Here is a 72,089-nt window from a genome sequence, read left to right as displayed (position 1 = left end):
AATAATTTTTCTATGTGAGACATTTTTCTGGGGAACTCACTAAGAGTGTCTAAGTCTGCTATGCTGACTGAAATGTGAGATCTTCTCAGACAATTTAAGCGATAAGCACATTGCTTAGATGTGGGGCAGAAACAGGTCAAGAATTCTCATTTTATTCACTGAAATTCAAGATGAACAAAAGTTAAGAGAAATAAGGAGTTAAGACAATCAGATTAGCATAGCATATACAGAATGGTCCCTTAAAAATAATGTAACAACCCTCAAGATATGACTTCTGATGTATAGCTAGTCAATAATCTAGTTACCTTCTATGTAAGAGAAAATAAATTGTAAAATGCATATTAATAACTAAATCATCATTTTCACTAACAACTTTAATCAAAATTTTTTACTTGAAAAATCTAGTAAGATTACCTGATAAATAGCATACATGTTGAAATATACCAAAATATTACAATAAATATAAACATAAGATGTACATTTGACTAGTATTGAAACCTCATGTCACTTCTGATGCTGTATAAAAATATTTTTATTTAATTAATAAATTAATTTTATGTTTTATATATTTAATTATAATTATTATATATAACAGAAAGTCACAGTAAAAATTTAATCTATATATTTTAACGGAGAATGAACAAAAGAAACATAGCAATACAAAATAGATGCTTCTTTTAAGAAATTGTTTTTCATAATTTTTGCAACAAAGTTTGAATCTGGAGGTTGAATTGTTTGACCAGTAATCTCCATTACTTAATAATTTTAGAAGAATAATAAAATACCAAGAAGCCTATAATCCCTTAAATAATTTACTGAAACTTAGATAAAAGTTACTTCTAGCAAAGCTATATAAATCAAAGGTCTTCCGAAGAAAAGGTTTTACAAAAAATTATTCTATTGAGATAACATAACTGGTAATTGCATTTTCATACATAAAAACAGGTTCTTAGGTTGTTTTTTATTCGTTAATGTTCTACGACCTGTCCCTAGGTCCTAGATCCATCCAATAAGCTTATTACTGGACTTGTGCTATATAGAGCTCATCTTTGATCAGTCAAAAGGAACAAAGCATGTATCACAACCTGAAAGCAGCTTACAATCTCGGGAATAGAAGTGAATAAACAATCAAAATACAGGAGAAGACAAAGGAGATTTAAACATATGAAACAATGTGTCCAATGACACCCAGGAAATGGGGGAAGTTCTAGATTTTCAACACACAACTATCAGACGCCAAGACCCTTCCCATCACGGTTGAGTGTCATAATGAAGATATAAAATTAAAACATGGAAATATAAACAACAACAATCGATAAAACATTTAAGGCAACAAACACATGATTGCTTTGATAAAAGGTCTAATTGTGTTGAACAAATATTTGTTTCGCATTTTCTTAGAATATTCTTGTTTATTGTCTAACACAAATATGGCCTGCCTGTCTTTTCCTAAAATTAATATTTAAAAATTTCAAAACCTACTATTATATCATAGGTTGGAATAAATCTACTTGATACCTCTTAATATTCTATATGTGTACAGTCAACACTAATCTAATTAGGAGTAATATACTCTTTTACTTGTTCACATTTACTTCTGAGCAAATAGTCTGACCTGTGTGCTAACAAATATTACCATAAATGCATGTTCTGATGAAATAAAAAAATGAAACGTTTTAAGCTGCATAAACTAATGGCACACCAATTGCAAATACATTTTGAAAAATTAAGGAATTCAAAAACATAGTCAGCTTTAATGGCACAAAAAATACTAATAAATGATACTACCAATATACCTCAGAAATATCAAAAATATCTGGGGGGCAAGAGGAGACTGAGAGAATAAAAGTACTTGGTAACAGACTTTAAGGTGGATTTTCACAAACCATTTGGACAGAGTTAAAGCAAATAATTGCTTTGACACATAAAATTAGGGTGAAACAAAAACTCACATATGTTCATTTAAGGTACCAAAGTTTATTTGACTGTTGAGATTATTGGTACGTAAATGAATTTAGTGGAATAGGTTAAGTATTGGATTTATACCAAATATAATAGAAGACAAATGATAAAATTCTCAGTTGATATTACTTTTTGTACTGACATTATATACTATAATCATCTTTTTCCATGTATAAATTATTTAAAAATGTGTCCACATGGCTTGCTCAAATTTTATCATTCTAAATTCCTAGGAGTTATAGATTGGTACCTGGTACTTGCAAAAAAATTAGTAAATATCAGCTCTAAGGTGATATTCCATTTATTTTGAAGATTCAAACTCTTTATCTATCTTATTTCTCTATCTCTCTCTCTTTATACACAGATGTTTCATGATACTAATATATTATAGTGACATTTATAATCAATGTGAATCAAATATATTCACTAGTTGTTAAATTTCTCCTTGAAAAAATATTTGTTCCAGCGGACACGGCCCTAGGTGCGAACAAACCCAGGTACCCGCGTTGCAGGCTGAGGCTGCTACGATCCCGTGCTCTGCCACACCTCAGGCCTCGTGGGCATGGCGGTCGGCTTTCATTTCTGGCTGCTGCTTCAGCCCAACAGGGAGGTCTGTCAGGAGTTAAAGATAGTAAAGCAATAACCGAAGACATAAATTGCTGAAGTGGCACCCATCCAGACCTCCGTAAGAGCTGCGCCCAGACCTGCGACCTGTACCTGCCCGGACTTCCGTACAAGTGGCGCTGTGACCCACGACCCGCACCCGCTGGGCCGCATGCCCTGACCAGGAACACTAGGAGCTGTGCAACCTGCATCCTCCCTCCTGTACCCTCCCTGCCTCCACACCGGCCCATCTGGCCAGGGACTCTGGTAGCCGTGTGTCCTCCAGAGTCCTCCCTGCCTCTACATGAAGCTCTTCTCCTGGCCAGAGAAAGCTGGAGCCTTGGGCCCTCTGTGCCAAAGTCACTGGGTGCCAGGCACCCCCAGAACCGTGTGCACCACCCCCTGCTCTGTTGCTGGATCTGGCGTGTGTCACACTCCGGAGCTGCTCCCACAACCAGAACTCCCTGGCAGGGGCAGCCCCAAAGGAGCTACACAGGGTCACCCCCTACAAAGATCCAGCAACAATAGAGTGATCCCACTGGGGTCTAATCTTGGAGAGGCATCTCCCCAACTCTGAGGACGGCCAGAGGCAATGGTGAAAAACAATCATGAGGCAAAATCAATGGAAAAACTCTGGCAATTTGAATAATCAGAGTAGTTCAACACCCCCAAGGAACAATGGGGCAGACACAGCACAAGATCCCATGCACAAACAAAAAGTTGAGATGTCAGAAATCGAATTCAGAATCTGGATAGCAAATAAGATCGAATTAGAATTCCAAACAGTAACCCAAAAGATGTCTCAAGAATTCAACGAATTCAAAGACCAAATGACCAAAGATTTTGACACATTGAGACAAGAAGTTGCAGCCCTCAAAGATCTGAGAAACACAGTAGAATCCCCCAGTAACAGAATGATGCAAGCAGAAGAAAAGATTTCTGACATCGAAGACAAAGCTTTCGAATGCTCCCAAACTCTCAAAGAGGAAGAGAAAAGGAGGGCAAAAACAGATGACTCTCTCAGAGAACTCTGAGATAACTAGAAGAAAACTAATATTCATCTTACAGGAATCACCAAAAGTGATGAAGTGGCTTCACAAGGCACAGAGTCTCTTCTCCATGAGAATATGAAAGAGAACATTCCAGGCATGCCAAGAGATTCTGAAATTCAGATAGCAGACAGTTTTAGAACTCCAGCACAACTCAACCTGAATAAGACACCCCCCAGACACATCATAATCAATTTCACTAAAGTTAATATGAAGGAGAAAATTCTGAAAGCAGCCAGCTGGAAGAAAACCATTACCTACAAGGGGAAGAATATTAGAATAACTGCAGATCTCTCTGTTGAAAACTTTCAAGCTAGAAAAGGATGGTCATCAACTTTTAATCTCCTAAAACAAAATAACTTTCAACCCAGGATCCTGTACCCAGCTAAACTGAGTTTCATTTATGATGGAGAAATTAAATACTTTAATGACATTCACATGTTGAAGAAATTTGCCATAACTAAACCAGCTCTCCAGGATGTTCTCAGACCTATCCTACATAATGACCAGAATAATCCTCCACCACAAAAAAAAAAAAAAAACCACTCAGAAAATTTTGATCAAATTCCAACTTCCACGGTTGCAAAAGGATTAAAAATGTCCACCGGACCTTCGAAAGGCTTATCAATATTCTAAATTAATGCGAATGGTTTAAATAGTCCTCTAAAGAGGCACAGGTTGGCTGACTGGATACAAAAACTCAAGCCAAATATCTGCTGCATACAAGAATCTCATCTTACATTAAAAGACTAATATAGTCTCAAGGTGAAGGATGGTCATCTATACACCAGGCAAATGGAAAGCAGAAAAAAGCAGGTGTGGCAATCCCATTCGCAGATGTAATAGGCTTTAAATCAACCGAAATAAGGAAGGATAAGGATGGACACTTCATATTTGTTAAAGGTAATACTCAATATGATGAGATTTCAATTATTAATATTTATGCACCCAACCAGAACGCACCTCAATTTATAAGAGAAACTCTAACAGACATGAGCAACTTGATTTCCTCCAGTTCCATAGTAGTTGGAGAATTTAACAGCCCTTTAGCAGTCCTGGATAGATCCTCCAAAAAGAAGCTAAGCAAAGAAATTTTAGATTTAAACTTAACCATTCAACATCTGGACATAACAGACATATGCAGAACATTTCATCCCAACAAAACTGAATACACATTCTTCTCATCAGCCCACGGAACATACTCCAAAAATCTACTGTCCTAGGCCACAAAGATAAGCTCCACAAATTTTAAAAAATAGAAAGTATTCCTTACATCTTCTCGGACCATCATGGAATAAAAGTTGAACTCAATAACAATAGGAATCCGCATACCCATAAAAAATATGGAAGCTAAATAACCTTATGCTAAAGGATAGATGAGTTATAAAAGAGATTAAGAAGGAAATTACCAAATTTTTGGAAAAAAACAACAATGAAGACACAAATTATCAGAACCTCTGGGATACTACAAAGGTAGTTAAAGAGGGAAATTTATAGCACTGCAAGCCTTCCTCAAGAAAATGGAAAGAGAGGAAGTTAATAACTTAATGGGACATCTCAAGCAACTGCAGAAGGAAGAACATTCCAACCTCAAACCCAGCAGAAAAAAAGAAATAACCAAAATCAGAGCAGAGTTAAATGAAATTGAAAACAAAAGAATTATACAACAGATTAATAAATCCCAAAGTTGTTTTTTTGAAAAGATCAATAAAACAGATAAACCTTTGCCCAACCTAACCAAGAAAAAAAGGGTAAAATCTCTAATTTCATCAATCAGAAATGGTAAAGATGAAATAACAACAGACCCCTCAGAAATTCAAAAAATCCTTAACGAATATTACAAGAAACTTTACTCTCAGAAATATGAAAATTTGAAGGAAATTAACCAATACTTAGAAGTATGCCACCTACCAAGACTTAGCCAGAATGAAGTGGAAATGTTGAACAGGCCTATATCAAGTTCTGAAATAACATCAACTATACAAAATCTCCCTAAAAAGAAAAGCCCAGGACCAGATGACTTTACATCAGAATCTACCAAACCTTTAAAGAAGAACTAGTACCTATATTAATAAACCTCTTCCAAAATATAGAAAAGGAAGGAATACTACCCAACACATTCTATGAAGCAAACATCACCTTGATCTCTAAACAAGGGAAAGACCCAACAAGGAAGGAAAATTATAGACCAATATCACTAATGAATATTGATGCAAAAATACTCAATAAGATCCTAACAAACAGAATCCAACAGCACATCAAAAAAATTATACACCATGACCAAGTGGGATTTATCCCAGGGTCTCAAGGCTGGTTCAATATATGTAAATCTATAAATGTAATTCAGCACATAAACAAACTAAAAAATAAAGACCATATGATTCTCTCAATTGATGCAGAAAAAGCTTTTGATAATATCCAGCATCCCTTCATGATCAGAACACTTAAGATAATTGGTATAGAAGGGACATTTCTTAAAGTAATAGAGGCCATCTATAGCAAACCCACAGCCAATATCATATTGAATTGAGTTAAATTGAAATGATTTTCACTTAGATCAGGAACCAGGCAAGGTTGCCCATTGTCTCTACTGCTCTTTAACATTGTAATGGAAGTTTTAGCCATTGCAATTAGGGAAGAAAAGGCAAACAAGGATATCCACATAGGGTCAGAAGAGATCAAACTTTCACTCTTTGCAGATGATATGAACGTATATCTGGAAAACACTAGGGATTCTACTACAAAACTTTTAGAAGTGATCAAGGAATATAGCAATGTCTCAGCCTACAAAATCAACACCCAGAAATCTGTAGCCTTTATATATACCAACAATAACCAAGCCAAAAAAAACAGTCAAGGACCCTATTCCTTTCACAGTAGTGCCAAAGAAGATAAAATATTTGGGAGTATACCTAACAAAGGATGTGAAAGATCTCTACAAGAGAACTATGAAACTGTAAGAAAAGAAATAGCCGAAGATGTTAACAAATAGAAAAACATACCATGCTCGTGGCTGGGAAGAATTGACATTGTTAAAATGTCTATACTACCCAAAGCAATATATAATTTTAATGCAATATATAATTTTAATGAAATTCCTATTAAAGCTCCATTGTCATATTTTAAAGATCTTGAAAAAAATAATACTTCATTTTATATGGAATCAGAAAAACCTTGAATAACCAAAACATTACTCAGCAATAAAAACAAAGCAGGAGGAATCACACTACCAGACCTGAGCCTGTATTATAAATCGATAGTGATCAAAACAGCATGGTAGTGGCACAAAAACAGAGAAGTAGATGTCTGGAACAGAATAGAGAACCAAGAGATGAATCCAGCTACTTCCCGTTATTTCATCTTTGACAAGCCAATTTAAAAAAGTCAGTGGGGAAAAGATTCCCTACTTAACAAATGGTGCTGGGTGAACTGGCTGGCCATCTGTAAAAGACTGAAACTGGACACACACCTTTCACCATTAACTAAGATAGACTCTCACTGGATAAAAGATTTAAACTTAAGACATGAAACTATAAAAATACTAGAAGAAAGTGCAGGGAAAACTCTTGAAGGAATCGGCCTGGGTGAATATTTTATGAGGAGGAATCCCCAGGCAATTGAAGCAGTATCAAAAATACGTTACTGAGACCTGATCAAACTAAAAAGCTTCTGCACAGCCAAGAACATAGTAAGTAAAGCAAGCAAACAGCCCTCAGAATGGGAGAAAATATTTGCAGGTTATACCTCCGATAAAGGTTTAATAACCAGAATCCACAGAGACCTCAAACATATTGGCAAGAAAAGAAGAAGTGATCCCATCTCAGGGTGGGCAAAGGACTTGAAGAGAAACTTCTCTAAAGAAGACAGATGCACGATCTACAAACACATGAAAAAAGAAAAAAAACTCATCATCCTTAACCATCAGAGAAATGCAAATCAAAACTACTTTGAGATATCACCTAACCCCAGTAAGAGTAGCCCACATAACAAAATCCCCAAACTAGAGATGTTGGCGTGGATGTGGAGAAAAGGGAACACTTCTACACTGCTGGTAGGAATGCACACTAATACGTTCCTTTTGGAAGGATGTTTGGAGAATACTTAGAGATCTAAATGTAGACCTGCCATTCGATCCTGTAATTCCTTTACTAGGTATATACCCAGAAGACCCCAAATCACAATATAAGAAAGACATCTGTACCAGAATGTTTATTGCAGCCCAATTCATAATTGCTAAGTCATGGAAGAAGCGCAAGTGCCCATGGACCCACGAATGGACTAGCAAATTGTGGTACATGTATACCATGGAATACTATGCAGCCTTAAAGAAAGATGGAGACTTTACCTCTTTCATGTTTACATGGATGGAGCTGGAACATATTCTTCTTCACAAAGTATCTCAAGAATGGAAGAAAAAATATCCAATGTACTCAGCCCTACTATGAAGCTAATTTATAGCTTTCATATGCAGGATATTACCCAGCTATAGCACAAGAATATGGGGAAAGGGCCAAAGGAGAGGGTGGTCAGAGTGGAGGTAGGGTAATGGGTGAGGCCACACCTACATTGCATCTTAGAATGGGTACAGGCGAAACCTACTAAATGCAGAACACAAATGTCTACATATAATAACTTAGAAAATGCCATGAAGGCTATGTTGAACAGTTTGATGAGAATATTTCAGATTGTATATGAAACCAGCACATTGTACCTCTTTTTTTTTTTTTTTTTTTGTAGAGACAGAGTCTCACTGTACCACCCTCAGGTAGAGTGCAGTGGCGTCACACGGCTCACAGCAACCTCCAACTCTTGGGCTTACGCGATTCTCTTGCCTCAGCCTCCCGAGTAGCTGGGACTACAGGCGCCCGCCACAATGCCCGGCTATTTTTTTTGTTGTTGCAGTTTGGCCAGGGCTGGGTTTGAACCCGCCACCCTCGGCATATGTGGCTGGCGCCCTACTCACTGAGCCACAGGTGCCGCCCCATTGTACCTCTTGATTGCAGTAATGTACACAGCTATGATTTAACAATAAAAAATATATTATATATATATTTGTTTAATTTTGTTAATGAGAATTATAACACTTTTGTTTCACTTTTTTTTCAAATATCATATATTTATAAGTAAAGTTATCATGAACATTGTATTAGCAAATACTGAATTATCACTCCGAGGAGAAATACAGAATTAAGCTCCCGTGAGCTCTGGTCACAGCACTATCATCAACCAACCAACATATAACATGCCTTTTTTGTGTTTTTTTCTTAAAGACACCTTGTTAGTATATACCAGCAATTCATTAACATTGATCTCAAGATCAATTGCAGTGTAACTTAGGCCTGAACGCAGTATAATTAGCACATGCATTTTCTTCCGAACACACATTGTAGCCATCATGCCTTTAGTGATATGAACATTTCAGGTTGGGGGCCATGTTAAATAGCAAAATAACCAAAAACAGCACAGAAATGCAAAAATTGCACCATAAATAGACCAAGCAAAGAAGGCTGGTTTACAATAGGAGAGCAGGTGAAGCAGGGGAAGCATTGCTTTATTCCAGCTCTGCTGGGAAGGTGCCTGTCAGGCAACACAAGGTTCTCTCTGCTCTTCCTATGTTCATGACTATGATGATTATAAAAGTATCCACAAGTATTGATTCAGGGTTACCAATACATTTTAGTATGTAGGAAAATTTGCAAATGTGTAATCCACAAATGAAGTGCATACAGGGAACTGAGGAGTTGCCGTCATATGACTTCTCCTCCTTCCGTTTATAGAGCTTCTTCTGACTGAGATGAGGGACACCACACTGATTACAATATTTACCTCAAACCTGCTTTATAGACAAATATGAAGCAAGTATCTGTAGACATTGCTAATGATAGTTCTTGATTTTATTCAGATTTTTCCCTATTTTGATAACAAAGATATTGGCATTAAATAGTTGTGTTAGAAGAAGATAAGACATGAGTGTGTACATATGTGCATAAGCAGAACTAGTAAACACCTCATCTGCCACTAGCAAGGAGTTTCGCCTAATCTCGATCCCTTTTGTCAAGCCAATTTCGAGTGATCAGATAATATACCTTTCACTTGGTCGGTCCCATAGCATATGATTAAAAATTTTGTGTATCGGGCGGCGCCTGTGGCTCAAGGAGTAGGGCTCTGGTCCCATATGCCGGAGGTGGCAGGTTCAAACCCAGCCCCGGCCAAAAACCACAAAAAAAAAAAAAAATTTTGTATATCACTCCAGTAGACAAGTACACCCATCTTATCCCCTGAGAATGCATACCTTCATTATATATGATGTTTCATAAATGCATAGTGTATCAATAAAAATATACAGACATGCATTTAAATTAAAAATCAGTGTTTTCTATTAGAACAAAGAAAATTAGAAGAAAATGAAGAGTTTAGTGAATTTTAAATTTGCATAAGGAAAGAGTAGGGAAAGGGAAGCCAGCAAGTGAAGACCCAGAGGCTTACAGAGTGCATGATCCTCTTATAAGACATTCTTGAAGGGAAAACCCTGGTGACAGAAATCATACCAGTGAGTGCCAGAGCAAGTGGGGGGGTGAGGAGAGGAGGTGGTTTGCTACAAGGGGGCCCAAAGGAACTTTGTGGGGTGATGTTAATACATGTAAATGAAAAAAATGATGTCATGAACAGTATTGTACAGTATTAAGATTAAGGACTTCTATTCATCAAATGGCATAATTAAGAGAGCAATGTGGTCCACAGAGTGGGAAAAGGCCCTACAATGCTTCCATCCTACAAAGAATTTGTATTCTGGACACCAGAAGAGTTTTGTTCAATAGTGAAAATGGTAAGACTTGAACAGTTATTTTAAAGTAAAGGGTTTCCAAATGCCCAATAAGCATATGAAAATGTCCAAAATTGTATGTCATCAAGAAAATACAAGTCAAATCACATGAAATAAGGCACTAAATTAGATAAAATTTTGATAATTATGGATAATACCAAATGTTTGTAAGGATGAAACTCTCCTACAGTATTTCATGGAAAATAAATTGGTTCCAACACTTTGTAAAACTATCTAGTGTTATCCACTGATGTTGAATATATGAACTACATATATGTATTTTACTCTTAGGTATAAATATCCAGAATATATTCAATGTATATATTTACAATGTGCACACAAATGTTCACGGACAGATATTAGAATGCTCATGATAACACCATGATTAATACTCTAAAACTGGGAAATCTTAAAATGACTATTAATAGTTATTTGGATAAATATATTATGGGGTTTATTTGGTGATGGAATTCTATGCATCGATGAAAATGAATTAACTACAACAATATGCAAAAACAATTTGAATTTAATAAATGTATTATTTATATATAACCAGAACCCAAAGAGTACCTCCTACAGGATTCCAAATGCATTTTTGTTTCCAGGTGTAAGAGGGAAAATGTTACCTTTGTTGGAAGGATATTTGAAAGGAACTCAAGGAGTAATTCTGGAATTCTGGTAGCATTATATGTCCTCATTGGTTTTGTTTGCCTAGACTGTTTTTCATTTTTTGTGAAAATTTATCAAGTTGGCCAAATGAATCGGACATATTTCTGAGTAAATGTATTTCAATAAAAATTTAAGAAAATATATCTATACACAAATAGATGTCTTTTTGCAATTTAAAATTATTCTAGTCCTTAATATGTTTGCTTTTTGTTATTATCGTTTCCCTAAGGTTAATAGTTTAATTTAGACTCACCACAATCTTTCCATCTGTTGAAAAGCTCTTGTGTTTATTTTGTATACTGCATGGCAAGGTTTGACTGCTCTGATATTGGAATATCCCTGGCTGTTTCAGCTTTGAGAGGGTCCTTTATTTTGGGTTTGCTGTTTTAAATGTTCCTGTTCTTCTGGGTATCCTTGTAATAAAGTACAATGAAAAGTCAGTGAGTATCTTCCCTAGTCTTTGAGACCTTAATTATCAAGTTTACTATGACTTAAAACTGTCTTTAGCTTTAATATTTTATGTGTAATTAAAGCAAACAATTTTATTAACAACTATGTTCTACAATTTTCTAGGAAGGAAAAAAATGATTGCCAACTCATAGGCACACATTTTCTAGAAATTATATGTTTCATACAGCTAAATCTCATGTTGGTTTCCAGCTGGTTATGACCTTCCTATGATGGAATGGCTCTGACACTAACCCTGTTCTCAATGTCATCAGGAGGACTCCTAGTACTTGTGGAAACTTCCCTTCCTCATCTCAACTTTATCTTACTAATTTTTCAAACTCAGAGAAATTACTCATAATCTCATAATCTATGTACTCACCTTGGATTTCATAGTCTTATGGTGTTTTAGCTATCATTTCTTCAATACATCAGCCCATTTTTAAAAATCATATTGTAAATGAACAAATAAAAAACAAACTCTAAGATATTTAAAACTAGTAATATTACCTGATCCATCTTTAAGGAAAGGAATTTTGCAAAAAAAAAAAAAAAAAACCATAAATAATACAGGTGGAGATGTGCTTTTCAAGGTGATCTGTTATTTCCCACGTAAATACCCACACTTGAACAGCTCTCTAGCTTTTTTATTTTATCTCCTGTTAACTTTTGAAACTTTATTTCAGTAAACTTTCTTCCAAGGAGATTCACACCAAGGTATAAGTAACCAATAATAACTTCCCAATGCTTCTGTGCTCATAGTTTCCAAATGTTAGCTGCAAACAATTTATTAGGTACAGTGGATTGTCTGAAAGTGGCGCTCCCTATACCTCAGTCCTTAAGCTGCCTCGCCAGATGGAAGAGCAGCGTCACCCCTCTGCAGGTTTACCTTTCTCCTACATCCAGTGCAAACTTTAGGACACTTCCGACTGGTGCTTATGCTGAAATTTGTACTAACTCTACTGTAGACCTTTATTTTTGTGTGTAACCATTTGTCAACACGAGCCATATTTTTAATGCATAAGTCTAAAACTCTGAGGGTATGAAATGACCCCGAGGATGTCACCCAAAGTGAGTTTTAAGTTTAATCATGCATTTATTTACTAGTTCCTGTAACTTGTTTTAAGTTATCTGTGTTGCAAGAATTGGATTAGGTGCTCAATTATGAAAACTGACCAGGGTCACCAAGCTGCTACTGTGTCGTGTGACTCCTCCTATACATGACTACCAGCAATAACCAAAAACAAAAGCCATAACAGCAACAGCCAACAACCTGTATGGAGTCTGTATTGCATGATCATTACTGTGAGCATTTTGATAAGCACAGTCACTTGTGAAGAGTTACTAACCTTAATTTTCTCTGTAATAGAAAAGGAAATTCAAACCCAGGGATCTTAATTAACCTTCCCAGGTTACTTAGTTAATAATGTGTCATGGCACAATATATACAGTAAGATTCCATGTGGTTAGTCAGCTAGCTAATGGGCATAACTAATGCACAGAAATAGTACACATTAGTTATGAGACTGATGGCCAGGAAACTATCCATATTGCCTGATGCTCAGGGGGTGGGGAGTGGATCAAGAAAAACTTCACAAAGGAAGAAAAATGAGTTATTTTCTAGATGGACAAGGGTGTGTGATGGGGAGGAGGGAAGATATGGTAGAAACTTCACATAGATTGTGATAGTTTCTATCACAAGGAACTGTGATAGAAACTTTCTCACGTGAATGTTGAGGAAGATGAGAATGAGGCTCAAAGTTAATCTTGAAGGGTGTTTTCAATAAAGTGGTGGTGCAGGTGGGAGCTACACTGATGTCGTTCCTGAAAACGATATCTTCTGGTTCAGCATTGCAGTTTATACACTGCTTCATACGACAGTATCTATAAATTAATGGACACTTAAAATAAATATTTCTCACACATTTAAGACTTTGGTGGCACAAAGTGCCTCGTATTTAATAAAAAGTAAAACTTTAAAACTTTCATTAGAAATCTGATGCAAATTTTGTGTCTTTATCAGTCTTGAGCACAGTAACTTCAGTATCTAGAACATGTGTTAAATAAATAATTGAATGAAAGATGTTAATTAATCCCATAAAAGGACTGTGGCTTTGTCTGGATAATATTATAGGCCTAATAACAAGGAGTATGAGGACAAAAAACAAAAAAAGGAAAATTTCTTGACTTTTATTATTACCATATTTAAGAAAAAAGAAAAAAGAAAACTGATATTTAATTCAGAAATAATAACTATAAGAAATGCCTTATCCTTATTCATAAAAATTATCTTATTTAGTTGTTAAATATCTTTAAAATGTATCTGCAAAAATGTACTAATGTCTGTAATCTATTCCACAGTTGTCTTCTGCCCATTGAAGGTCTATGAATATAACAGTTCAGATTAAAATAGCTAATTCTATCCATAATTGCTAAGTCATGGAAAAAGCCCAAGTGCCCATTGATCCACGAATGGATTAATAAATTGTGGTATATGTACACCATGGAATATTATGCAGCCTTAAAGTAAGATGGAGACTTTACCTCTTTCATGTTTATATGGATGGAGTTGGAACATATTCTTCTTAGTAAAGTATCTCAAGAATGGAAGAAAAAGTATCCAATGTATTCAGCCCTACTATGAACCTAATTTATGGCTTTCACATGAAAGCTATTACCCAGTTATAATCTAAGAATATGGGGAATAGGGAGAGAGAGGGGAAGGAGGGGGGAGAATGGGCAGAGGGAAGGTGATAGGTGGGATTACACCTGCGGTGCATTTTACAAGGGTATACGAGAAACTTAGTAAATGTGGAATGTAAATGTCTTAGCACAATTACTAAGAAAATGCCAGGAAGGCTATATTAACCAGTGTGATGAAAATGTGTCAAACGGTCTATGAAACCAGGGTATGCTGCCCCATGATCATGTACACAGCTATGATTTAATAAAAATAAATAAATTAATTAATTAAATTAAATAGCTAATTCTATTTTTTTTAAAAGACACTAGGAAAAACTGAATTCACCTTTTAACTGGCATAAAAGACTAAGAACAACTGATTCTGTCAAGTAACAAAGCATGAGTCTGTTTTCTCCTGTGGGTGAATGAAAATGTTCGAAAGAATGTTTAAAATCTTCTCATATCCAACTAAAGGAAATGGTAGACTTTAAAGAGAAAGAACATCAAACACAAACATGATTGAATCAGAATGTGCGAATATTCATTTTAGTTAAAAGTTAGACACTTAAATATACAGAAAGTTAAAAAAAATCTAATAGGTAAATAATCTGCCCATATGGACATGATGTAAGGATTAAATTCAGTGTACTTTATAAGAAACACCACTTTATAACACTTTGGCAATTATTACCAATTATATTCCACTAAAATTGAAGTCTACTTATTCAAAAAATATCTTTTTAATGCTGTGCAAATGGGGTTGGCCATAGATATTTCCCAGATTCACTGAATGCCTTTTTCTAAATGAATTCTCCTTGTGTCCACATTGTCTTTGTTATACCCTTCTATATTTTACAGGATGACATCCTACTTAGATGAATTCAATTAATATATTCATTAAATAATTAATAATAAATCATATAATTAGTTTAATATTAAATTAATGCAACCCCCATACTCTCCATGGACTCTTTATGAATGACTGTGGGGTTTTTTATAACCATATAATTTCCCCCTTTATTTCCCTAGAGTTCTTTGCAAAGACCTTTGTTACAGAATTTAGACGGACTTGGCACTTCCTACGTATCTCTGGTTGGTAAAACCCACAGCAGAGTGTATTTCTTTAACTTTTAAAGTTTGCTTGGAACCTGGTGGAGAGGAAGTGATAAATGACAATTTCTTAGTGACTGAATGGAAATGAAGGCATGAAAAAACTTGATGAAAGGTTGAATGAGATGGCTCAGGTGGGCAGTGGCAGAGGTGGCATCACAGCCGCTGCTGCTTCCATCCCAGGCCTTCTAGGGTCTCTGCACCACCTGCGTTCCCATCATCACCTTTTGCCATTCTCCATCTTTCTTGTTGCTTATATGTATTGTTCCCTGAGTCTTGTTCCCTGGTTTCTTTTAATCTTTCTTTTTCTCAACCCCTAATCTCACCATCCCTGGGTGTCTTCGCTATCCATTCAACTTCTTGGTTCTCCAATGGCTTGTCCTCTTCATCTTCAGAGACTTTCGTCTTTGTAAATGAATCAACTTCCTGCCTCTTGGCATTATCTAAAATGTTGTTTTCTTTTCCTTTGACATAACAACATGAAAACCCTACTTTTGCTTTCAGCTTGATCGTCACTGATGTATAGCCTAGATCATCCGGGGATTTCCAGGCCCTGCTCTCTCTGGTTCCTGACTTCTTTCCACTCACTTTAACTCTGCTCAGTTTCTAGCTCATTGTGCATTATAGGCCACACTCCATCAAACTCATACTCAGGACTCGTCATAACTCTGTGCGTGCTCAGTTACACTGACAAAAATCTCAGAATTTCCTGGACTTACACAACTGCAAAGTAATGATTTCCATCTCAAGCCTCCCAGTCACTGTGGCCTCCCATGCTATTCAGGAGTTGTATTTAACTCTTATAAAGGTAATTTTGATCTCCGTCTGCCTCAGTCCTCTGTTTTAAATATTTATTGCTATTTTAGTTCAGTAGAAAAGAAGCGTTAATTATTCTCCTGAAGTTCATAGCATAACTCCATTCACTTCTTGGTTTGTTTATTCATTTATTTCAATCTCATGTTCTTATCCTAACCTCATTCTCATTCCCTCCATAAACGATTCTACTAGGTCCCATGCATTTATTTATATTTAAATATTTTAGCAAAAATTGATGACAATACTTTGTAACTATGTGTATTCACTTTCCATAAACATCATGTTTTACATTGTTTACCATTTTAGTCCTTGATAATAGTGGAAATCCTTTCATTTTCTTTTTATTAGCCTAGACTTTAATAAGCTATTTGGTCTCTCTCACTCTCTGACCTCTTACAGCATGTTCTGGATTTATTTCTCTCATTATCTCGGTTCTTCTCCCAAAGCATTTTTTATTGTGGGGATTTATATTAAATCTTCAGAGATTGTCATTTCTGACAATATTATATTATAATATTGCATGAATATGAACAATTCTGTATATAAATAAGTCCAACATTATTTTAATGAAAACATTAAAAATATTATTCAATTGTCTTCCTGCTCCAGTGTTCTGTTGAGAAGCCACTGTCAAAATATTGACTAAAACTTTGAATTTTATTGTGTTTAATAATCTTTAATTTCAGGCTCAGCATCTGTAGCTAAGTGGTTAGGGAGCCGGCCACATACACCGAAACTGGTGGGTTCAAGCCTGGGCCAGGCCTGCTAAACAACAATGACAGCTGTCACAAATAAAATAGCCAGGCATTGTGGTGGGTGCCTGTAGTCCCAGCTACTTGGGAGACTAAAGCAAGAGAATCGCTTAAGCCCAAGAGTTTGAGGTAGCTGTGATGTTACAGCACTCTATTGAGGGTGACATACTTAGACTCTGTCTCAAAAATAATAATAATAATCTTTAATTTCATTATGTGTTTAGATGTTATAATTTTCTACCTTTGTCACTCTGTAAATGTTTTTAATAAGAGATATGTGTTCTAGAGTATCTCTTGAAAATTATTATCGGCATTTTTCCAAATATTTCTCTAATTTCTCTCCTGAAACTATCATTTTCCAGATTTTTAAATTTTGAATTTTATTTTATTTAACATAGACGAGGTCTGACAATGAAGTTCACTAATTTGCCACTGTGCACTTACATAGGCAGCGCCGTACCCACAGTTCAGTATCTCATAGCTGCGTTCACATCAACGTGTGGTGGTGTCTTGTTACGTGGTATTCATTAACGTTCTTGAATTTTTTTGTAGATGTGCTGTCTCAAGAATCAGAGCAATGAACAAACGTTAAGTTTCTTGTTAAACGTGGCAAGAGTGGAAATAAAATCAAAAACATGTTAGTCCAAGTATATGGGGCTAACACCATGAAGAAAATGGCAGTGTACAAATGGATTCAACATTTTTACAAGGCAGAGAAAGTGTCGTTGATGCAGAGAGGTCAGGGCAGCCAGTAACAAGCAGAACTGATGAAACAATTGCAAAAATCCATCAAATTGTTTATTTAAATCACTGGCTGACTGTGAGAAGTGTGGTAGACCGAGTAATCATGGACAGAGAAACACTTAGGAAAATCGTAACTGAAAATGTTGGCATGTGAAAGATGTGTGCAACAAATGGTCCTCAAGGGGCTCACGGATGAAGAAAAGCAAAAGAGAGGCGAAGTTTGCCATGACCTTTTGGAGAGGAAGATAATGTTTTGGGCCCTGTTATCACTGGTGCTGATACATGGCTGACCGATATTTGTACCAATATTGATCCGAAACAAAGTGTCAAAGTACACAGTGGAAGGCAGCCAACTACCCACCAGGAAAAATTTTCTCAGTCCAGATCAAGAGTCATAAATAATATTGCTAACTTTTATTGAAATCAGATAGATTGTTCATTATGAATTTGTACTAACTAGACAAACCATTAACCAAGTTTACTTACCTGAAAGTGCTAAAGTCTGTGTGGAAAAGTAAGGCAAAAACGTGAGGCAAAAACACCAACAACTCATGATTCTTGCACCACCTGACACAGAGCTGCCTATGAGGGAGCTTTTAGCCAGTGAACAAGTAACTATATTGGAGCACTCTCCCTCCTCACTTGATCTGCTCCCAGTGACGTTTTTCTTTTCCTAAAGCTAAAGGAAATATTGAAAGGAAGATATTTTGATGAAATTCAGGACATGAAGTATAGTACACAACAGCTTTGTTGGTCATTCCCGAAAAAGAGTACTAAAACTTCTTGAAGGATGGACTAGGCGCTGGTGTCAGACAGCTTCCCCTGGGAGGACATGGACCATAGTGATAGTCAGCAGTGACATGTGCAGCACTTTTTCTAAGATGAGTCCGCAACCTTAATTGTCAGACAGACCTCGTATATAATTTTAAAGGTTTTTATTTTTTTCCTGTCTCACTTAATTTCTGTTACCTCTTGCAGAAGACCCTCACTCTGATCTTCCTACTCTTATTATATTATTTGGTTTTATCTATTCTACTCTTTGTCTCTTAGTTCTTTTTCTTTCATTTCCCTATATGTTTATATTTAACCAAACACATTTGACCAGGATAGTCTTTTTCTCATCATGACAACCAATGCAAAACTATATCTGATATGATTCTAGGCAAGAATGGAGGCTTTCTGGGAAAATAACTTAGTTTACAAGCAGATTAAATCATTGAGACTGTTTAGGGATTTCCCTAATCTGGTCAAATTCCACGTTTACATGAGAAGCATAATTCTCTGCCTAATAGAATTTGATACTAATATACAATTCAATCATTAGAACACTTTTGCTTCTATTTAATGAGACGAATTTCCAGCGACAATAAGTGAACTATTAAGTATTGTATATTTTTACATTTTCTTTAAGTATTAAAATGAAATATCAAGAAGTCACATTATTCCTACTAGTTTGTCTGGATAAATTTGATAGCTAATTTTATTTCTAAAAGTGTTTTTAAAAACTGTTTTTAAATTGACCTTTTAGTAATTGGTGGGACCACACCTACGGTGCATCTTACAAGTGTACATGTGAAATTTACTAAATGCAGAATATAAATGTCTTAATACAATAACTAAGAAAATGCTAGGAAGGCTATGTTAACCAGTGTGATGAAAATGTGTCAAATGGTCTATAAAACCAGTGTATGGTGCCCCATGATTGCATTAATGTACACAGCTATGATTTAATTTAAAAAAAATGCATTCAAAGGAAGGATGTTGCTGTGAAATACTTTCAAAGGCCCAACCTCTATTTATTATAATTCAATGTTGAATTTGTAAAAATCTCTCTCCAATCACAAAATAAGACTCTTTTCCTCACATCCGTGTGATCGTTATTCCTTTCCCGCTCACTGTGGAGACAAGAAAAACCTGAACTTCATGGTGAGGAGAGAAATATCTCTCAGGCCCCTGCCACTTTTCATGCACTAAGGACAGAAACAAATGTTTTTCTCCATAAATCTCCTTTTTCTTACAAAAGTGAATTATTGTTTCCTAACAGTGCACAGATTTTTGTTCAGGTTTTGTGTTGTGTGGAATTTAATGAGAACAGCTATAGTAAATATGAAGAACTGAGTATGTGTTGGAGAGAAACCCTCAAGTTCGTTCAGAAACTCTTATATAATTACCTGTGCTTGCTTTAAGCTATTGGCTTTTTTTTTAAGATGGGAAAAATAGTCCTTCTTGTGAAGATTCAGCATTTTGTGTGTAGGCATGTGTGTGTACATATTATCTAAATACTTTATGTATACAATTACAGACACAGTGTAATACCATCATAAGACTTAGATTTCAACTCTAGTTTAAAAGTCCTGACGGTAGAATATACTTCCTTCCTAACCCCATATATGAGAATCTCGTGTATTTCCTTTATTTCCTCAGCAATGGCCATCTTTTGTTTTACCGCTCCTGTGGTCTGTTGCTAGGGTCAAGTACAAGGAGCAGGCAGAGGGCCCCTTCATGGCAGAGTCCCACCTCTGCCATTCCCCTGGACCCCTCTAATCCACTCCCAGCCGTCATCTGCCAGAGGTGCAGCTTTACGATTGTTCAACCATATCATGCTTTGCCCTTTGGGTACACTAATCTTATTTTCTGGGACTTTGTGCTTATTGGAGGAGAGGTTATTGTTTCTAGTCAGGGGGTGTGAAAAGGTAAGGAGAATGTCCTTAATTTATGGTTTCATTGTTTCCAGTTGGCTCATCTGTGTTTATGTGTACTTTCCAGATATTTCACAAAGGAGCAGCACTTAATTCATCCAAAATATTTCACATATAAATCTGCACTGATGCGGTAACTTCACTGACTCACAGTATAAACTCATTTCTTTCTTTCTATTTGCCAGTTTGGCTCACTATGCTGTGGAATGGAAAGTTTCCCTGATCAAATGGAAGGAACAAGGGATTCTAATAGTAGCAATACAGGTCCCTTTCCTACGACCACTGGCACGTTCTCTCTAAATGAAACCCATAGAACACTTGTAGCTTTATTTCTGCAGGATAATAGAGGGGAAGCTGTTAGACAGAAGAAGGAACTAGTTTAAAAGCTTGCTGATGGTGGAGATTTGGAGCTCTTTATTCTCAGAGTTAAAAGCTTTCGGAAGAGCAAAAGATTATATCTGTGTCGACATTTTACTATGGTGGAGATCAAATGCCACTGATTCATGCTCATTAGGGCTGCTTCCCCCTCACCTGGGTGGCTTAAAGACGTCTGTAGGAGAGCTCAGTAAGGATTAACTTTATATGCAAGCATATTAAGAGAAAATCTGTGTGGTTAGTCTTAATTTGTATGAAAATAAGATCATTTAGTTATTATGCCCTGGGGACCTTTAAAAAATTTAAATGCATTATAGTGAGAAACTTAAGTATTAAGTCCTTTAAAATATAAAAAAGACAGGGCCGTTACAATGATACTTTCTTTTTATATCCAGTAAGAGAAACGGTGGTGTTCATTTTCTTATGAGTAAAAAGAAAAAGAAAAAAAGCTAACTACCAATGGTTAGTTGAACTTGGTAAATCAAACCGACAAAGTGGCTGCCTCAGATTTTTGGTGTCATGTGTGTTTGTGTGAGTGTGACAACCATGATTTTAATTCGGAAGATAGTGAAGAGTCTATTTCATATTTAGCATCAATATATTACTCACTATAAATACACACAGAAACATTTTCTGATAATGATTTTTATAGATCTGATTGCCACTTGCCTTCAAAATTATTTTGAAAAGCCTTTAAAGCAAGTGGTTTCACTATATAATTGGAGGTTTGGGGGTTCAAATCCCATGTACAGTGTCAGTTAGTGTAGTTTGTCCCCAAACTCACACTCTCTAGGAAATCCTATAGCCATTCTGAAAGCTAGTCACTGTTACAAAGAGTTAATGTGACCAAATGTGTTTGCTAAGCATGTCATTATACCATGCCAATATTTGATATCAAATCCCTAATTACAGATGAGGAATTTGTAGCACGAAAGAAAAACCAAACACATTTTCTCTGCACTTTGTGGTTACTCACTGTGTTGTTTTCATGACCTTTCCTGGCTCAATGAATTAAAAGTTTTTTTGGATGTACTGTATACAAGAAAACCTGCAAATCTGGAGAAAGACTAAAAATAGGACACAGAGACTGTAACAAAAGAAATTATATTTCTATGATTTGATTTCTTATACTGGGTAATGTCTGTGTATCTGTCTGCTCTGCTGTCTTCCCACAACATTCTCATGTTAAACAATAAAGCTAATCTTGAAATGTAGCTTAGTGAAAAACAAACTATTCAAATAATAACATAGCCTAACTATAATATCCTACATTTAAATATTTATAACTGTTTCAATTCACTATCAGAGTTTCACTTTGTTGCTCTCGGTAGAGTGCCCTAGCGTCACACCTCACAGCAGCCTCCAACTCTTGGGCTTCATTCAGCAATTCTCTTGCCTCAGCCTCCCAAGTAACTGGGACTACAGGTGCCCACCAAAACACCCAGCTATTTTTGTTGTTGTTGTTGCAGTTGTCATTGTTGCTTTAGTTGGCCAGGGCCAGGTTCAAACCCACCAGCCTTGGAGTATGTGGTAACCAGACATTATGATGGCAAATTTAAATTTTATTTTCTTAATTAATATATAAAAATATCCTTTCTCTGCCCTAACATGATGTAAGCACCAAAATATCTCTGATGTTCAACCTCAAGAGTAATTCATTTGAGCAAATTAAAAAAAAACAAAAAGCCTCAGTCAGAATTCCTTATCTGTGAAAACCTCACCAAACTAAACTCAGGATCCCACAAGCCAAATTCAGAATAGAAACATGAAGGAGATGCGATACAACCCAGTAGAAATTGGGACACATTAAGGTCTGCCCCATTTACTTCACTGTTGTCAACTATTAAACTTACTTTCTTTTGTACTTTTCCAGAATCAAGTGACCACATTCCAGTGGGATAGTCTAGAAAGGGTATTTCAACCATTTTCACCTTGTAGAGGTGTATATAACCCATCTTTTATACCAAAAGCTATGATTGTAGCAGCAGAAGATGTAGTCCTTATAGATTTGCTCGTAGGTACTTTTGACAATGATTAGAGTTTGTGTAAGGTGCTACTCCATTTGTGAGCAAAATTAGGCTTTCTAGATGGACCAGCAGATGACCAGTTTCTTTTCCTTTATTTATTTTTATTTTTATTTTTTTTTAGAAAGTAGTCTCACTATGTGGCCCTGGGTGGCTTTGAACTCCTGGGCTGAAAAGATCCTCCCACTTAGCCACCCAAGTAACTGGGAGTGCCGATGCCAGCCCCCAGCCCCCAGCCCCAACCAGCGATGATCAGCTTCTGTGCTTCACAAAGTCTGTTAGGTCAATTTTATTATTCTTTTTGCTCAGGTCTTCCATAGACCTAATTTAATTGCTTTTTCTACCAGTTATTGAGAGAGATGTGTTAAAGTTCCCTTTATTTTTTTTTCAGTACTTGCTTTCCATGTTCTGAAGATGTGGTATTACATGTGGACAGATTTCTCATTGTTAGACATTCCTCTTTTGTTGTTGTTTTTGCATAAAGTTGCTTCCATTTATATTGTAATGGAAGTTCCTCTATTTCTTTCAAACCATTTCTTCACTAAAGACTGTTTTGTCTGATATTCTTACAGAATTACCAAACTTTGTGTGCTTGCATGAGGAGGAAGAGGAGAAATAGGTTTCCTGTTTGCAGAGTGTATATCTTCCAAAACTTTAATGGAGATTTTTTTTTTGAGACAGGATTTCACTTTGTTTTGGAGGCTAGAGTGCAGTGGAATCAACATAGTTCACGGCAACTTCAAACTCCTGGGCTCAAGCTACCCAATCCTCCTGCCTCCGCATCCTGAGAAGCTGGGACTATGGGCACCAGCCATCATGACCTAAGCGGCGGGTCGTTTGTTTGTTTGTTTTTGTAGACATGGGGCCTATGACCCACGCTGGTCTTGAACTTCTGAGCTCAAGCAATCCTCCTGCCTCAGTCTCCCAAAGTGCTAGGACTATGGGGGCGAGCCATGTGCCTAACTTCTAGGTACTCTTCAATGGACTTACTTGTAAGATTTTTTAAATGTACTTTATTTGTAAGTTTTCTATGTACTTTTGTCTTACATGTTTCTTATAAGATATTGTTTTATCTAGCCTTTATGATAACCCTTCTTTTAGATTCAGAATTCAAATGCATTTCATATAAATACTAACATAGTTTCCTTTCTATCTAACAGAGATCTATTTTATTTCTGTGTACTGCATCTGCTGTGGGTACGTTTTCTTCCCTTCACTTACACTACTCAGATATACATATTAGTCCATATTCTTCTTTATTGCCCTAAAATTATACATGTTTAAAGATAATTTTAGTGATTATTTTAGATGTGAAAACATGCCCTCACACTTTGTATACCCTCACACAAATTATACTTTTACCATGTCTCAGGCAATACTAGAATTCTTTAACTAGTTCACTCCTTTCAAACTATACCAACTATTGTGTTATGAGCATGTATTTCTTTTTCTTTTCTTTTCTTTTTTCTTTTTCTTTTCTTTCTTTCTTTTTTTTTTTTTTTTTTTTGACAGGGTCTTGTTCTGTTTTCAACCCAGCTCACAGCAGCCTCAGACTCCTGGGATCAAGTGACCCTCCTGCCTCTGCCACTACTGGTGCCGGCCATAATGCCTGGCGAATCTTTCTATTTTTAGGCGAGAAGGGGTCTCTCTATTGTTCAGGCTGGTCTTGAGCTCCTGCTTTCAAGCAATCCTTGTGCCTTGGCCTCCCAGATTAGGATTACAGGCACGAGGTACCTTGCCCAGCCATTAGCATGCTTACATTTTAATTTTGGACGTATTTTAAGTCCCACATAGAATAATCATGTAAAGTTTTCTGACCATTTCTGTTTTTTTTTGTTTTGTTTTATTTTGTTCAGTGTTGCTTTTCTTCTTGTTGGTTTGTTTTCATTTATTTGTTTCCCTCTGCATAAATTCCTCTTCTGCCTTAACATCTCCTTTGGATGTTTCTCTTAGAGAGAGCTTGCTGGACATAAATTTGTTTCCTCTTCCTTAACCTGGGTAAGTCTTTTTCCCCTCTGCTTTCAAAGCACATTTTTCCTTGGAGTAGAATTTTAGACTGACCGTCAGTTGATTCCTGCATGTTAGAGATGCCATAGTACTGTCTTCTGGACCCCGTACCATCCACGGAAACGTTAGTGTCTCGCCTAATCATTGGTCTTGTGAATACAACATCTCTTTTTTCCCTCTGGCTGCTTTTAAGTTTCTTCTTTTTCTTTGACTTTTAGTAGTTTAATTATACAATGTGTAGCTGTGTGTTTCATTGAAATTACCCTGCTCCAGATGTGTATGGGTTTTGTGCTGAGCGTTTTTCATGTTTTGGTGGCTGAATGCAGGTTCAGCGACTTGCCTCCAGAGAGCTGGACACAAGAAGCAACTAGCTGGTGAAGGAGAGGAGGTTAACTCAAGTTCCAGCATCCTGAAGAGATGGTAGCCTATGGTCTCCTGGACCATCTCATCTCCTCTACTTAGGGAGCAGCTTATAGAGAGAAAGAGTAGAGATGATTCATGATGGACAGCAGGCTGCCGACAGGGCAACCGGCCTTCCTGATGGTCACTGTAAACAATAGTCATCCAGAAAAGCAAAAAACAAACAACAACAAAAAGAAACAGTAGTCATCCAGTGGACCTTGTTAGCCACAGTCTGCGGTTGGCCCATCCCATACCCTTGATCCATTTTTCCTCAGGTTGTTTTCTAATCTTGTGTCCAGCAATGGTATAAGGAAGTAGCAGGTAAATCGTAAACTTTGTAAGATGGAACACACCGAAGCATACTGGAGACTAAAAGGCTTCCCTTTCACTCTCCTAACACTGTGTTCTCAATGGCCCTTGAACTGTGCTAATAATTTGAAGAGTTCTGCCAGTTAGAATAGTTCTGAGAAAAGAGTGCTTAGATAGGTTTCTTTTACCACCCGTTGGCAGCACAGTTGGCAAACGTGAATCACAAAAGGATCAATATTTGCAGGTTAAATAAGGTCTCTGTAGAGAGTGTCAAAGATACACAAAACTACCATAAAACTTTAACAATGTTCCTCATTTTTTGTTCACATCTTGTATCTAAGTTCTAATGATGGGGCTTCTGATTGGCCTGGCAAGTAAAAATCACAACTCTGTTCTGAAGTTCCAGCTGTCCTGGGCAACAGCGAGAGGAGTCTCTCAATTCTGTTCTTCCTCAGTTGCAAGTCTAATAACTTTTATAAAGAAATACAAGGACACCAACCTAGAAAATTTCAACTTCATCTGATAGGAAGTGACAACAAAGTCGTCTCCATTCCACCAATGCAAAATGTTTAAACAATAGACAGGTGATTATCATTTCACCAAAATATCTAGGAGAGAATAGTCAGAGAATGCATCGTATCATCCAAATAATCTTTACTCCACCGGTATCTCAATACCTATTGTCCATGTGTGACTGCCTCCTCCGAGTTTCCTCAGACAAACATCCTCCCAATCACCAAGAAACCTTAACTGCATAATCATGGGGGAGTGCCGGAAAGAACAGGAGCTGAGCAGACCAGCTCAGCTGGCCCTCTCTGCTTAGCTTTCCAGACCATTCTGCCGGCTTCACATTCTGATCTCTGCCATCTGCATGGCCTGTATTTGTTTCTACAAGAATATATGCACTATTTCATTTGGTTCATCCAAATCTTGCCACATATTTAAGATCTTGTTCCATCTTTATCTCTTGAAAACTTTTTTTTTTATCTCACTTACTCTAAGGGATTTTTTTTTTCTTTAACACTCAGCCCTAATTATATTATCACTTCTTAAATAACGCATAATTTTGTGACCACCCTTGAGTTATTTCTGGTGTTTTCATATAACTCTCAATTTAAATTTTAAAACATGGAACGCCATCTCGAATATATGTTCTTTGTAGAGTTTCGTTACTTTGTATACATCCAAATGAGCTTGTAAAGATAACGTACTTACAATAAAGCTTTAATGTACCTCTGAATACTAAATTATCTATTGAATTCTGTGTGGCTACTCCAAGTAAAGAATGCATTTATGCTGCTGGTAAGTCCTTTGAGAATGTCCAGCCTCCCTGGTCACATGAAGATTATATCAAGAATTTTGAAATGCTACCCAGCAGAGCAACTGGTATATCAGCCAGACTCTCACCATGGCAACAGTTACTTCTCAAAGTTACTTTCCCTTGATGTCCTGAATGCTTTGTTTTTAAAAATTGTGACTACAATAAAATCTTAAGCCAGTAGGTGACAGAATGGACCTCCTCTTGGCCAAAGGGATCCCACAAATACCATAAATCCTAAAGCTGAGTTTCTAGCCAAGAGAAAGGAGGCTAGACATGTGTCATTAACCTCCCTTCCCTTCCTAGAGATATCATTTGTAACTTATTTATAGGCAAGACAAACAAAGCTTAAATCACAGCTGTAGGTCATCAATTTACTTAACAAATCACTTGAGTCTGGGTACATGTCTGATGGCTAGTCTCTGATTAACAGACTTACTTATCTTAAATTAAAACATTCCAAGCGGTTAGAGCTTCATCTCTTCAATCAATCAGAAATTGAAGAATCTTTAAGCCCACCTGTAACCTATAATCCTCTGCTTCCAGATGTCCTGCCTTTGAGGACAAACCAATTTATGCCTTCCGTGTATTGATTTACAACTTTGCATGCAATTCCCAACTCCACGAAATGTGTAAAACCAAACTATAGCCCAACCATGGTGAGACCCCTTTCTCAGGAACCTTGGGAGAGGCTCTCTGCTCACGGTTGCGTGTATTTGGCTCAGAATAAACCTCTTTCCGTTATTTGACAGAGCTGAGATTCTTGTCCATTGAGAAATTGGAGTTACAGACACGTGTATGTACAAAAGTCCTGTTTAAATAGATTACAATTGAGACATTCTTGAGGAGTCAGTTATGTTTACAGCCCACTTTAGAAACGTTTTTTTTACACAAAAGGAAGATTATAATCATGATCTAACTTTCCCTTCAAAACAGCCTTCTTTATTAAAACCCAGGAATGAGAACTATGAGTAATCTAATCAATGCGAGTGTTTAGCCTGGGGTTTCCCTCCTCCATGCAGTAAGATGACAGAATAATTTAGGGGAAGCAAAACGTAACACTTAATGCCTAAAAAAAATCATATTTTACCTACGACCATATCTCATTACAAGTCCTACTTTTCAAATTTTACTAGTTTTGTTATGGTTATGAATTCATCCCCACCTTAGAATCTGCATGTGCAGGCACCTTTAAAATAATAATATCCATCTTTTCATATGCTCAGCGTATTCATTTACAGTCTGTCTTTTTTTCTCTAAGATATGGTGTAACCTTGACCACTTCTATCATTTGATGACTTCTTTCTAAATTCGTATCCAGGTCAATTCAGTTGAAGTACATTTTTAAGAATTTCAAAGAGATTAGAGAGGGAAAGGGCAGTTAGTAGGCACATCGCAAATGCATGACAATTCTTGCAAATTTGAGTACGAAATACTATGATTTGACTAATTCCACCTCAAATGAAATGTGCTGGTCTTCTTTAGTGCCTTGCAAATATATTTGAGAATATTAAAACAAAGTTTTGGCTCTTAAACGTCCTTGGGCATTCTAAATTCATACCTGATATGCCTGTTATATGTTTTTATTAGCATTAGAGTATGTTCTTTATGTCTGAGTTTTGAATATTTCTGGACAACATGGCTTTCTTTCATGGTAAAATTAATATAGAGTAAATATTTTTTATAGATTTCAGCATAGCAGAGGTCTACTGATATTTTAGATATCAAAATGTTTTTTTCCTGATGTTTTTGCCAATTCTGCTACTGAATTACTATTTTATTTTTGAAAGAACATATGTTTGGAAGAAGCTAAATCTATGTCCATTAGTCATGCTAAAACAGAGTTTATTTGATAAACTTTTATTGCTTCATTTGGTTTCATGCCCTTACTCTGGACATTATGGATATGGAAATGAACTAGAGATTGTCATTTCTTCATAAACTGATTAGGAATACAGCGATACAGACAAAGGACTATAATATAGTATGATGAATATTATGATAGAGATATGCCTAAATTAGTGTGGGAAAGGCCTGAGGGAGATTAAATCCTGGGTGGGGAAGGAGTAACAGAAGGGAACCTCCAAAGAAAAACAACATTTTAGCCAACTTTAGAACAAGTAACTATTACCCAGGGATGAAATAGTGACTCTTTTCTACATCAGAGAAAAATTAATCTTTTGTTCAATAACTTTCACAGAGCCGTGTAATTTTTATGCTTTATAACTCAAGTTCCTATTATAGAAACTTTCCACATTTCTATTTCATAAAAAGCTGAAAAATTCTATGAAAAATAGTCTTCCAATGATTTTTATTTTCAATAGACTGAATATATGAAGAAATAATTCTAAAAAAGACACAACTATTCTGAAAATTTTTGATTTTCCCTATACAGTATCATCAACAAACAGGTAAAGTATAGATTCTATTAAAAATAATAAGGTCAGATCACCATTAAATTTTTTTCACCTGATATTAAATTCCAAAGATATTATTATTTTTTAATTGTTTGGGATTCATTGAGGGCACAAAGAATTAGGTTACTCTAATTGCGGTTGTTAGGTAAAGTCCCTCTTGTAATTGTCACATGCCCCCACACTGTATGCCATACACTGTAACCCCTCAACACCTATTTTGGAAATACAACTTCATATTGTCCTATCTTATATTTATTATCAAACTTCTAACACCTGTTTTTTTCATCTAAGTGATAAAAAAGAAAAAAAAATCAGGAAGTAACTCTGAGTAATTTTGATCTCTGTAACATTTTACCCATCTGCCTTGGTGGTTTCTATCTCATTGTTGTACATGAACAACCTCTTTCCTTATCTGAGGCCAACTCATGCCAAATGCACGGAATCCCACTGGCTCTAGTTTACCCATTACTGTCTTCTTTGTGTCTTCTCCTGAATCTTCCTCATTTATTTCTCTGTTCGTAGACGCACACAATTGCTGTCACTTCTCTAATCACAAGAATAATAACAATCTCCTATGACTTTATAGATTCTTAAGTATCCTAAACATCCTAAAAATTGTGGTTTATGGTTTTTTTTTTTTTTTTGTAGAGACAGGGTCTCACTTCATGGCCCTCGGTAGAGTGCCGTGGCCTCACACAGCTCACAGCAACCTCCAACTCCTGGGCTTAAGCGATTCTCTTGCCTCAGCCTCCCGAGCAGCTGGGACTACAGGCGCCCGCCACAACGCCCGGCTATTTTTTGGTTACAGTTTGGCCAGGGCCGGGTTTGAACTCATCACCCTCGGTATATGGGGCCGGCACCTTACTGACTGAGCCACAGGCGCCGCCCAATTGTGGTTTATGTTTATTCAACTTTATTCCTGCTATTACTTTTATAAGCTGAGGCCTAATTTGTAGAAGATAAAATGTTCATTTTTAAGTGTGGGGTTTGAGAATTGTGACAATCAGGTATACCCACCAAACAACTATCCACACCCAGAGCTGGAACAATTCCATAGCCCTAGAGAACTCTCTCAAATCCAAATTCATTCAATTGCTTTGTCCCAGGCAAAAAAAATGATGTGACTATTATGAGTCTGAGAACAATAATTTTACACTGAAAGACAGAATCAGAAATTAGTTGGACACCAAAAAAACCAAAATGCCTAAGCAGAACAACAGACTCACGGGCATCTGGGAGAACTTGAGGAGAGGATGTCCATTTAGGTACTTGAGAATGAAAAAAATGAGAGTAAGCTCAAAAATTCAAGAAGTGGGAGAGGGGAAGAAGGGATGGGGACCAGTAAGCTCCCACCTAATGGGATACCACGTGGAATACAACGTGGGTTATACACCACACCTTTTTTTTTTTTTTTTTTTGCAGTTTTTGGCCGGGCCTGGGTTTGAACCCACCACCTCTGGCATATGGGGCCGGTGCCCTACTCTTTGAGCCACAGGTGTCACACCTCTTGAGTGAAGTATTCAAACACAATCCAGTCTTTCCCTATCAAATGTAAACAATGTAACCTAATTGTATGTACCCTTATATTAACATGGAAGAGGAGACAGGAAGCATCAACATCAAATACAGTGACTCACACATAGGTAAACTATTGGGCTGAAGATGAATCTTCAAATACAAGTAAAAACACAATATTCTGAGTGTGGGAACTAAAAGGGACGTGAGGAAAGTCTGCAGTAATCTTACAGGCGCTGGTCCACTGTCTTGTTATTCTCATGAAAGGCTTAAGACTGTGTCTCCACAGGTGCATCCCCACCTGACCTAAAGGTGTGGGTTTTCTGAATTTTATTGAAGGTACTTGAATGCATTTTCTGGAGAAAGGATGTAAGAATTTTTGTAAGGGGGGTTGAATCAAAAGAAAACAACTTTGTTCTTCAATTAAAATTAGAGTCTTTTCTAATTAAATTTCCTGTGCTGTAGGCATGTATGGGTATTCATCAGTCATATGCAAAACGCACTTCTAGATGACAGTATGTTCTCCTTACAAAGCGGAAAAAGGTCATAAATCTCTGGCACAAATCAAAATTCAAATGTCTTCTCTCTGATTGATTTATTACTGAATAGTAGAGTCCTTGGGCACATTGGAAACTACACAGCTCTGTGGTACATGCGAGGCAGTCATTATTAATTTCTGCAGATGTGCATTTCAGTCTACAATTGAGGAGCGATTGCATAGCACTTGTTTTATGGGCTGTTATGAACAATACTTATGTCATTTGTCTTTGTCAATAGTCTTTGACTATTACATATACTATTCTGATATCTACGAGTATGTGGAGGTTAATATTCTTGTGGACCAATTGTCAATCGAAAACATATATATTGGCTGGGCACCCATAGCTGAATGGTTAGGGCACCGGCCATAGGCTTCTGGGGTGGTAGGTTCGAACCCAGACTGGGCCTGCTAAACAAACAAACAAAAATAGCCAGGCATTATGGGGGGTGCCTTTAATCCCAGATGCCAGGGAGGCTGAGGCTAGAGAATCACCTGAGCCCAAGAGTTTGAGGTTGCTGTGAGCTATGACGCCACAGCATTCTGCTGAGGTGACAAAGGAAGACTCTACCTCAATAAAAAACAATAAAAATAACATAAAAATACAAACATATAGTTTAGACATATACACACATTATATATTAAATGTTATGAATTATATATTACATATTTTATATATTATATATAAAAGATAATATATTATATATTTTAACTATTTTTAATATCAAAAGATAATTTTTTACATTTTTAATATTAAAAGGTAATTTTTAAAAAGATAAAATATAAACTGAGAGAAATCATAGATGTACTATTTCAATTATTCAAAATCAGCCAAAAAAGATTAAAATAATTGAAATGTCTTAACATTGTAATTGGGTAAACAAGATGAAGGCTATGTTAATTAGTAGGATGTAAGCACTCCAATTTGTACAAATAATCAACACATTGAATCCCACAATGGCATAAAAGTATTCATGATCTATGTGCAAATGACTTAATAAAAAATAAATAAGTAAATAAATAAAATAATTAAACTTAAGAAGTTAAGAAAGCACAAAAATGGCCAAAAAATATTATTAGGGATAAAAATATTAATAGTGGGAGGAATTAGTATATTTTAATAAATTGAGTAAACCACAACACATAATATATTTATACAAAATATATAACACATGTTATATATAATATATATGTATATATGTAACAATAACCTGTTGTTAGAAATAATTAAAACCATTACAGCTTTTAGGCTTCCCACATCCTGGAGTGACCCCGGCGTGACGGCATAGGCACACCACAGGTCCCTCTACCCGTGGGGGACACATCCTTTCCCAGACTCTCAGTGCATTTCTGAAACCGTGGATGTTATTGAACCCAGTATATACTACTTTTTTATGTATATACCTATGACTAAGTTTAGTTTATAAATTAGGCACCACAAGAGATTAATAATAGTAACAGATAATACGGTGCATCTTACAAGGGTACATGTGAAACTTACTAAATGTAGAATATAAATGTCTTAACACAATAACTAAGAAAATGCCAGGAAGGCTATGTTAACCAGTGTGATGAAAATATGGTCTATAAAACCAGGGTATGGTGCCCCATGATCGCATTAATGTACACAGCTATGATTAAAAAAAAAAAAAAAGAGCAGTAACAACATGCCAACACCAGTGCTCCAGCACTCGAAGGATATTAAGAGTAAAGTTGGGGTCACTTGAACAAAGTCCTGTGACCCTGGGGCAGTTGATTTTATAGCCCGGACGGACACTGACTAAAGGGATGTGCTGTACAAAGGGATGACTCGTGTCTCAAGCACAAGTGGGACAGGGCAAGATTTCATGGTGTAACTCAGAATGGTGCACAATTGAAAACTTATGAATTGTTTTTTTTTTTAATTTTTTTTTTTTTATCGTTGGGGATTCATTGAGGGTACAATAAGCCAGGTTACTCTGACTGCAATTGTTAGGTAAAGTCCCTCAACTTATGAATTGTTTATTCCTGGAATTTTCTTTTTAATATTTTCAGATGGTGGGCCACCTTGGGAAATTGAAACTGTGGCACATGAAACCATAAGAGGGACTATAATACTGAGCAATTGAGTAGACTAGACAACCTTGAAGTAAACCCATGCATAAATGGTCAATTGGTTTTCATGACGTGGCATAATTAACTGGTGGAAAGGATAAAATTTAAATAAATAGTGCTGAAATTATTGGATGTACACAGGCAGAAAAAAATGAACCAGATAAAGATCTTACTACATACCACTAAAAAAAAAAAAAAAAATTAAACTGATTTAATTTTAAGTATAAAATTTATTTAAAACTCAATAGCAATACACTTGAAAGTCTCAATGATATGGAAATTACCTTAAGCATTTTCAAATCAATGGAAAAATATATTCAATTACTATTGAACAATAATTCTGACAGAAATTTAGTCATGAGTCCCACAGTGCCAAACACACAAAAAAGATTGAATGGAACATTTCTTACCTGAATATTCAGACTAATATTTTATAACGTGTTTGTTAAAAACAACTTATCTATGTTTGTTTATTTTTAGAGACATTCTATTAAATTCACAAACAAAAGGGTTATAATCATAATTTGAGAATGAAATTAAAATACATTGTTTTTCATTGGCTTTTAAAATTTTATTTTTTCGGTCTATTATGATGTTAATTAATTTATAACTTAAACTGGAAGAAATTATATATGTGTGAATATATATCATATATTTATACATGCATACACACATACATATTGAATTACTAATGCTATTTAGTACTCATAAATTCACACATCTCGGTTATATCAATTTTGCAATGAAAAAGAACGTTCATTGTAACATATGTAATATTGAGAACTCATTAGCCTCATTCAGTTATGATATTGTATGTTATAAATTATAGTTACAGTTCAGACATTTTCACAAATAGAATTGTTCTTTATAATTTAAATCTAATAATTCTATTATCTCGAGTCACATCAACATTCTACAGATATACAGAATTTATTTGAATTTCTGTACTATCAGAATCAGTTTTTTTTCCCTCGAACAAGAAAACAATTCAGCATCTTACATGCAAACAAAAATAAATGCAACAATTTTAATGTAACTTTGTACTAGTCTGGATATTGTGCTTCTTGACTTTGCCCAAAGCCATGCACATTTGGCCACGCCAATATTTAAATAGCAGTTTACAGAAGGAATTCAAAAAATACTACTGGCAGTATGGTTGTTTTCTACAAACAAAAAATGAAGTGTGAATTTGTAAAGAATTGTGTCTTCCAAAGGGAAAGTAAAACTGTAAATAATGCAAATTGGCAGGATTATAGAATATAATGATTCCAAAGAATATTCTGAGTCATAATTGGAAGTCATACTGAAAGAAACAGGTTACTCTATTTTATGTGTTTCTAAGTATTGAATACTTCTAAGTATTTCTAAGTATATGAATATATAACTTGCTAAGGAATTCAAGTATACTGGAAAAATAAAACATATACTGTAATATACTCATTCGAGAACCATTATCATATCTCAAAGTGTATTATGTGGCAGCTGAGAAACAACATTTTCTGATGTTTTGAAATTCTTATCAATATGTAAAGGATTTCTGAGACCATGGGTTATTTAACTTGCTGGTTGTACTAGATTTAAGAATATTTTTGATATGTTTAGATAGGAGAGCATATACAAACAAGTCTATGACTTTAGTATCCAGGTAATCTATATTATAATGGCAACCAAAAGAAAACTAAACTAATAAATGGAAGACTTCCAGAAACAAGAAAAGAGAAACAGGTAAAGGATGAAAATAACTCTCTAAAGAAGCTAGAAGTATAAAGTTTCCCTAACTAAATGCATTAATTTAAAAAAAAATTTACACTTCACTTCCAAAGGTAGTTTGCTGCACTGGGGAGCATTCTGAATTTATAAAAGTTCTTGCTTTTCAGTGTCCCATTATGACAGAGGAGAGTCAAATGTCATTTCCAAAGCAAAACATAGACATTTGCCGTGTAGCTGCAGAAGTGAGAATGAGTGGCCTTAAACCTCCTCAGTGAACAAAACAGTCTGGAAAAAAAAAATACAATCAACTTTGAGAACAAGGAAAATGGGCTAGAAAGGCACCGGTTTTCAGATAAGACACCTCAGGAGGACATAAACTACTCCAGGGAAGTCTCTCCAAAGTGATTTCCAGGGTTGCTGAGTTGGAGACTTTTGACTTATTTCGATGGAGCTTTGCTAACATGACCCACCTCCCACACTTCTTGCACATTAAGTGCAACTTTGCGATCGTCCTTCTTCTTTCTGTGGTGGTTCATTCAAACAGAAACAGCTTTGCTCTGAAGGGTCTTCAGCTACAGATGGCTCCGATGTTTTATGTCAAAGAGTCATGAAAGAAACTGAAACAGGTATGATGGAAACAACAGGCACTAAATCGTCCTGTGCAGCAAGGCAGAGAGGAGCAGAGCCACCAGGTCTTGTGTCTGGAAGTGAAAAAATAAATTTAGAAAGCTTAGAGCTTTCCTTTTTTTTTTTTTTTTTTAGTTTTCATTTCTTTAATCATAGGCTTACTCTTTCACAAAAAATTTAATTGAGTAATATTTGGATATATATAAAAATAATGAGGTTGAATCATACTGAGATTATAATGAAGAACTTTAAAAGTATAGTATTTTCTTAGAAACTTGAAAATAGTTTAGTGTCTTTAGTCTCCAAAATGTTTTAGTCTTTAGTCTTTAGTCTTTAGTCTCCAAAATGTTGATTATTTCATGCTTATTGGTAGAATGAACAATAGCTTGGAATAGCTTAAGGCTAGTAAGAGGGAAACTTTTGTAAAATAATGGCTTTAGATTTAGGGAATTTTAATAAATCTATAACCTAGATAGAGAAAATAAGTAGCTTCTGATAAGACTTTTAGGAGATTAACAGAAAATATGAATTTTCCTTTCCTTATACGGTAACAAACTTTCGTATAATAAAAGTATGAGCTACTTTGAACCACGCAATAGCAATCATGAAGATAGTGATGTTTTATTTATGGAGTACAGAAAAAGTCAAAACTGAAATACGTGTCTTGATATTGGTTTTAATTTATTTTAAAATTATTTAAAGATCCACTTTACCACAAGGCTAATTAATTATTTTTACAGAAATTGATTATTTTAATATTTCATATAGATGATTGAGCATTCGAGACTTTATGTTTTTATCTGTTTGCTGTGTTTCCATTAGTCAGAAAGTTAGCATCATATAATAGTCATCTATTAAAAAACAAAAATAATGTAAGCCTCTTATCCTGTAGATGCTGCCTCACCCTCCCTTGAGTATGTCCTATCATTTGGGAGCCTGGAGAGCCATTAACAGCGTCCCAGACCTAACCCCGCTTTAGCTTGGTCTGTTCCTTCAGTGCACCCTGAATTACGAGCAACACTGACCCTGTAAAGATCTCTAATTCACTTGAGTTTAATGTGAGACTCCAATTCTTGGTGATTGCTAACTACTGTGAGCGATGCATCTAGGAATGTTCTGCACAATTCTCATGATGCGAGATATTCTCTGATGCCTGGGCTGTGAACGCTACCTTTGGACCCCTCAGCCTTTACCTTTTCTGTCCACAGGGATCTAACGTTCACACACGAGCAGACATACACCTTTGCCAGAGGATTTCCTCTGGCTTTTGAAGTAGGTTCTGCCTCTCAGCAGGTCAGAAGTTCTGGGCAATTAATGATGCTGGGGAGCAGAACTGAGTGGCAGACGGCCGTCGGGGTATAAATCATGCCTGTGGCTGCACGTTCGGTCCCCTCTGGGGGATGACCCTACAGCGTGTCCTGCCTCCTGAGTTTCCCAGAATGACGATGCTCCAGTTGTCCACAGCGGGCACCTGCTTTATAACCCACCTTTCAGGCTTTCTCTGTGTCCTGCTGTTTCACTGATGTTTCCTGTCACCAATCCTCAGATGACTTCCACGTTTACCCTTGATTCCCAGTCGGCTTCTGGAGGAATTTAAACTAAGAACAGCCAGGACTCTAATGTCAGTGTTGAAGATTATACAGATGTTCAATTTTACAAGCAAGAGCCAAATAGTTTCTGAAAATATTTGCATTAATTTGCACTCCCAGCATCAGTATGGAGAGTCCCCACTGATTCCCATCTTCAACCAAAATTCCTAATTTCTGTCAACCTGGGTGGTGAAAAATAGCACATCCTCGTGGAGTTAACTCGCCTTCTTTCCATGACATTAGATGCTAATCTGTGTCCTCGTCAGGACAAATGCCTGTTTATGGCTTTTGCCTGAGTGAAGCTAGGGTACTTGTTTTAGTATTGATGTAAATTCTTAATATATTCAAAATACCAATTCTTGATTGTTTTGATATATTACAACTATCTTTTTATTTATTCAACTTCTTTTTGCTGAAATTTGATGAACGGTTACTAATTTTAATATAGTCAGTTTTATTAATATTTTATGTTACAGTTAGCATATTTTGCTTTTGATTAAGAAATCCTCTTCTATCCTGAAGTAATCAAATATTTTCCTACATTCTCTTCTAGAAGTCTTAAAAGTTTCACCTTTTACATGTTTTTTTTTTTTATATTTTTTTAAATTAAATCATAGCTGTGTACATTAATGCAATCATGGGGCACCATGCACTGGTTTTATATACAATTTGAAATATTTTCATCAAACTGGTTAACAGACTTCCTGACATTTTCTTAGTTACTGTGTTAAAGACATTTACATTCTACATTTAGTAAGTTTCACGTGTCTTTTACATGTTTTTATTTAACCCATTATAAATTGATTACTAAGTATAGAGTGAGACATAAAAATACAATTTCATTACTTTTTGTAAGATGATTAATTTTCCTGGTATTATTTACACATAATATGTCCTTGATATGTTATGTCCTTGATATGTTCTTTCTTTTAGCAATTTTTTTTGTTTTGTTTGGTCAGGAGTCAGTAAATATTTTCTTCATAGACCCAGATGGTAACTACTTTCGGTTTCCCAGGCCCTATGGGATTCTCTGTCACAAATTATCCTTGTTCATTTCTTATAACACTGAACAAAAATGTAAAAAAAGATAATAAAAGCAATCTTAGCTCCAGCCTATACAAAAATATATCAGGGACACAATATGGCCTCCTGATCTGTGTGGTCATAAATCTTTTACCTTGCTTTATCACCTTTTGCCTTGTTTAAGTCTCTGGGGAAAAAATGGTATAATTTTTGTAGTTTTTCCTAAGTTATCTATTTATAGATGTATCGCCTCTCTCCCTACGTACAATCTACAATTTGTTTCTAATCTGCTTCTCACCAAGTGACTTATTACCTTCCAGTCTTATGTATAGGTTTGGTTTCATTTTGCTTATTTTGCTCACTCCCACCTACCCTCCTATAATCAACAAATGCATGGAGGTTTCGTCTCTTTGGTTCACAATTGTCTTCATGACCTAAAACTCTAAAAGGCGTGTATTATACCTCCATTAAGATTTGTATTTACGGATGGATAAATGGTTATATTTTAAGGTTTTGAAAGTTTGCTTTATTTTTTAAATATTGGAACATTTTCTTTTAAAACATCATGTTTCCCATTTATTTTTATCTTCTTGTTTTTTTGTTTGTATAACACGTTTATTTTATTTTGTGTTTGATTTTCCTATATTTGAAATATTAGGAAAAATTGTGCTGAATATTATTTTTCTGCTGATTCTCATTCAGGATGCCTTATTTCTCCAGGCTCTGTGTTCCTTGCTGTCCCAGGCCCCTGCTTAATTTTAACAACCTTGTTTAAAAGTAACTCTCTTTTCATTATCTCAACACCTGGAGTCATTTTTTATTCCAAGATCAACAATATATTAATTTTGTCATTATTTACTTATGTATTTATTTATTTTAGATGGGTCTTGCTCCATCAACCAGGATGCAGTGGCCTCATCATAGCTCACTGTAACCTCGAATTCCTGGGCTCAAGTGATACTCCTGCCTCAGCCTACTGAGTAGCTTGAAATATAGGCATGTGAGACCACTAATTTTTTAGTGCCATTATTATTATTATTATTATTATCAATTTTTGCAGAGACAAGAGTCTCACCATTGTCCACGATGGTCTTGATTTCTTGGGAAGATCCAAGAAATCCTAGGGATCTTCCCAACTCAACCTTCCCAAAAGGCTTAAATTGCAAGCACAGCCACCTTGCTTGCTCAGCCTTGTAACTTATTTTTTATCTGCATGCTTAAAAATGAAAAGCTCTTTCAGAATATCTTAGTCTGCCATAATATTAGAAGAGAAAGAAACTCCTCGTTTCCTTGGCAGCTTCCCTAAGAGAACCTTGTAGCTTAATCCCCTAGATATAATTTATTCTTCAGTTGTATCCATTCTCCTCTTCAACCCATGCATTTTATTTTTCAGAGCATATGTTTTATTCCAAGATTTTGTAGTTGCTTTTCTTTTATCATAGATGCCTTTTGCTTTATGGCTTTAGTATACTCACAAGTCACTCTGAATAAGTTAATTATACTAAAGTCCAAGTATTTTTGTGTTTTACTACATTTATTATTTTTTAAAAATTGTGAATTCATCTGTTGCTGTCTTTAGCGTTCCATTTTCATGATGTTCTTTTTTCCTCAAACACTTGATGTAGATTGGTAAATTTTAATCTTTAACAAAAAATTTCTGGTTAACAATCCATTAATTTGTGTTCTCAAAAACAGACTTTGAGTACATCTCTGTGGTCTTTAAAATGTCCCGTATCCATTTAGGACATTGGGAGTATGAGTGTGGAGATGGCTATTCACAGGCAGTGGAAGTTCTAATCCTTCTGGAGGAGACACTGTCAGGAGGGCAGTGAACTCCCTCTAAGATCTGAGCAGTCTGCTTTGATCCCAGGGTAATAGCCTTATAAGGGGTGGAGAAAGAGGCTTCCTATATTGCTTTTCTGAATCCAGTTTCACAGTGAGTCATCCTAACTCATCTAATCTTCCTCTTTGTCTAGTTGAATGCACAGCTATTTTCGTTGGTTTGTTTTGTATTTGTCTCGTCAAGTTGACAGTTCCTCTGAGATTTTCTACAACATATGATTTCTGTCTTTCATGGACTCTACGAACTGTTCCATCCATGGATTTTTCTGCTTTTCTAGCAATTGTTGTATTGTTTTGGGAGACTTCGAGGAGGCTGTGCACTAATAGATGTATATATACTTTCTTCCTTTCAGACCTTAAACAGCTGTTCTTTTGAATGTCTTTGACCTGTCTTCATGTATCTATATTTTATACTGGATGAGAAGACCGAAGATGTGTGCTCCACTGTATCTCAAGCGTACAACGGTCTATGATCCATCTGATCTTTTTAATGAGTTTATACTCTATTGAGAAGTAATGAGATTTTTTTAAAGTAAATTTTTAATTTAAATTAAGAATAAACTACATGCAAATGTCACGCATGTCTTTCGGTTTGGGTGTCCTCGTCCTCTTTGGGCTTACTGTCTAGAGCGTCCACTTCTGCCCCTCCCCTTTTTGTCAAGTTGATCAAAGATTGTGTATTGGATGTATGCAGGTCTGCAGCAGCACAGGAGCAAAGAGCATCTGGTGTCCTTTGTTTCACACACACAATTTTGCAGTCTCTGGACTAATGACAGATCAGTGAGTTATGTCATAACTGGCCTCCACGAATGCCATTCCAGCATCCACATCTGGAGCCTGTCACCTGCAGTATTTACTTCCAGTTGTAAATCAATGAACAATGTGGCCTGTGTATTGCAGCCATCATTTTCTGTGGGCCTATCTGCCCCCTCGTTACGCTACACTCCTATTCCTTCACCTGAGCAGGTGTTTGCCTCCTGCTCCGTTCAATACAGCATTCAGAAAGGAGGGAGCCAGGAGCGTAGGACACACTCGGCCACAGACACGTTCCTCCGTCACTGCTGCATTATTTACACTCAATGGCACGAGGCCACCCTACAGTCTCTTCTCGGGTCACCAACTAAAATATAATTGATACATGGTTAGACAGAACATAAATCTGCTTGTGTCCAGGTTTCTACTCACACTAAACAGCAAACTTTCCAACCCTGAAACCCAGAGACTAGAAATCAAGGCACGCTTTTAGAATTTCTTGCTTCCACCATCTAATTTATTCTCCCTGTATAATTCAGAGAACTGAGGATGGAATTTCCCTGGAGATAGCACTTCTTTTACACCATATTCTGAGCTATCCCTGGAGTGTTTTTTTTTTTTTTTTCCCACATTGAATGGTGAAGTTGATCCATCCTGGCGCATATCACTGCTCAAATGATAGTGTCCTTCAAACTAGAGATGTTACTTTTAAATTCCAAAGTATGATTCCATTAGATGAAGTTCAAAAAATGTTTACTAAAAGCTTACTAGATGCCAGAAGTATATTATTTTCAAGAACATTACTAAAAAAGTAGAAGAAACACTATAACAAACCTTGGACAAGGTTTCCAGATCATCAAATACAAATTATAGAATATACTCAATTTAAAAAACAACAAAGATTTCTGTCAGTGTTTTTTCTCATATTTTGAAATATATTATGTTAATTTTTAAACCGGTTTAGTTATTTCCAAAACTGGTTTGTCTCAAGGAGAAAAAAATGTTCCTTATTTTAATTTGATTCTGTTATTATTTAACCCCGTATAATAGTTTGCCAGGTTCCTTTTTATTTTTGATTCAGTTTCCTCACCTTTAATTGGAAGGAAATGTAACTTGGTGGTTTGTACGTTCTTTTATAGCCTTAAAATACTTTGGTTAAGCTCACCATTAGAAATTGCATACTGTACTGAACTTAGAGAAGTGCTGAAGATCTATGTAGAAAGAAAAACAAGTTTGGGGCTCAGATTAAGTGAAAGCAAAGAGAATCTAACAACTACTTTTCAAACCCTCCCTCTCATTCATTGCCATTCAAATAGCTCACTTCCTTTTCAATCGTCCCTTTGGACCAGTGCAAACTTTTCAACAGCCTTGACCGGAGTTACTTATTATACCTTTTACTGGATGCTCTCATTTGCATTTTCTAAAATGGCCCCAAAAGAATGTGTCAAAGAATATATTTAATATTACACTAAAATGCCTTATCAGGTACATTAGAAAATTGATACTAATGCCACTTCTCCAGAGAGCTGGAACGGTGTTAATGGTGCAGTACTTACCATTATGGCGAAGTCTAAAATCACTTCTAAAGGTCTTTTTAAAAATAAAATCAGTTCTTAGAATTTTTCACAAGATTCTTCATTAGTTTTGTACTGTCATATTTTTTCTATTTTGTAAAATATTCATCATGCAAAAGTATAGTAAGAATGGCTTGTCAGGAACTTAATATGTCTTAAGTGACAACACTTGAACAGATTTTAAAAAAAGTCTCAGTCATATCACATAATAAATCCTAAAAGGAGCAGTTGAGCTATAATGTCATACCAAGTCTCTGTGCCCTAATAAGGTGTCTTCTCTGTAAAATCATACACTGGTGAATTAGGTACCTAATGTTTGGAGGTGAAAAAAAAAGAAAAGTAGCCTTTGCAGCGTTCATTTGCTATCAATTAAATTTGAATCAATCTACTGGCATTTTAGAATATGATGCATCAGGTCAGCACTTGCCAGGTGAGTAAACTGTTCCCACAGTGCAAATTAGAGTTTTACAAATAAGTCTTCTCTTTTACTCTATTCGGGTATTATTTAGCACATCAAAATGGCAATTTATTAAACAATCCCCCTGTTGTCAGAGAGAAAGAACTTCATGGACTATTTCCTGGCACTGGAGGAATTATATGATAAAACTTGGCTCTTTCAAGTTATTTCTACTGAATAGATCATGTTATGACAAAAAATCACAGTAATTATTGTCTATAAATTGTAATCAATTATGAAAACTCTTTGCATGGTAATTACTTTAAGGTCCTCTAAATTTTTTATTGTACAGTTAATTAGGCTAGTAATTCAATACTGAGTAATTAACTTTTTTGAGAGGATTCAGGAATTCATGAAAATTTTGTATTAATATTGGATTACACTGGCATTCTTCTAACTGAAGAAACCAATTCTCCATTTCATTTTAAATATGACACAAGCAGTACTCATTAAGGTACATTCTTGGAAGAAGTCATTGTAAGCTGAACCAAACTTTCTAATTACATTTTAACAAAAGATCATCTTTCTGACAACGTGTCCAGTGTGTAATATCCAGGTAGAATAAGAAAAGCCATATTGAATTGATTAACATGCTATACCTTTGCACTGTATATTCAAAACTTGTAAACGTTTGTGTAAGTCACGTAAGTAGACCAATGTCACATGAAATATTATTTAACAACTAGAGACTATAGGTGAATGGATAGAGAAGGAATTCAGAGAAGAAATTCTATATATATCTAGTGGTAAAGAAATCAAGTTTGGCAGTAGAAATAAAAAGTGGATTATCTCTTTCTCTGTAAGAAAAAATAAGAGGACAGGGATACAAAGATCAAAAGAACAAAAGCTAAATATCTGCCCTTTTCCTCTTAAAAAGTCAACGAATTTTATTCCCCAATATATTTATAAATAAAAAGATTCCATATGGAGTAACCAGCAATTTTAGGTGTATTGAATATAGTTTTGTTCTGAAAATTGCTTGAATTGTATAGGGAGAAGCAAAGTGAAAATCAACTAAATGTGGGAAAATTAATAAATATGTACCTACCACAAAGGTACTATATCGCATATAGGACTTCCAACACGTCCAGAGCAGCCTTCTCAGCAGAAAATGTGCCCAGGAGGAGAGGGTGGCATGACACTTTCAAAGTGCTGAAGGAAAAGAATCTTAACCCTAGAATATTATGTTGTGAAAAATTATCCTTCCAAAATAAGGGAGAAATAAAGAAAAACAAATGCTGAGGGATTTCATCGACACCAGACCTGTCCTACAAGAAAAGTCAAAAGGAGTTCTTCGATAAGAAAGAAAAGGTCGTGATGAACATGATGATGCCCTGCAGGGCACCCTCACTGGGCTCAGTGGTCAGTCAGGTGCAGAATTCTCTATTGCTGTAATGTTCGTGTGTAGACGACTTGTACCTTGAGCCAACCAGTGTAAGACAAACCTATGAAAAATAACTACAACTTTTTGAGAGATAGATAGTATAAAAAGACGAGGACAGAAACAACAAAATGTTAAAAAGCAGGGGAGGGATAAAAGTTAAATGGTAGAATGTATATGAAATTTATACATTTGATTTGATTTGTTTGTAAGCAGGGTTGTCATATGTTTAAAATAGCTGGTTATAAAACCTTTTGCAAACCTCATGGTAAACTCACTTCAAATACTTCTATCAGATAAAATAGATTTCAAGACAAAAGCCATAAAAAGAGATAAAGAGAAGGCCATTGTATAATGATAAAGGGGTTGATTCAGCAAGAGCTAATTTTTTTGTCCACCTAACACTGGAACACCAGGACATATAAAGCAAATATTAGCAAAGATAAAGAAGGAGATAGAGGACCCATCACTACAATAATTGCTGAAGACCTCAACATTCCACCTTTAGTATTGGACAGATAATGGAGACAGAAAACCAACAGAGAAACACTGGACTTCATAGGCATTATGGGCCAAATGGACCTAATAGATATTTACAGAATGTTTCATCCAACAGCTGCATAATGCACATTCTCCTCCTCAATTCATTGCTCATTCTCAAAGATAGAATATTATATTACGCCACAAAACAAAGTTTAAAACGTTCCAAAGAAGTGAAATCATACCACGTATTTTCAGAAACCACAATGAACTAAAACCCGAAGTCAATTGTGAGAGGAACACTGGTTTCCTCTTAATTTGCAAACATATGCAAATTAAATAGTATATTCCCAGTGGGTCAAGGAAGACATTAAGAAAAAAATATGAAAATCTCTTGAAACAAATAAAAATTAAAACACAGCATGGCAAATCCTATTAGATACAGCAAAAATAGTAATGAGGAAAGTTTAAAGCAGTAAGTGCCTACGTCAAAAAGTAGAAAAGCTACAAACAAGAAAATAAATGAAGCATCTCAAAGAACTGGAGAGAAAAGAGCAAACCAGACACCAGATCTGTAGAAGAAAGGAAATGATAAGGAACAGAGAGAAATAGTGAAATTAAAACCAAAGGAAAACAAAAAAGATCAACAGGAGGAAAAGTGGTTTTTTAAAGATAAACAAAATCGACACACCTTTCACCAGATAAAAGCAAAACAAAGAGAAAACCCAAATTAATAAACAGATAAAAAAGGAGACATCACAGCTAATATTTCAGAAATCCGAAGGAATTATTGGAGACTACTAAAAGCAATTGTATGGTAATAAATCGAACAATCTAGAAGAAATGGATAAATTCTTAGGCACATATGACCTTTTAGGAGGACATCTAGACCTGAATGGACTAATCTTAAATAAGGAGACAGAAATAAAGTCTCCCATCAAACCAAAGCCCAAGACTCAAAAATTTCACTTCTTCATGGTATCAACCATTCAAAGAAGAACTGATATCAAGCTTACTTCAATTATTCCAAAAAAATCAAGGAGGAGGCAATAACTCCAAACATATTTCATGAGGCTTGTATCATTGTGATACCAAAACCGGACAAAGACACACACACACAAAAAATAAAATTATAGGCCAGTATCTGGGATGAACATAGATGCAAAAATTCCTCAACAAAATACTAGCAAAACAAGTTCAACAGCACATTGAAAAGATCATTCATCATGTTCAAGAGGGATGACTCTAAATAGCGGTAAGTTAGGGTGCACTTTAGAGTAACTAAAAGACTGGAATTGGAATGCTCCTAACACACAGAAATGTTAAATACCCGAAGTGATGGCTAATACTCCAACACCCTGCTTTGACTAATTCACATGGTATGCCTGTATCAGACTATCACATCCCCTAAAACACATACAACTATTATGTGTTCATTATAATTTTTAAAAAGTGAACATATTCTTATGACATATTTCATTTTTGTTGCCCTTGGTATTTACCAAACCTGTACATAAATGCTTAGAGAACCTTTATTTAAAATTAACAATACATGGAAACACCCAAGATATTCCTTAATAGGTGAACGGTTAAATAAACTCTGCACATATGTAAAGTGAGTATTATTCAGCACTAAAAAGAGAAGAAGTATTACGCCTTGGAGGATGCACCAGCAGACACACAGACTCGGTTGGGGACGCGTCACCGTGAGCCCATTACACTTGATTTCACTGTGCTTTGCTTCATTGTCTCCACAGAGACTTATACAGATCAGTGGTTTGTGGCAACTCGGCTTCACAACAGTTGATGGGAACCATTCTTCCAATAGCGTGTGCTCACTTCAGATCTCTGTCACATTTGCTAGAGCTCATGATAGTTCAAACTTTTTCATTATTATTTTGTCTGTTGGGGTCATCTCTGATCAGCAACTCTGATTGTGGCTCTCCAATCAACATCTTTGATGTTATCACTATTATTGATTTTGGATCACCAGGAAGTGCCCCCAAGTAAGATGGCCAGCTGAATCCGTCAGTGGAGCGTGTGTTTCATTGTGTCACTGAGTGGCTGTCCCCATCTCTCTCCCTCTCCTTAGGCCTCTCTATTTCCTCAGCCTCAACAGTATTGAAATTAAGCTAATCATTAACCCTGCAATTGCCTCAAAGTGTTCAATTGAAAGGAAGCCTTGCATGTTTCTTACTTTAAACAGAAAACTAGAAATGGGTAAGCTTAATGAAGAAGGCATGCTGAGAGCAGAGACAGGGTGGGCCTGTGTCTCAAGCAGTTGTGAAAGAGCCTCAGTCTGTCACCCAGGATAGAGTGCTGTTATCGTTTCAGGTTCATCGAGGGTACAAAGAATTAGGTTACACAGTTTTCATTTGTTAGGTAAAGTCCATCTAATAGTTGTGTTCCACCCCACAAGAGATACACCATTTCTTTTCTTTTTTTTTTTTTTATTGTTGGGGGTTCATTGAGGGTACAATAAGCCAGGTTACATTGATTGCAATTGTTAGGTCCCTCTTGCAATCATGTCTTGCCCCCATAAAGCGTGACACACACCAAGGCCCCACCCCCCTCCCTCCGTCCCTCTTTCTGCTTTTCCTCCCTCCCATAACCTTTTCTATCCCCTCTCTCCTTCCCTGTCCTCACTCCCTCATTCCACTACCCCCTACCTTGAAGTGATTTGAATTGTTCACTTATGTGGTGTATATTAGATAGTTTACTAGCTTCATACTAGAACTGAGTACATTGGATACCTGCTTCTCCATTCTTGTGATACTTTACTAAGAATAATGTGTTCGAACTCTATCCATGTTAATACAAAAGATGTAAAGTCTCCATCTTTTTAATGGCTGCATAGTATTCCCTGGTGTTCATATCCCACAGCTTGTTAATCTATTCTTGGATTGGTGGGCAATTGAGTTATTTCCACATTTCGGTGATTTTAAATTGATCTTTGATAAACCAAACAAAAGCATACAGGGGGGAAAAGAATCCCTTTTTAAGAAATAGTGCTGGGAGAACTGGATAATCACACATAAAATACTGAAACTGGACCCACACCTTTCACCACTTACAAAAATCGACTCAAGATGGATGAAAGATTTAAATACAAGACATGAAATGATAAAAATCTTAGAAGAAAGTGTGGAAGAAAACCTTATGATGTTGGACTGGGGAAAGATTTTATGGCAAAGATTTTTTTTTTAGTTTACATTCTTCTTGCTACTTTTGTTTTCTCAGTTTCCATAACACCTGTATGTAGATTTCACATGCTACAAGTAGAAAATGCCTTTTGATATCTAACTTTTACCCTCTGTTTCAATTCAGTATTTGTACAGTTGAGAATTCAGGCAGCAGCTGTGACCTTTGGTACTTCAGGTACTAAATACAAAGAGAACAGACACGATGTTCAGTGGTTGTTGTATTGAGGAATCCATGACATTTTTATCTGTCACAAATATTGTGTTTTAAAATCCCTATGGTAGCACAAGCCTTGTATTCTAATGCATTTGCCTTTTTAATATGTAAGTAATTTAAAATTCAGTTCTGCCTCAAAAAAAAGTATGGAAGCTCATCCACCTCCTTCAATATGCCTCCCAAACACATTTGCTTCACTGAATATGCTAAATCGGACCTTAAATTTGCTTCCTATGTATACGAGAATGAAAACCAGATGTCCACTGATAATGGTATTGCTGATGCTGACACTTTGTTAAATGAAAATTCCTGCAGTGTTGCTGAAGAAGCAGAAAATTTAATGTCTCTTATTTGAATAAGTTTTACCTTTTTGTCTGGAAATTCTGTATAGCTGAGTAGACTCACTGAGATGGAAATATCTCTGGTCTCAGAAACATTATAAATAGTTGCCTAACGGGATCAAAAGTTATTATTCTGACACAAGATTATATAAATTCCAATGCTGTAAGTTGACCACAAGGCAAAGGCTACGAAAACAAGTTAGACTGCCTTTAGAAAAAGTATTTCTCGGGTCATATGGTATTTTATTTTTTATTATTAGTTTAGATTTTATTTAAAAAAAATAGTTAAAGTGCATGTTCAAAATGCTCCGTAAATGCTGTGAAATGTATAGTGAGCTGGACCATGTTGACCTTTTTAAAATTCTTCATCTCTGGGGTCAGTCATTTCGATCCCTGCAACAGGTTGCTATACTTTTTAATAGGAAGAGGAGGGAATGGTCAGCTCTTTCAAAATCTTGCTTAGAATACTGAAAAGGTCAACAAAGTACAGCGGGGGAATGCAAAAATGAGACAATAGAAATCTGATACCTTATATTCATGGTGAAGATTTTTGCAAGAATGGAAAATGTCACAACGTGAAGTCAATTTTAAGGGAGAGGCTGGGACACGGAGCAAAGCTACTCCATCATCAGCATACCATTAACTGTGGTCTCAAATTGTGATTAAGAATCTCCATGGATTTAACAAAAATACACCTTGTTTTTGTGTTATTTTTATCAAAGATGTATTCAGTGAGAACATACAACAGAAAAGACTAAGTTTCGGTGCTTTCCAACCCGCATGGATTTTGCCCCTTCTGGGGGTGTCTGGCATCTGGTAATGTCTGGAAATATTTCTGATTGTCGTGAATAAGGCCAGGAGATTGCTTCTCATATATAGTGAATAGAAGCCAGGGGTGCAGCTAAACATTTTATAATACATAAGACAGGCCCCTACCACAAAAAAATTAATCTTGGCCCGAAATTCCAAGGGTGCTTGAGGTAGAATAAAGCAAAGCTTAAGAATAACTTCGTCAATTACATTTCCCGTCAACATGAAGAACTCTGGTTACACTAACCTTGTATCAGCAGCATCCTTCATATATGTAATAAGGGTCGTTCTTTGCTTCCAGTCTTCTCATCTAGGCACAGAAGACACGCACAAATAGGAAGAAGCATTCAGGTTTACAAACCACAGATAATGAATTCGGTTTTGAATCATTCTTATAAACTACTGTTTTCCCCCCTAAGTCTGTAAGGTAAAATTTTTAATAATATATAGGACCAGAGGAAAAATTCTAGGTAGCATTATTTTACCATGAAGTCAAAGTCGAGGATAGAATAGAAAAAGAAAGGAGAAAAACTAGAAACCACAGATTCTTTCAGCACTCATTACACGGTGGGCTGTTAAGTTTTCCAGCACCTACAATCTATGGTGTTACTGTCACCAAATCCAACTTGCAGACAGAGGGCACCAGTCATGCTGTCCCTTGGCTCAAATCCTTCAGCAGTTCCACCAGGTCTAGAGTAGAGATCAGAAAATATTTCCTATAAAAGACTCAGATATTACAAGTATTAGAAGCTAAGCAATCTGTGCAGTGGCTCAGCCCTGAGACTGTTGGGTAAAAGCAATATATAAACAATGGTGTGGTGATATGCCCTTCAACCTTTCTTTACAAAGACAAGGAAGGCTAGATTTGACACAAGAACCCTAATTTGATACGACCCTAAAGTCGAAAGTTAAAATCTCCCTGTATCATGCATTTGGCCTTTTTCACTTCTCTGACTTCATCTCAAAGCTTATCCCCCCTCCACTGTGTCTTGTGCTCTAGGAATATCCACCACTAACAGTTCTTTGCAGGTGTCAGTATAAGGTTGGTTCACACTTGGCAATCTTCCTCATTTCACTCCATCAACGTGATAGGGCGTCCAGGTCTTTGGTAAAAATCTATTCCAAATGAACACCCAGATGAATCACCACCTCAAAAGCCTCTCCCATCACTCCCTTCCCGTTTCCTCCTCAAGGGGTTGGTCTCTCTCAGCAGTGCCTCAGTGTCCCTCTGTACACTGCCATTACCCAATTTAAATACATAACTAAAATTTATCTGTATATCCCCCCAACCTAGATATGAACATGCAGTATGACTAATTAGATCCTAATACCTTGCCTGAACATCTAGACATCTAATATTTTCTTTTTGAACAAAATAAATTTGTGTCCATATTAAATGTAAAAACAGTTTTCTGTCAAGGTAAGCTCTATTGAGTTTTGTAATGTATAACCACACATGAAATATGACATTGCTCAAGCTACATTCTAAAAATAAGCCAGGTAAATCATGATTAGTCACAATATAAGCCTTTCAGCGCTACAATAAAGTGCAATTTAACATGTGTGTCACACTTCATGGGGGCAAGACATGATTGCAAGAGGGACTTTACCTAACAATTGCAATCAGTGTAACCTGGCTTATTGTACCCTCAATGAATCCCCAACAATAAAAGAAAAAAGAATCATAAAGACACAGAAAATGAAATATAATATAGAAACTGAAGGGAAAAGGTGAAAATTAAACAAGTGGAATTAGCTTACTAAACAGGAGGAAAACAGGAAAAAAACCCACCAGTCTGTGACTTTCTTAAGGTTCCACATGTAACAGTTAGAAGTTAAGTAGCAATCCTTTACTTTCTGTTATAATCAATTGCAATCCTTTTGTTTTTCAGACTCACAAGCCAGTCTTTTCATGATAGCTACATCCAGTGTTGTAGCCCAGGAAATATTCTAAGCATCTTATCATGAATAAATGGATCCTTTTGAACTTAACATGCCTTAATTTTCTGTGGATTTTGAAATTCTGATTTCATTACATTCCTTCTGTATCAGACTCTCAAGCAGTGACCTGCCAGCTCTCAAATTAATGCCTCCTCGAAGGTGGAAATTCTATTTGTACATTTATTTTAATTGTTTTGTCTCTGCATTCTGGTTTCTTGAGTTTTGTCCTGAAATGAAAACTATAAATAGTGGTGATGTTTGAAAGGGTATGTTTGGAATACAGCTTTGTATTGAAGAGACAGAATCTTCCTATGCATGACTCCAAACTATTTTGAAAATAAATTTAGAGGCTATTAAGGGGAGAGCTTGAAATTGATGAAGGCAGTTGAGGAAATGACAAAAAAAGTATGTTGGAAGTAAATATGTAACTCTTAGGATGCTGAGAAATAAAACACCAGTAGCCCAAATATTTGAAAGTGTAACCACCACTAGAAATGAGAAGTCATTCAGTAATGTGTTCAGTTTCGTTGTGACCATGAGAAAAGAAACGAAATGAGAGGAAAGACAATTTGGATGGAATACCTGAAAATGGATGGATTATGGAATTATCCCTCAAGGGAAGTTGTGGAAGTCACATCTCTCGAGTGGTTGAAATCAAGAGAGACAAAACACCACTGAGAGTTATTTATTTGTTGATTCTGCATAGCAATTGTTGAGGTCCCTGAGGGAAGTGTTCTACCAAATAGATGAGATTTCTGAGACTCTCTTCAGAGTCTATTTCTGTTTTCTAAAATTTATACCCCAATAACAAAAGGAAGGATGTGTTTCACATCCTGTCTCCAAATAGTTATATTTTAAAATAACAGAATGTCCTCCTACACATGACGCATTTAGTTTTTCTATAAATTCTATGCTCTTTATTTTGTCCCATTTATTTATTTATTTTTTTATGTGGTTTTTGGCCGGGGCTGGGTTTGAACCTGCCACCTCCGGCATATGGGACCGGCACCCTACTCCTTGAGCCACAGGTGCCGCCCTATTTTGTCCCATTTATTATGGGAAAAATGTGAATTGGTATCAGCGTTACTAGGGTTTGTGTGCTTTTTGAGTGACAGTACACATTAAAGCCACTTAAACATCCTTAGACTTATTTTCTTCATTCATAATATGGTGATCAAAAGTGACATAATTCTTATAAAGATTGTGTGAACCATAAAACAATGAAAACATCATTTGGTGAAGACTAATTATATATTGTAGATAAGAGTGTTTTCATCTCCATAGATGAGATTACCGTCGCATTCTAAATTGATTACTCGTCTTAAGTTTATTGTATAGTGAAGACAGCATTTGCTAATATAGTATACTCTTTTACATAGTCATGCTTGTGTTTTGACAATAGTAAGGGGAAAAGCAATGGCAGTCCAATCTGAACGAGTGCCCACAATTTCAGAGCTTCCTAATCGAGTTGGATCACTGTCTATATATACGGACATGTAGGTGTATGAATGTGCACATAAGTGTTCACAAATCACTACAGCACACATAACTGGTCAGTTCTCTCAAATTAAACATGTAGAAACCTCATATTTGGATAGAAAGGCCCGTACCCACTTGAATATTGTTCTGAACATTACCTGCTTACCAATTCCACCTGGGGCAGCATTGAATCTTCCATAGAGATAGGATAGGCTGTTTCTCAAACAGAATGTCAGAAAAAGAAAAAAAAAAGCCTAAGTTCATACAGATTATTGAGTGCCTCATAATGCAACTATAAAACTCTACAAACCTATTTGGGGTAATTCTAAAGCGAGAGCCAAGTGCAGACCAACAGGAACTGTGATAACAACATCATTTGGCTAATGTGCTGTTTATGTATACAAAATGCTTTGCAAATGGTAAGGGGAAAATCACCAGCAGAATAGTTTCTAAAAGCATCTTAGTTTTCTAAAGCCATACTTATCTAAAATTGTAACAAAGAACAGCAGGAGGTGTGTGACAATGAAGCCAGAACAAAGTGAACGAAGTTTCAGCCAAATGTCAAAATATAGCGAAGGAATTTCTTAGTCAAGAGGGGAAAAAAATGTATTGGGAAATGGGAATACAGTAGTTTTATAGAGATTTGGAACTTTAAATTATTCAGAACTGGTAGAATCAAAACTAAAGCACGTGTGTGGGTGCCATCTGCTTGCCTCCAAAGAGGAGTCTTTGGAGAATTAATTTCAGCTGCCAGAGTTGCGGGAAAGGAAACCAGTCTCTAGTTTATCCAAATCATTACTTGAAAACAGGAACTCAAGAACACAGAAGAGACTGGGGCCGTCTGGCTCTGTCTCCATGGAGAGATTTTCCTTAGAGATTTGAGCAGCTGCAGAAAAATATAGGTTGAGAGAAACAATGTATAACTGGAAAAGTCAAATTCAGGCTAACAGATGTGTTTTGGGGTCCAAAGCATGTATTAAGAGTAGTTACTACCACGTGAGTAGAGATTTAAAGTATCTCATACATACTTTTTTCTTGATGTAAACACACCAATTTTTCTAGTAATATTAAATCATGTTTTATGTCATGCTTAGGAAATTTACTTTTGTTCCTGTCCTGCTAACAACAAAGCAGAATCTGGTATTTTCTGGCCAAATTGAAAAACAAAGAAACAGTGCTGATGGCAGTTGTTAAGTCCCTATTTTTTTTTTTTTTTTTTTTTTTTTGTGATTTTTGGCCGGGGCTGGGTTTGAACCCACCACCTCCGGCATATGGGACCGGCGCCCTACTCCTTGAGCTACAGGCGCTGCCTAAGTCCCTATTTTCAATGAGTCTTTACTTAATAGTATTACTACTTTCAGCTGTGAAACTATATATATAGTCTTTACTTGTAGAATAAACTATAAATAAAGTTATCGTGTTTCTACAAGTAAAAGAATTAAGTGAAACGTAAATCAATAGTTCAAAATTTTAAGGACTCTAAAATTTAAGACCTGAATATACATGATTGAAAACCTAACTCTACAAGGGAAGGAAGGAGGGGAAGGAGGGTTACCATGTATGGCTCACCTCTTGGGGGCGGGACACAATTACAAGAGGGACTTTACCTAACAACTTCAATCAGTGTAACCTAATTCTTTGTATCCTCAATGAATCCCAAACAATAAAAAAAAAAAAAGTTCTGAAAAATAAAATTCATTTAACAACTTTAAAAAAAGAAAACTTAATCATACATAGGATCAATAGCAATTCAAAGGCTGTAAACAGATAGAAAATGATCAATAATCAGGAAGAAGCTACACATGATAGGCATTGTATATTAAAAGAAAGATGAAACTTTCTGTGGGTTGTAGTAGATAGGAAAGACTTTCCAGAGATCAAATTTGAACCAAGTTGATGAAGAAGTTAGTATTAGTGAAAATAAACTATTGTGAATACAGGGATGCAAAGCAAAATACTAAAGAAAGAGACTATTTAAAATATATACACATATATGATGTAGATACATAAAGTAGAGAAATTAAAAATAAGGGATGGATGGATAGATAAATGAATAAATGGATAGATAAGTAGATAATTGACTAATTGCTTTTTCAAGTACACCAGATCCACGAGATGAGACATAAAATGTTGAATAAAATTTATTTTTGAACTTCCAGAATATTCACATTTTTGTAATCCACATCATTGGTTAATAGCAGTATCCAATGCACACATATTCCTATAGAAAATGCGACTGAAAAATAAATTCGCACACAAAAGAGAACACTTAATAAGATACCAATTCAAGTAAATGGTGATGCTAAATATTAAATTATCTATAAACTATATCCCGTTTGTGTAATGGATATAGACTTGAGTGCATGCAACTAGTTAATGAGCCCAATATATAAAATAACATTCACTTCAGGTTTTTGAAAATTTCCTTCCAAATGTGAAATTAATATTTGAGACAATAGAATAAAAGATGGTTATTTGTTAGTAAAAGTGATTTTCAAATATTAACATTCACATATTGAACAACGAATGTGCTCTAGGCACTATTCACGATCCCTGAGATGTGCTATCTCATTTCATTTCACAACTGTACTATGTGAAATACATGTATCAGCCCCATTTTACATGAGAAATGGGGCTTGGAGAGGCTAAATAACTCAAGAAGTCAGGAAGTAGGGAGTCCAGACTAGAAGCTGGGTTTGTTGTATGCTGTTTCCCCATGGCTGATCTCACTCACACACTGGTGCCAGATAAAATGATGATGAAGTTTCGCCAGATACTCAGCTTCTAGATTGTAGAATTCCTGCTAGTCATGTCATGCCATGGGATTTGCTTACGTAAAAACAGGCAAGAACTACAACAATGTGAAACATTAACAAACAGGCAGAAGGCAAGTCTGCAGAAGGGAAACCGCACCTCTGTGGAGCAAAGTCTATGTGTGAAATGGAAGAGTGTTACCACCACATTCTCCTGATTCCCTTGGCTAAGTATGATTAGTATAAATGCTTATCAATATTTTTTAGTACTTTTATGCCACTACACCGTAAATCATTAACCAACTCTCATCTGTAGAGGAGTTTCTCAGAAATTCAATAATCAATGAATTAATATCAAAAATAAATTGTATTGGGCTTAGAAAAAAATAAGTTTATTTTATCCCTGACACAGGTAAGAATAAATATTTGGGGGACAAGAGAAACCGGAATTGTAACATTCATAGAAGTTAACATTCATGATAACAAGGTTGTGGTCCATAGATTTACGTACAAGGTCCCTCAAACAGCTTCTAGTTCAGTTCACTCTTTTTTTTTTTTTTTTTTTTTGTAGAGACAGAGTTTCACTTTATCACCCTCAGTAGAGTGCCATGGCATCACACAGCTCACAGCAACTTCCAACTCCTGGGCTTAGGCGATTCTCCTGCCTCAGCCTCCCGAGTAGCTGGGACTACAGGCACCTGCCACAACGCCCGGCTATTTTTTTTGTTGCAGTTTGGCCAGGGCCAGGTTTGAACCCACCACCCTCGGTATATGGGGCCAGCGCCCTGCTCACTGAGCCACAGGTGCAGTTCACTCATTTATAGATGAGAAAATTAAAACCTAGAAATTCATAGACACACAGAATCTCCAACTTCGTAACTGTGATTTCTTAACATATACTTGAACTCTATGGTCCTTGCATAAAAGCACTAAAAATGTTTCAGGGAGGCATTAGTTGTATGGCAATTTTAGGAAATTATTTAACATATGAAGCTCAAATTGGTTTACTAGTAGTTTTCTTGCAAAGTTATACCATTTGAATTGGGATGTGTGTTTTTTTCAATGTCTTTTACTTTTTATTTCTTTCTTTCCTTTTTTTTTTAATTGTTGGGGATTCATTGAGGGTACAATAAGCCAGTTTACACCGATTGCAATTGTTAGGTAAAGTCCCTCTTGCAATCATGTCTTGCCCCCAGAAGGTGTGGCACATACCAAGGCCCCACCCACCTCCCTCCTTACCTCTTTCTGTTCCCCCCCCATAACCGTAATTGTCATTAATTGTCCTCATATCAAAATTGAGTACATAGGATTCATGCTTCTCCATTCTTGTGATGCTTTACTAAGAATAATGTCTTCCACTTCCATCCAGGTTAATACGCAGGATGTAAAGTCTCCATTTTTTTTTTGATAGCTGAATAGTATTCCATGGTATACACATACCACAGCTTGTTAATCCATTCCTGGGTTGGTGGGCATTTAGGCTGTTTCCACATTTTGGCGATTGTAAATTGAGCTGCAATAAACAGTCTAGTACAAGTGTCCTTATGATAAAAGGATTTTTTCCCTTCTGGGTAGATGCCCAGTAATGGGATTGCAGGATCAAATGGGAGGTCTAGCTTGAGTGCTTTGAGGTTTCTCCATACTTCCTTCCAGAAAGGTTGTACTAGTTTGCAGTCCCACCAGCAGTGTAAAAGTGTTCTCTTCTCTCCATCCACGCCAGCATCTGCAGTTTTGAGATTTTGTGATGTGGGCCATTCTCACTGGGGTTAGATGGTATCTCAGGGTGGTTTTGATTTGCATTTCTCTAATATATACAGATGATGAACATTTCTTCATATGTTTGTTAGCCATTCGTCTGTTTTCTTTAGAGAAAGTTCTATTCATGTCTCTTGCCCATTGATAAATGGGATTGTTGCCTTTTTTCATGTGGATTAATTTGAGTTCTCTATTTATCCTAGTTATTAAGCTTTTGTCTGATTGAAAATATTCAAATATCCTTTCCCATCGTGTAGGTTGTCTATTTGCTCTGGTTGTTGTCTCCTTAGCTGTACAGAAGCTTTTCAGTTTAATGAAGTCCCATTTGTTTATTTTTGTTGTTGCAATTGCCATGGCAGACTTCTTCATGAAGTCTTTCCCAAGGCCAATATCTTCCAGTGTTTTTCCTATGCTTTCTTTGAGGATTATTATTGTTTCATGCCTTAAATTTAAGTCCTTTATCCATCTTGAATCAATTTTTGTGAGTGGGGAAAAGTGTGGGTCCAGTTTAAGTCTTTTTACACGTGGATATCCAGTTCTCCCAACACCATTTATTGAATAGGAAGTCTTTCCCCCAAGTTATGTTCTTGTTTAGTTGATCGAAGATTAGGTGGTTGTAAGATGTTAGTTTCATTTCTTGGTTTTCTATTCGATTCCAAGTGTCTATGTCTCTATTTTTGTGCCAGTACCATGCTGTCTTGAGCACTATGGCTTTGTAGTGCAGCCTAAAATCTGGTATGCTGATGCACCCAGCTTTATTTTTATTACTAAGAACTACCTTAGCTATACGGGTTTTTTTCTGGTTCCATACAAAACGCATAATCATTTTTTCCAAATCTTGACAGTACGATGTTGGTATTTTAATAGGAATGGTGTTGAATAGGTAGATTGCTTTGGGAATTATAGACATTTTAACAATGTTGATTCTTCTATCGATGAGCATGGTATGTTCTTCCATTTGTTAATATCCTCTGCTATTTCCTTTCTGAGGATTTCATAATTTTCTTTATAGAGGTCCTTCACCTCCTTCATTAGGTATATTCCTAGGTATTTCATTTTCTTTGAAACTATGGTGAAGGGAGTTGTGTCATTAATTAGCTTCTCATCTTGACTGTTATTGGCGTATACAAAGGCTACTGACTTGTGGACATTGATTTTATATCCTGAAACATTACTGTATTTTTTGATGACTTCTAGGAGTCTTGTAGGTTTCATCCTAGGGATGCAAGGCTGGTTTAACATACACAAGTCCATAAACATTATCCACCATATTAACAGAGGCAAAAATAAAGATCATACGATCTTCTCAATAGATGCAGAGAAATCATTTGATAAAATCCAGTATCCTTTTCTAATTAGAACACCGAAGAGTATAGGCATAGGTGGCACATTTCTAAAACTGATTGAAGCTATCTATGACAAACCCACAGCTAATATTTAACTGAATAAAGTAAAACTGAAAGCTTTTCCTCCTAGAAGTGGAACCAGACAAGGTTGTCCTCTGTCACCTTTACTATTCAATGTAGTGCTAGAAGTTCTAGCCAATACAATTAGGCAAGACAAGGAAATAAAGGGAATCCAAATGGGAGCAGAGGAGGTCAAACTCTCCCTCTTTGCTGACAACATGATCTTATACTTAGATAATCCCAAAGTCTTTTAGTTTTTCAAGTTAAATCCTGTATCAATCTCAAGCAATGCAGTAGAAACTATAATAACAGGCAACCCACCTACCTACATGGGCGGATTCTATATTAACATTAATGTCAATATTCAATGTTCTGAAAAGTTAGTCTAGTGACAGCTATCGAAAAAACCATCATGGTACTAACATGAGTGAAAAAAAAATTCAGTATCTTTGATTGTTACTTCCTATATCTTCAAAACTCTAAGTTATAGGAATAATATAAAACACTGAAGAAAATAATTGTAAAGAGAGAAATATGATTTTCTGCTCAGTCTACAACCACCTATCTCTTTTATATCCCAGGATTATTAAAAAAATATATATATGTATGTATGTATGTACGTGTATATATATATATATATATATATTTTTTTTTTTTTTTTGTGACACAAACCAGTTTTTCCGTGGGTGAATGTTTGATTTCTACTAACACCTGTGCATAATAATTGAATCATGGAGACCTTACACCTGGCAAAAGTCTTAGGCTTGTACTAGGTAATAAAGGCTTGATGTAAAAGAAAATTAGTTGGCTACAGGCAGAAAATCAGACCAGATAGGATAACGGACTCCTACAATATGGCAACTCACCTCTGACTTTGTTTGATTAAAAAGGGCAGTTATCTCTATAGAACGCACCACGATGGCAAATCAGCCAATAGGTTTGAATCATCTTAAATCTCTGAGCATTTTTGTTTTTTTCCAAGTCAAATAAAAAGTGTCTTTGATTTTTTTTTTAAGCTCTTTCCAGCTTTACAGAAATATTAACACATAACATTTGCCTTCCTTACAGTCATTAGATAAATGCCAACTTGGTGTTAGAAGAAATGCATCTTCAGCTGAAATAGAGCCAAGTTGTCCTAGTTAGTTATGTTAAAGAAAATCATAAGTTAATCAGTCTACTATAAGAGCACAGCTGTTTTTTGAAAATTTTCTTTGAGTTGCAAGAGTTTGTGTTTTAAAGAGTTATTATTAAGTGTAATGGTGAGTCTAGAGGTTGAGAGAAAGCACAGTGTAAGCAAGCCGACATTCACAGAAGAACAGAAACGGCTCCTTCCCCCTGGCGACGACCTTTGAGCAAGCCCTTCTCCTTCCCAGATCCACTAAAGGGAGGTAGTATATTATGCTGAAGTCTAAACTTAGAGGAATGAGAATACACTGGGGGAACTCAAAGTTTGATCTGTTGCCTTCTCCAGTTCAGAACCTGCAGGAAAGAATTCTCCCCTCCCAAGTCGTTATTACAATAACAAAATTCATTAACTGAATGTAATGACACAGTAATAGTCTACAAACTAACAATAAATACTTTTTTATAAGCACTGTGTTTAACTTAATAGCCCTTTTAGCTCAAAGGCAAAGCTTTGTGTCATCCTTAACTGATGCACGCTTATATTGTCTCTTGCTGAGCAGCTGAGAGCAGGTTAATGCACTGCCACAATCATATAGTTTTTTAATTTTTTTTTTCTCTCAAATGGTTGAGGATTGCATTTGCATCAGTGTCATGACACATGGAATAATTGGAGGGTTCTGGGCCATGAATGCATATCAAGCTGTTAGACCCTTGATATTTGCTTAACAGTACGGGTACTAGAAGCAGAACAGATGCCCTAGTTTCAACGCCAACGCATCACTGCATCCCCTCCAGCTGCCTTTTGTAATTGTCAGTTCAATATCAGTATCGGGGTCAGAAACTGTAAAGAGTTCATTACGGATTTGCTTCCTTTTAATAATGTAAGAGTGCAAAAAGGCATGCCTGAAATTTATTAATTTTTCCACTGTTTAATCTCCCATGTTAAACTAAATCACCCTCAGATTTTCAAAAGCTATACCTGTATCTATAATATTTATAATTTAGCATTCAAAATTACTACTTCTTAGATATTCATGGAATGGAGAATTTTTTTTTAATTATTGTAAATGAGAAAGGTATAACTTGGATTGGATATTCCCCAACGGAAATTCAAAGTGCTCTTCTGACCTATAAGCAGGTGTATATAAAAGTATAATAATGTACTTTATGTTTTGTAATTAAATCAATAAATAACTGTGCACTTTTGTCTTCTTAAATAAATGAATATTTGCCCTTAACATTTATGAGGATAAGAAAAGAAACCAGCATAAGTAAAGAGAAAATATTAATACAGCAAATACAATCCGTAAGACTCACTAACATAATAAATGTTTCTTAGGCGTTTACCACTTGTCGTGCACTGGGCAAAGTATTTGGATGCATTGTTTTGTCTACATCTCACAATAGACCCCTACAGTTGGCACACATTTTATGGAGGAATAAACTGAGGTTTAAAAATTAGGTATCTGGTTGTCAAGGATCTAGAAAATGTTGGAATCAGAATGTGACCCCAACCCAGGTTTGCACAGTATCCATACCGCTAATTAACCAATTCTGCTTCACGACACAGGCTGTTGAAACCAGGTGTCAGATCACACATATGCTGGGATCAGACTCAAACTGACTATAGGGACTTAGTAGAATCACGTCTTAGTGTTTCTCAGAACCCACATCTGTAAAATAACGAGTTGGCTGAATCATCCCCCTGGGCCCCCTCGATTCTACACTCCTAGATTATGTTATCATGAACTAAAGCAATCTCATAAGGTCTAATACGTAATTTTTTTTCATTCAATACTATAATTTACTTAATGTACTGTTTGCAACTATAGTTCTTTCTACTCCAAAGCCACTTGTTCATAGGGACAACTCAGCACAACATGAACGCTTCATAAGAAGTCACATAAGCAAACATTTCTGGGTCAACAGCAGTGGTTGCAAAATCAAATAATCTACTGAAGCTGACAGAATTTTAAGTGTAAGTGCCCAAATGCCAGTTCACAGCTGGCTGAGTGAGAATCTCTGAAACTACTAAAGAATTTAGAAGACATTTTCTACATGAAAGTGTGTCTTTGCTTCTCCATTAGAAGAAATACTTATAATTATACGTATGTAATACTATTTACAGAAATGAGATACGTTTCTAAGTGTGTATATATAAAACATGTATCTATGGTACCATATCCATGAAAGTGTGTCTTTGCTTCTCCATTAGAAGAAATACTTATAATTATACGTATGTAATACTATTTACAGAAATGAGATACGTTTCTAAGTGTGTATATATAAAACATGTATCTATGGTACCATATCCAAATGTTTGTATTTAATACTTTTGCTCACTGTTTCCTGAAGAGAAAGGAAGAAACAAGGCAAGATATTGCAGATATTAAATCTCTATTCTTTCTCATTCTTTATTAATAGTTTGTAAATTTCCCAAATACTTATAGTTATAGATTAAAGCTTGCATTTAAAACTCAAATTCTTATGTAGAATTGTAAAATGGAAAGATATAGTTTCCAGTGTGCCAGAAGTGCATAAAAAAGGAAAAGCCTGTGAGTTTCAGATTTGGGGAATCAATTTCAACACTCTGTTGGTACGACTTCCTGTAATCATGTGATTATCTCTGAATGATAAACTTTAAAATTTTTCATCAGTGTTCATTCATGGTGAAGAAAAATTAGCCCTTCCTTTTTACCTATCTTACAATAACAATTAAAATGATAAAACACTGTTTTCATTTATCAAATATGTTTTAGGGACTATTATCTCACAGATTTTTCTTTATTTTAGAAATAGTAAACACAGAGGAAAAAAAACATGAGATGAGAAGGGGAACAGAAGAGTATTTTCTGAAAAGAAATGTAGAAAAGTGTGAATATGCTTCAGTTCCTCTAGAGGAGAAATAACAAGTACTATTTCCAATTTCTTCAGAAGTTAGGCCCTGAGAGAACCCTAGCTGCTTCTGCCCCAAGAAGTATTCATGGATACCTAGTCCTTACAGTCTGTGTGGAAAAAAGTTACTAAACTCTACCAGAGACAGAGCAGATACCTAGTAATTATTTAATGATGCAATAGGTAGAACATTCTGGTAAGACTAGGGCCTGCATTAAGTAAGGGTTCTAAGTAAAGGAGAGGCCCATGGATACATTACAAAATGAGCGTGGTGCTGTCTATTGCACAAAATGCATTGGAAAGCATGAAGAAAGTATAATACATGTATAAGAGGGCTGGCCTGGTCCCAGGAAAGCAGTGAGTGTTAAATAAGAGAGTCGTTATGAGAAATGGAGATGTCTTGAAGAAATGGAGGGAGTAAGCATTATGATAGAAACAGAATGTTTATTAAAATATAGAAATTTAATTATAAAATAAGAGAAGACACAATCTTTGCCCGGGAGGAATTTACATTTTATTAAATAAGTAGGTAATTACATGCTGATGAGAAGGGAGATAACAATGCTAAGGATGGGATAGTTTGGGAAGGTCCCCAGCCCAGGTTTAGAGAATTAGGAGACACTTCCCAGCCAATAAAGTTTAATTTGACACAAGAGATTAATTTTATTACACCTAGCTGTATACATTTTGGCAAGTTAACTCCTCTGATGTGCAAATTTCAAAAATATATAGAAATTTGACAACTCTATATTTTCCATGTAATTGGAATAATATAAAACTTTTTCTTTGGGGTCTGGCTCACTTCACTTAGCATATGGCTACAAGGTCAGAATTTCTTTGTTGTAGCATAGGCCAGAATTTCCTTTCTTTTTAAGACCAAATAATATATTGTTTGTATATCCCACATTTTGTTTATCCACCCATTGGCATTTGGGTGACATCTATGTGAATACTACTGCTATAAACAAGATTGTACAAATACATCCCAAAATTCTGGCTTTTAATTATTTTGAATATATGCTGTGAAGTGGAATTGCTGGATTATATACTAATTCTTGTTAAATTTTTTTGAAGAACTACCATAGCATTTTTCACTGGGGCTGAAACATTCTACATTGCCATCAGCAAATGTACAAGGGTAATAATTTCTCTGCATTCCCACCAACTTCATTTTCTCCATTCATTAATGTATTCATTCCCTAATTTAAAGTATCTATCCAAACAGATATTGTCATTTCATAGTTCTGATTTGCTTTCCTCTAGTGATCAGTAATGTGAAGTACTGTTTCATGTGAGTATTGTCCATTTACTTGTCTCCTTGGGAAAAGCTCGTCAAGTCGTTTGCCTGTTTTCTAATGGGGTTGTTTTGGGTTGTTGTGTTGTACGAGTGCTTTCCATATTCCATGTGTTTGTGTCATCATTCTCCCTTTTAACAATAGTTTTTAGTTTTCAGTATACATGTTTTTGGTCTTCTTGGTTAAGTTTCTTCCTAGTTTTTTTTTTTATGCTGATGTAAATGAAATTCATTCATTAATTTCATTTTCAGGTTGTTCATTATTATCATATAAATACACAAGTGACCTTAGGGTGTTGCTTTTACATAGTGAAATTTTCTGAAATTCTTTAGTTGTTTTAAAAGTGTGTGGAATTGTTAGGGTTTTCCATGTGATTTTGTCTTGCTATCTGTATACAGAAGTAATTTTACTTCTTCCTTTCTAATTGAATGACTATTATTTATTTTACTTTCCTGATTGCTCTGGTAGAATTTCCAATTCTAAGTTGCCTGACTATACATAGTGAAAGAGGCCATCTTTGTCTTGGTTCTGATTTTAGAGAAAAAAGTTTTCAGTCTTTTATCATTAATTAGTGTGTTGTCTGTGAGATTTCCAAATATGGCCTTAATTTGACTGAGGTAGTTTCATTTTAAGTTCTTTACATTTGTTTTCCTTCAGCTTTTTGATCATATTCAAGATGTATGTTTTAAAGTCTTTGTCTAGTATATCTTATTGCAAATGATCTCTAGAGATTTAATTATTCCATTGGTGACCATGATTTCCTGTGTTTTGTTGTTGTTGTTTTCCAATGCCTTATGATCTTTTGCTGAAAATGGGCATTTAAAAATGGTGCACCTCTCTGTTTTTAAAGAATGTCTCTATAGGGCGGCGCCTGTGGCTCAAGGAATAGGGTGCCGGTCCCATATGCCAGAGGTGGCGGGTTCAAACCCAGCCCAGGCCAAAAACCAAAAAAAAAAAAAAAAAGAATGTCTCTATACAGGATAATACCACCTTCAGTACTTAGTATGTGTAAGTGTTAGAACCAGACTGATGTTAAGGATTGTGGTCTTTTCAGAATGTTTCAGATCTTTTCTGGGCATGTGCTTTCCCTAAGCCTATATGCCTACTTTTTTTCTGAATTCACTGTATAGGTGACCACTTAAACTTATTAATTACTCTACAAGTCTTGACTCTGTTTCTTCTTGTGGTCTGAGCTCTTCTATTGTATTTCCCCATCAGAGAGTTCTTGCTGCAGATGTCTATAGTCCATAGTTCTCTTGAAGATTTCCAAAGCCTTTTTCTACTCTGATATGTGAACTCTGTTACTTTGGGATGTCTGAGCACCATGTTGGGCAGCACACAGACCAACACATGGATCTCTCAGGCACCCATGAGGAAAGTTAGAATGTTGTGATTTACTTCCGTCCTGCTTCCTCTGGTTCCCAGAAAAGAATTTGGGAATGAACTACCATTTCTTTCAAACTATGCCATGGATACCATGGAGGTGGGAGTGGGGAGTAGTGGTGTAAAATATCACTGTATTTCCTTTTTAATGTGGATTTCTTGATTGGGCATTGACTTGGTTGGTGTAAATCTTTGAATGGTTTCCAGGGCTTCTATAAGTTTTTTAGCTAGTCTGTGGTTGTTTATTAATGTTCTGTGGAGGATCAGGATCCTGAAGATTCCTGGTCCACATCTCACTGATGTTGTTCTTCTAATAAGTATCAGTTTTACCCATTTTATATTATGCTGGGAGTCTTGATTTCTGTGTGACATATCTTACTTCTATCCACTCATTTCCTAACTGTACACGTCTATGTGTACATGTATAGACAAACATACATGCAAACATGTACATATTCAATGTGAGTGTGGAATAGTGGAGCAGTGTCTTCTCACATAGAGGAATGATGGAATACTCTTCTTACATTTTTTGTAAGAATAGATTCTACCATTAGAAGAGGTGGAGACAATAAGGATCAATGGCTTTCCAAAGCAATGTTAATTTAAGGAAAAGCAGAGAATAGATACACAGCCCACTGGAGATATGGGTTAATTTTTTTCTCCTTTAAAATGGGAGAATTATAGTGTTTATGTATGCTGATGAGAATTGTCCGCTAGAGACCAAAAATTTGATTACTCTGGAGAGGCTGTGGGGAGGCCAGAGTGATATTTTTGAAGAAGCAAAGAAGGATCAAATAAACTAAATAATTAAAAGTGTTGATCTTTGATATGAGTGTGTACAGTTTATCCATTGCAACAGGAGGAAAGGCATAGCATATGAGCAAAACTTCAGGAGTGTTTGTGCTTGTGATTGTCTTACGGAAGTTCTAAGTGTTTCTATTTTTTTAAAGCAATTTGTAAGCAAGGACTTTCAGCAAGAGTGAAAATAAAAGGTAAGAGACTGTTTAAGAAGAAAACAAAAGAAAAAAAGATTTTCATTTGAGAATGGGAGAGTGAGGGAACAGGGGAGTGCAGCACACCTACCTGGCAGAAGTGAAGGCCTAGGAGAGGTTGATCATCTTAAATTTAAAGTGAGACAACACCATGAGAGTGCTTTTCTCTGGCAACATCCAGCCAAATGTGGATAATCAGTGAACGGTCAAAAGACTATGAGGAGATAAGAAAAGAGCAATACTCTTAAGAAGATATGGCTAGAGAGTATCATGTCCTTAATGACGTGTCCATAAACTGACCTCTTTGGGTCCCCCAGTATATAATAAATTACTATAGAAGACCAACGATATACTAGGCAGTATTTCAGGCATTTGGGAAACAATGGAAACAAGGACCTCACCCCTCACGAAGCTTGCGTTCTAGTGGAGGGAGAGAGTGCATGAATAAAAATATGTAATGCATTAAAATATGTTAATATTACGATAATAGATGATCAGTGCTACTGGAACAACAACGCCAAAAAAAGAATAGAAGAATCAAAGAGAGATCAGACTTGCCTGGTGGGAGGGTGCTGTGTTCTTTGCAGTGTTCAGGGTTTATCCCATCAGGAAAGTGAAATTTGAGGAACAACTTGAAAGAGATGGAACCAGTATCCCAGAGCTCTAGAAGAAGGGAATTCTACAAATGTGGCTGTTAGAGAAAAGGTCCAAAATTGAAAGTGTGCCAACATATTTAAGGAAAAACATAGAGAACAGTGTCTGGGGTGTGGTGAAAATGTAGGAGTGTAACAAAAGGTGTGGCCTAAGAAGCAAAGGGCTTTGTAGGAAGCAAAGCGTGTTTGATGCTAGAAGGACTTTGGCTTTTCATTACAGTGAAATGAACAGTCATCGCATCATTTTGAGCAGAGGAATGACATGATTCAACCTCATCATTAGAAGGATTACTTTGACTACTGTGTTAAAAATGAACTCGTGAGGCAAAGGTGAAGCTAGGAAATTGCTATTACTCACCTCTCACTAGTTTCTGCTAAGATAACAAGCCCCTAAATCTCAATACTTACACAAAAATGAAGAGGGACGGAGGGAGGGGGGTGGGGCCTTGGTGTGTGTCACACTTTCTGGGGGCAAGACATAATTGCAAGAGGGACTTTACCTAACAATTGCAATCAGTGTAACCTGGCTTATTATACCCTCAATGAATCCCCAACAATAAAAAAAAAAAAAATGTTTATGTTAGATGTCGGCTGGCTTGGCTACAGTTCAGATTAGTGAGTATCCTTCATTTTAGGATCCAGGATAAAGGAGCGGCTCATGTCTTTAGAATGTCATGCTCCTGATAAAGGGAAGAAAAGAAATGGAAGTGCCACAAAATTGGTTTTTAAGCTCATCCCAGGAAATGGTACCTGGCTTACCCATGCATTTTGGTGGCCAATTCTTCTCCTACAAGGAGTGGCAGTGTGAGCAGAATTGGCAGCATAATTTGAGAAGCCCAGCATAAAATTAAAATGCAAAACCCCTTGGTAAAAAGCCATTAGGGATTTCAACAACCATAGAGCATTAACTAGGTGCAGGCTACTCAGCTGTGCAGCTGGCCCTGACTACAGGTCAACTGGAAATGAGCAACTGAATGATAATCTTAAAGTAAAGAGGACTGAACAGATGGATAATTAGGAGCAATAACATAATCTACTACCATTTAATAAATGGCTACTGATTTAACCTAGGTAAATAAGGGGTAGTGGTAGCCCAACCAGGTAATAGCTGCAGAAGTAGAAATATGTGGTTTATGACTAAAAATGTTTTGATACAAATGCATGACATATTTGACAGATATTAAAGCTAACTCCAGATTTTTCCTTAATAATTCTGACCAGAGAGGTGACAATAACCAAGGTAAGGTATTCAACAATTAAAAGTTCTGTTTTGAGCATGATAAGTTCAAAAAATGTATCTGATGTATCAGTTCAAGTACAGATGTCAAGAAAAATCTGCGATATACATGTCTGGAGTTCTGAGAGAGGTCTGTGCTAGAAAAATTTATTTGGGAGTCAACGGTCTTTAATTAAAATTTAAATTCAGAAAACTATGGGGAAGCAACCCAAGTGCCCATCAATCCACAAATGGATTAAGAAACTATTGTATATGTACACCATGGAGTACTACTCAGCCATAAAAAGATGGAGACTTTACGTCTTTTGTGTTTACCTGGATGAAGCTAAAATACATTCTTCTTAGTAAACTATGTCAAGAATGGAAAAAAGGATCCAATGTACTCAATACTAATATGAAACTAATATAAAAACAAACCAATATATAAACCACATGAAAGAAAAACATAAGTATAGTCTAGTGAGAGGGAGGGGAGAGGAGAGAGAGGGGTGGAGGGAAAAGATAGAAGGTAATTAGTGGGCTCTCACCTCATGTGCACAATATGAGGATGTTTAGCACGCCCCCTGGGTGAAGGGTCAACTATAACTTGAACTTTACCTCAGAAATGAAAACAATGTAACCTAAACATTTGTTCCCTGAAATTAATACGAAATTTAAAAAACAATAAAAAAATAGATTCACAAAACTAAATGAAATTAACATAATAATGAGTATAGCTAGAGTGTAACCCCTGGAGTAATCTTATCCAGGGGATAGAAAAATGAGAACAGCCTGCACAGGGGACTTCCAGAGACCAGCCAATAAAACAAGAATAAGCATTTACTTTATTTGGCACAATGAGAGCCTGCAAAGGCAGTGTATCACAGAGGATCAACTGCCTAATTCTGCTAATAGGTGCAGTGAGGAGATACCAGACACTGAAAATTGAATTTTGCTCTGTAGATGTTATCTGTGACTCTAACAAAAACAGTTTCTGTGAATTACTGGGTGCAGAAGCCAGATTGCCCGAGTCTAAGAAAGGAAAGGAATTAGATGCAGTGAGTATAGACAACTCTTTCAAGAATTTTTGTTTTTAAAGAAGAAAATCTGGCATCTTTCCTCTAGCTTCAGATATTGTGACTAAGTTAGCACACCGCATATCATGGAAAGGTTTCCATTCCTAAAAGCTTTGCATTCCAAGCTAGCCATGAAAAACAGGGCCATTGAAAATAATTTCATACTGAGAAAAGCTGGGTAAAAGAGAAACAATTTGGGCCTTTTATTAAAAATTCTTTTTGTAATTAAGACTGACCCAAACTTCATCCCAACAACATTGCTACCAATTTTGAACAATAAACACAGCTTTTTTTAAAAAAAAATAATTTTGTGAGCCAATTCTTCTGAAAATTTTGGCTTTCTTTCTTACCCATGATTTACTAAAGCAAGTACGTAATTGTCTATAAGTTTCTTCTCTCTTTCTCTCTTGGACGCCTTCAAAGTGGAGGGGGAAAAAACAGAGAAATTGATGGAAAGGAAACTGGGATTAAGATGATTCCTCCCCAACTTTTTTTAAATGAGAGAAATAAACACATTTGTATGTTTATGAAAATGAGAATGAAAATAGATGATATAGGAGACAGAGGGGGAGAGTTAAATTATTGTTGGAACCATGTCCTTAATTCAATGGAAAAAAAAAATGATGAACAAACAAAGGGAAGAATTGGTTTTAGTTAGAACTACAGAAAATTTATCTATGACAATAGTTATCAGCAAGGGAGAGCAAACAACCACCTTGACCAGGAAACTGTTGGCAATGCCTGGGGGCATGATTGATGTCTGGGGTCTATAGTGACTTTTAGAGGACAGACGGCCAGGATAGCGCTACCCGGGCAGCATCTCCCAGCTCCTACAACAGAGGACCAATAATTAGCCAGACCCAAATTGCACTTGTGTCAATGTTGGGAAATCCTGACTCTGGCAAGAGAATTGGGCAGGGAGTTAAGCATGTGAATACAGGGTGTTTATCTTTGTTAGCACCCATTAAAAAATATATAAATTTCACGGTGAAAAAAGTTGTGTCTTTCTTTAGAGCAGCTGGTGGCTGGAAGCAGCAGGACAGAGGTGTGTCAGCCTCAGAGGGAGGGAAGAGCAAAGCCCTGAGCAGCAGCAGGTGGGGCTGGAGGCGTCTCTGGCCAACGCAGAGGGAAGTGGAGCCCAAGCAGCCTCATTGATACCAGGTGCTGCAGAACCAGGCAAAGAATACAGCTTAGCTTTTACAGCCAAAGCTGCCTGACTTAAAATCTCTACTTTCCCACGTTTTACTAACTGTCCTCAGGAGAGTTCTGTAATTTCATGGTGGCCTCTGCCTGGTTGTAACGTGGGAAAAGCAGAGCGTCTACCTAATAGGGTCCGCATGAGAAGTAATGAAGTAAAATTTGAGCCCTTATTATAATACCTGGTACTCATTAACCACTGTATAAATGTTTGTTAAATAAAAATAACAGAACAGAAAATACGTTCCAGAAACATTAGTGGGAGTGTTAAGTCTGGTGGAAGGAAAACGTGTGGCTACCGAATTGTAGCCACGGCCGGAAACTGCAGCGAGGGGCTGTTTCCTGGCGGGAACACTCAGGGAGAAGCTCCTGGTGACCTGGAACTGCAATTACTAGACCGTTAACATTGCAGATTTAGACACACGCACACCCACGTTCTTCAGGAAGTTTCAGGAAGACGCTTACATTAGAGGGAGTGTGTTAGGTCACCCAACCTGTCAATCATCCCTAAGGTGGGACGTGTCAGCCAATCCCGTCAAGGCAAACGCGGAACAACTAGTGCGCAGGTCAGCAACAGAGAGTGCTGGACTTCGTAGACTTCCGAGTTTCCTCTCCGCTCTTGGAGGGGGATATATTTCAATTTTTGAGACGTATTCTGGCTCTACTTGACATTCATTCTCTCCCTCTCTCGGTGTTGTACTGTATTCACATTCTGCAATAAATGTGTGCATATGTTATGCCTTTGTGTTTGTAATCTCTCCATCATCATCTGGCCCCAGCCCTCTGGAAACCGAGATCCAGGGAGCATCAGCCTTCCAGCAGGACAGAGGAGGAGTCAGTGTTTCTCATTCTTTTTCTTGTTGGACATTTATTCTCAGAATGAAAAATGAGACATTGTAATTTACTATTAGCAGAACAAGTATAGCTGAAATTATAGCAACCAAATCACAGGCTAATAGGATGTCTGACAATTAAGTTTACAAACTCATCCCACAAAAAATTTCTGCATCTCTGTCCCAATCTGCGGGACAGCAACGGGGGACGCAGGAACCACCTAAAGGAGAAAAACAAACAAGGGGGCGAGAAAGGGAGACAAGACAGTTTTCTGATCAAGTCTCAAACTTTATTGAAAAACCTGTGCCTTATAAGCATTAGGGGGAAGGAGGGTGTGTGTCTTGTTGGGAGGTTCAGAGGAGTTGTTAACTGGGAATTGGCTAGAGTAAGTAAGATGGGGCATAAGGTGATTGGTTGGCTAGTTGCAGGGTAAAGTTACTGGGAAAAGGTGAAACTGTTTTTTACTTAAAGAGGAAGTAAGGCCGAGCTGTGCCTTATATGGCTTCCGACACATCTCTCAATGCTGAATATCACTATGGTCACCTTCCAAGGCTGTGCCCTGACACCAGTGCCTAGTCCACCCTTCAAGGCAATTTTGAAACTCTTTTTCTTGAATGACTCTCAGAGGTGTCATTGTATTATCCTTGATGTCCTGAATATCTTCTTTTCAATATTTCCTTTATGTTCACATAAAAAAATCATTGGGGGTCAGATCAGGTGAGTAGAAAGG

The sequence above is a fragment of the Nycticebus coucang genome, chromosome 5 (assembly GCF_027406575.1).
Source record: "Nycticebus coucang isolate mNycCou1 chromosome 5, mNycCou1.pri, whole genome shotgun sequence".
Taxonomy (NCBI): Eukaryota; Metazoa; Chordata; class Mammalia; order Primates; family Lorisidae; genus Nycticebus; species Nycticebus coucang.
Note: the sequence above shows the minus strand (reverse complement) of the source record.